Below are 72,089 nucleotides of genomic sequence, written 5' to 3' on the forward strand. Positions count from 1 at the left end.
ATCCTTTAACCCGGATGATATGTCCTCCAATTTGAGAGTATGACTGGTTATAATATCCCTGTGAGCGTGTAATTCTTGGAGGATTTCTCTACATCCTCCATTCGTGAGTAGTGTTGAGCATTCCGATACTGAAATATCGGGTATCGGCCGATATTCGCGGTATCGGAATTCCGATACTTAATTCCGATACTTTTACAATATCGAATACCGGAATCGGAAGTCCCCATAATGCCTGCGCTCTGCAGTGTCTCTGAAGGATGACAAGCTGGATGGCAGCGCTCAGCTGAGATCCAGCCTGTCATCAGAATGCCATCCCAGTGTGAGAGAATTCTCCTGATTGTTTAAAAGCCGGCGGGCGGTAAAAAGACGCCGGCTTTTAAACAATCACACAGCCCCATACTGCTTCCCCGCAGCCTCCCACCCCGATCCTCCGCTCCCCTCGCCACCTCCCATCCCGATCGTAAGTTAGGACCGGGCGGGGAGCGCAGCACCAAGGAGCGGGGAGCGAAGGACCCGGGCAGGGAAGCCGGCAGTGAAAAGACTTCACCACCAGCTTTCCCGTTTTGTGCTGCGCTTTCCCGCCGGTTATTTCAAATGAACAGCTGAGGTATCAGGTGATGCTGATCAGCTGTTCATTTGAAGTAGCCGCCGTGCCCTCAGAGGGTTCATGTGAGTTCATGCTTGACTGCATTGCATGAACTCACATGAACTTTCCCACGGCCGCACAGGTCAGCCTCACCTCCCAGACCATCAGACCGGTCATGATTGGTGTGTGTGGGTGTCTGTGCGATGTGTGCGCAGTGTGTGTGCGCGGTGTCCGTGCGATGTCTGCGGGTGTGTGCTGTGTCTGTGCGATGTCTGCGGGTGTGTGCGGTGTCTGTGCGATGTCTGCGGGTGTGTGCGTGCAGGCAGACATAGGCCGATGTGACACTAATACTCCCATCGGCCTATGTCTGTCCCCCGTCCACTCGTGCCAGCAGGATCAGCTCGATGGGAGCAGTAGTTCCCATCAGCCTGATCCTGCTATTTAAATTGCCCTACTGTGTCCCCAATAAATTTTAAATACATGTCATTGGTGGCCAGTGGTTACCTACAAAATTTAGCTTATACATTACCTGTCCCCGCCGATCGCCACCTAAAATAAAGTAAAAAATAAAAAACTACACCTATACTCACCTAGACACCCAATTCCCCGAAACCATCGATCTCCTGTAATAAAATGTAAAATAATAAACCACAACCTTATCCTTACCCCTCCGTAGTAGTCCACGAGTGTCCCACGAAGATCTCCAGTTTAGAGCAGCCACATAGAATGTGACCACTCTGAACCGCTGCCGCCGCTAGAATGATGGGGCCGTAAAGCAGCCCCGTCATTGTATAAGCGGGTTCGCCGGAGTTCAGGCAGCGCTGCTCCGGTTAGCTCCTTTACGGCCCTGCTGTATCGTGAGAAATGAGGTCTCCGGAGCTGCGCTGCCTGAATGCACTCCGGTGACCTCAGTCAGTGGCTCCCGCTGCCGGGAGTGGACGTGTTCCCAGCAGCGTGAGCTTACAGCAGCCATGCACAGCTGTCACCATCTCCAGATGTGACAGCTGTGCATGGGAGATCAGCGCAGGAATGTGGACAGGTAACTATTTTTTTTTAGTAAACTAAGAATTAAATAAAATGGTGTGTTTTATTTCAAATAAATTATTTTTTTCTGGGTGTAGTGTGTGTTTTTTCTTTTTAACACTTTGTAGGTTAGTAATGGGGGTGTCTTATAGACGCCCATGATTACTAACCTGGGCTGACATGAACCCCACCACTATTACCCCCTGCCACCGCACCAGGGCAGCGTGGAAGAGCGAGGCTAAGTGCCAGAATTGGCGCATCCTATGCTAGAGACTAAAATTATGGGGGATCCCACGCCAATTTTTTTTTAAATAAATCCTTTATTTTAACACTAAATGACATTTGAGGAGTTAATAAAGATGCAGTCCCTAAATTATTATTTATTTTTTAATTAATTTTTCCCAAAAATGTTGACGTGGGCTTTGCCATATTTTTGTATGCCAGCCAGGTACAGCATCCAGCTTCTATGAACACGCCATTTTCCGGGGTGGCTGCGGACTGCAATTTGCAGCGGGGAGGGGGGGGGCAGAAAGCTTGGGCCTCCCTGCGCTGCAGATTCCATCGCCCAGCTGCCTAGTTGTACCTGGCTGGACACAAAAATAGGGAGAAGCCCCACGTATTTTTTTTTTAAATTATTTCATGAAATTCATGAAATAATAAAGAAAAAAGGGCTTCCCTATATTGTTGTGTCCGGCCAGGTACAAATAGGCAGCTGGTGGTTGGGGGCAGCCCGTTCCTGCCTGCTGTACCTGGCTGGACACAAATATAGTGCGAAGCCCCACGTCAATTTTTTTTTCAATTATTTCAGGAAATTCATGAAATAATTAAAAAAAAATTGATGTGGGGCTTCGCCCTATATTTGTGTCCAGCCAGGTACAGCAGGCAGGAACGGGCTGCCCCCAACCACCAGCTGCCTATTTGTACCTGGCCGGACACAACAATATAGGGAAGCCCTTTTTTTTTTTAAATTATTTCATGAAATAATTTAAAAAAAATTGACGTGGGGCTTCGCCCTATATTTGTGTTCAGCCAGGTACAGCAGGCAGGAACGGGCTGCCCCAAACCACCAGCTGCCTATTTGTACCTGGTTGGACACAACAATATAGGGAAGCCCTTTTTTTCTTAATTATTTCATGAATTTCATGAAATAATTAAAAAAAAAAAATACGTGGAGCTTCGCCCTATTTTTGTGTCCAGCCAGGTACAACTAGGCAGCTGGGGGCTGGAATCCGCAGGGCAGGGAGGCCCAAGCTTTCTGGGCCTCACCCGCTGCAAATTGCAGTCCGCAGCCACCCTGGAAAATGGCGCGTTCATAGAAGCGCCATCTTCTGGCGCTGTACCCAACTCATCCAGGGCCCTGGTGCGGTGGCTCACTGGGTAATAAAGGGGTTAGGGCCAGCTTGGCATTATCAGCTGGCCCTAAGCCCGAAATTCATGGGGTCACCCCAATATTAGACATGACCGCCATGAATTTCTAGTAAAGTATTTTAAAAAAAAACACAACACCCAGAATAAAGTCCTTTAATTGAAATAAACACACAATTCTTTATTGTTCTAAATTAAACCATACTTACCGTCACGCCCATTCCAGCTGAAGCCAACGATCTCCTGCAATAAAAGAAAAATAATAAACCAACCTCATCCTTACCTTTCCATGGTTCCCAGGACAGCTTCAGCTCTGCTACATCGAGATGACAGGCTGGACCGCAGCAGAAAGCTGCCATCCAGCCTGTCATCCCACAGACACTGAGAAGCGCAGGCATGCTTGCGCTCTGCAGTGTCTGGCTGTGACGGCATCCAGATGAGCCGAGTCTCTCACGCTCACCGCATGAGCAGGAGAATTCTCCCACGCTGTCAGTGACGTGCATGAGGTGAGCTGAGTTCATTGTCGGCTCATCTGGATGCCGTCACAGCCAGACACTGAGGAGCGCAAGCATGCCTGCGCTTCTCAGTGTCTGCGGGATGACAGGCTGAATGGCAGCTTTCTGCTGCGGTCCTGCCTGTCATCTCGATGTAGCAAAGCTGAAGCTGTCCTGGGAACCATGGGAAGGTAAGGATGATGTTGCTTTATTATTTTTCTTTTATTGCAGGAGATCGTTGGCTTCAGCTGGAATGGGCGTGCCGGTATGTATGGTTTAATTTAGAACAATAAAGAATTGTGTGTTTATTTCAATTAAAGGACTTTATTCTGGGTGTTTGTGTTTTTTTTAACTTTGACTATGGGGTTAGTAATGGGGGTGTCTTATAGACGCCTCTCCATTACTAACCTGGGCTTGATGTCAGCTGGCATTATAAGCTGACATCAACCCCAATCCTATTATCCCACTGCCACCGCTACAGGGCAGCGGGAAGAGCGAGGCTAAGTGCCAGAATTGGCGCATCCTATGGATGCGCCATTTCTGGGGCGGCTGACGGCTGGTGTTTCTAGCCTGGGAGGGGGCCAATATTCATGGCACCCTTCCTGGGCTATTAATATCAGCCCCCAGCTGTCTGCCTAGCCTTTGCTAGCTATTAAAATAGGGGGGACCCCACGTCAATTTTTTGGGGTCCCCCATTTTAATAGCTAGTAAAGGCTAGGTATTCAGCTGGGGGCTAATATTAGTAGCCTGGGAAGCTCCGTGGGTATTACCCCCTTCCCAGGCTTCAAACATCTGCCCCAGCCGTCTGCTTAACCTCCGCTAGAGACTAAAATTAGGGGGAACCCCATGCCAATTTTTTTTTTTAATAAATCCTTTATTTTAACACTAAATGACAAGTACAGTAACCAACACTATCACTGTACTTCATATATATGTGACTGACATGTTTCTATCTATCTAATCTATGTGTGATTCTCTATTCTTTCTATTCTAAATTGTCGGGTACCGCTGCTGAATTGCCGGCCGGCTTTTTTAAAGAGACGGTGCATGAAAACACTAATATTTTTTTTAATAAATCCTTTACACTAAATGACAAGTACAGTAAGCAACACTGTCACTGTACTTCATATACATGTGACTGACATGTTTCTATCTATCTAATCTATGTGTGAAGCTCTATTCTTTCTGTTATAAATTGTCGGGTACCGGTGTATGCCGCTGCTGAATTGCCGGCTTTTCATGTTTCACTGTGAGCACTGTTCCCATCGATTTGGGCAACCACCTCCCCCAATACATTCTACATTATTGTTAGTTGTTTTCCTTCATGTAGAATTAACCTACAAGGAAAGAAAGGGTTTATTTTCATTCCGATATTTGTGTCCCATTGACTTGCATTGGTTTCCGGTATCGGAATCGGCGATATCCGATACTTTTTGGGTATCGGCCCGATCCAATCCGATCCAATATTTACTGATATCGGAAGGTATCGCTCAACACTATTCGTGAGGTGAATTCAGCTTTTAGGTTGTGGATAGTGTTGAGCGATACCTTCCGATATCGGGAAATATCGGATCGGATTGGATCGGACCGATACCGAAAAAGTATCGGATATCGCCGATTCCGATACCGGAAACCAATGCAAGTTAATGGGTCAGAAATATCGGAATGAAAATAAACCCTTTCTTTCCTTGTAGGTTAATTCTACATGAAGGAAAGCAACTAAGAATAATGTAGAATGTATTGGGGGAGGTGGGGGAGACAATAAAGGCATAGAGGTTTAGCCCAATCAAATGGAATAGCAGGAATTAATATTTTTTTTAAGAACTTCTGAGTTACGGAAATATTGACTATGTTAAGTATTTTTATATTTTGTCAGATATTTATGTTTCACTACTTCCATGCTCTTCAACTTCTTTTTTACTTCTCCCACACTTTCTCCTTCATTATCCTCAGCATCAGCATCTTTTTCATCCACTTCTTCTTCACCTTCTTCATCTTCTTCACCTTCTTTGTATTATTCTTTTTTTTTACATTCTTCATATTCTACTTCTTCATCTTCTTCTTCTTCATCATATTCTTATTTGTGACAGGCATTCCTGTACTTGTTATCTTTAAAAGTTTGGACATTACACCTTTCGTTCTGCCCGTCACAAAAGATTTACAACAGGATTTGTCCGTGTTCAGTTTGGCCTGCAGCAGCAGGTCTTTTCCAGGGGCACCACGAGGAGGAACGGACTCACCCCCATACACTGCTTAGTCATCTTCTGCTTATAATTTAGATATTATCTTTTGCTCTGATTTTTAGTCTTATGCTTAATGTTCTTCCGCTTTTTGTTCTGCAGCTTCTTGTACTTCTGCTTCTTGGTTTTCTGTCTCTTGTTCTTCTGTATCTTGGTGGTTGTTGTCACGCTGTCTCTGTATACTGGAGGTAGGGGGCCTAAGCTGACCCTAAGCTGGGGCCCTGACTAATCCCTCAACCAGGAGGTACTGTTAAAGGTACAGAGGTCCAGGCCGCCAGCGTAATCCCTACCTCCTGAGGATCCCTGCACCTAAGTAATCTAGTCCTGAGAAGGACCCCGATCACAACAAAAGGGGACAAGTAATAATATGCCCACACACAGTACTTAGACGAACGAGACAGTACAAGGGAAAAACCAAAACCACCTTGCATACAAAAACTACACAACTACAACAGAGGGAACACCAACGGGAAAGGAGATAAATGATAAAGCGAGGAAGGGAAAAAACTCTCCGAATACACTTATCTCTGAAACTCCAAATACCACGATCCGCTCTGTTAGTCTGCATGAAATGCTTTCACCGACACTTCCCTAACAGACCAGCAGGCATTTGAAGGAGTCTCACTACAGCAGCATTGATTGCAGCTGGGCGAGGCTGGACCTCGTCTAGCACAGAGAGAGAGAGAATTAACTCCCTCACTGCCGAAAAACACAAAGCACCAAAAAGTCAGCTGCGAGAAGTCAGGCTGTGTAATCGTGACGATCTTCGTGGCGACACACCCGTGACAGTACCCCCCCTTCTACGAGGGGCCTCCGGACCCTCAGGGCCAGGCCCGAACTAATCGGTCTGCGTTAATATCCGACGCAGGAACCCACATCCTCTCCTCAGGACCATACCCTTTCCAATGAACCAGGTACTGAAGGGACCGGCGATTAAAGCGTGAATCGATGACCCTCGATACCTGGAACTCCAAGTTACCCCTGACCACCACTGGAGGGGGAGGTAAAGGTGACGGTACCACCGGCGCCACATACCTCTTAAGCAACGATCTGTGGAACACGTTGTGAATTTTAAACGTAGGGGGGAGGTCAAGACGGAATGCCACCGGATTAATAATAGAACTGATTCTGTACGGCCCGATGAACCTGGGACCCAGTTTCCAGGAGGGAACCTTAAGTTTTATATTCCTGGTAGACAACCATACCCGATCGTTCACACTTAGGTCCGGACCAGACACTCTCCTCCTATCAGCCATACGTTTGTATCGGTTCCCCATAGTATTCAGATTCTTCAGCACCCCTCTCCATACTGAAGCGAGTGATGAGGAAAATCGTTCCTCCTCAGGAACCCCCGAAGAGCCCCCCCTACTGAAAGTACAAAACTGGGGGTGAAAACCATATGCCCCAAAAAACGGGGACTTACCAGTGGACTCGCTCCGCCTATTATTAAGAGCAAACTCTGCCAGAGGTAAGAAAGAAGCCCAGTCCTCCTGGTTCTCTGACACAAAACACCGGAGATATGTCTCCAAGCTCTGGTTCATACGTTCCGTCTGACCATTGGTCTGAGGATGAAAAGCCGATGAGAACGACAAATGCATACCCCGCCGTGCACAAAACGCCTTCCAGAACTTGGACACAAACTGAGACCCCCGATCAGACACCACCTCGGAGGGTACCCCGTGAAGCCTCACAATCTCCCCAATGAACACCTGCGCAAGAGTTTTAGCATTAGGGAGAGCCGGAAGAGCGATAAAATGTGCCATCTTGCTGAACCTGTCCACTACAACGAGTATGACCGTTTTACCCGAAGACGGAGGGAGGTCCGTAATAAAGTCCATAGACAGATGAGTCCAAGGAGGCTCCGGGATCTTCAAAGGTAAGAGGGCCCCAGACGGACGGGTATGTGAGGTCTTAGAGCGCGCACAAACCCCCCCAGGACGCGACAAATGTTACCACCTCCTTATGTAAGTTAGGCCACCAAAACCGACGCGAGAGGAGATCCACAGTTGCTCTACTCCCCGGGTGTCCTGCAAAAACTGAGTTATGGTGTGCCTCGATCACCTTTTGTCGCAACTGATCTGGAACAAACAGTCTCCCCGGAGGTCCAACAGGGGCGTCCCCCTGAGCCTCCAATACCTCCTCCTCCAGCTCAGAGCATACTGCCGAAACCACCACCCCCTCCTGAAGGATAGGAATCGGGTCGTCCGTATTCCCGGCCCCAGGGAAACTACGAGATAAGGCATCCGCCTTTACATTTTTTGACCCAGGACGATATGTAACGACAAAATTAAACCTGGTAAAAAACAATGACCACCTAGCTTGTCTGGGATTCAGACGTTTCGCGGACTCCAGATATAGCAGGTTCTTGTGATCGGTGATGACGGTGACCGGATGGACTGCCCCCTCCAAAAAATGGCGCCACTCCTCAAAAGCTAACTTAATGGCCAAGAGTTCCCTATTGCCGACATCGTAATTCCTCTCAGCGGACGACAATTTTTTAGAGAAAAAGGCGCACGGATGCCACTTACTAGGGGACGAACCTTGTGACAATTCTGCTCCCACCCCTACCTCGGAAGCGTCTACCTCTACAATGAATGGCTGTGGCGCATCCGGTTGAATGAGTATGGGTGCCGAGGCAAAACATTTTTTCAAGGAGGAGAATGCTTGACAAGCTTTGTCAGACCACCTAGAAAAATCCGTCCCCTTTTTAGTCATGTCTGTGAGAGGCTTAACCATGGACGAGAAATTACGAATGAACTTCCGGTAATTAGCAAACCCCAGGAAACGTTGTAGTGCCTTAAGATTCTCTGGCCGATCCCACTCAAGAACTGCCCGCACTTTCCCAGGGTCCATACGAAAACCGGACGCTGAAACCAGGAAGCCTAAAAACTGGAGTTCCTGTACGGCGAACACACACTTTTCCCATTTGGCATACAGTTTATTATCCCGCAAGATCTGTAACACCTGCCTAACGTGCTCCTGATGAGACACCAGATCCGGCGAGTAAATTAAGATATCATCCAGATATATGACAACAAACTGTCCCACCAGGCGGTGAAAAATGTCATTAACAAAGTGTTGGAACACCGCCGGGGCATTAGTCAGACCGAATGGCATGACAAGGTTCTCATAATGCCCCTCCGGAGTGTTAAACGCCGTCTTCCACTCATCCCCCTCCTTCATCCTAATCAGATTGTACGCCCCCCTGAGATCCAACTTAGAGAACCATTTGGCGCCCACGATCTGATTAAAGAGATCGGGAATAAGTGGGAGCTGATACGGATCTCGGACCGTAATCCGATTAAGTTCACGGAAATCCAGGCAAGGACGTAGGCCTCCATCTTTCTTCTTAACAAAGAAGAACCCTGCAGCCACCGGTGAAGATGAAGGTCTAATATGCCCCTTAGCCAGACTTTCTGAAATATAATCCTTCATGGCCTGCCTCTCAGGACCAGAAAGGTTATACAACCTAGCTTTAGGTAACTTGGCCTCAGGGAGCAGTTTTACAGAACAGTCATACTCGCGATGAGGAGGTAGTTCCTGACACCCTTTCTCCGAGAATACATCCTCAAAGTCCGCCAGAAATGGAGGTAAGACCCAAGGAGTAACCGCACCGATGACCGTGTTCATGCAGTTTTTATTACAGAATTTACTCCATTGGCTTATCTCTCTGGTTTGCCAATTAATAACCGGGTTATGCTTAGTTAACCAAGGAAGGCCCAACACTATAGGAGTGGGAAGACCCTCCAACACGTAGCAAGACAACAGTTCTTTATGTATCGCCCCCACTTGAAGTTTTACGTCATGCACAGCTTGCAAAAAACTTCCCTGACCGAGAGGCCTGGCATCGATCGAGAATATGGGGATGGGTTTAGCCAACTCACTCAATCGCATACCTTGAACCCGGGCAAACCGAGCATCAACCAGATTAGCCCCGGCCCCACTATCCAGAAGAACAGATATCCTCTCAGTTCTCGTACCCACCACCACCTCCGCCGGTACGAGAAACTGAGACGAACCTAGGGACGAAATACCTACTCCCAGATTGCCGTCCACCACACAACCTGGGATCAACAGTTTTCCGACGACTCTTCACTCTGCAAGGGACGGGATGGACACCCCCCAATAAAATGTCCCTTTCTCCCGCAGAAGAAACACCTTCCTGTCTTATGGCGCACCACCGGTCCCCTCCCCCGAAATGATGTCCCTCCTAATTGCATAGGCTCCTCTGGACTGACCAGGGGAACCACCATATGAGGGGACCTTGTAGGAGGTGGAGTCATCACAGGGGGTAGAGTTATCCCGCACCTCTCCCGAAGCCGTCTGTCAACGCGAATAGCAAGGGCCATAGCGGCTTCCAGTGACGTGGGAGAGTCATACTGTGCCAACACATCCTGTAATTTGTCAGATAAACCTTGACAAAACTGGCTCCTAAGAGCCGGGTCATTCCACTGGGTGTTCGTGGCCCACCTACGGAACTCCAAACAGAATTCCTCCGCCGGACGATCTCCCTGCTGGATCCTACGTAACTTAGACTCAGCAAGGGAGATCCGATCTGGGTCATCATATACGAGTCCCAGAGCAGCGAAAAACCTATCCACTGACTGGAGAGCCGGGGAGCCCGGGGGAAGAGAGAACGCCCAAGATTGTGGGTCCCCTTGTAGGAGCGAGATGACAATTCCCACCCTTTGTTCTTCACTCCCCGATGACCGAGGCCGCAGCCGAAAGTACAACTTGCATGCCTCCCGGAAAACAAAAAACTTGTCCCGCCCCCCAGTGAACCTGTCAGGGAGAGCTACTTTAGGTTCTGGTCCGGCTTGCTCCTGAGGATACAAAACCTTGGACCTAACGTCCGCCAGCTCCATGGACAAACTCTGCAACTGCCGAGCTAGACCGGCTACTGGATCCATGGTAGCTGGAGAAAAACTAAGTGGTCGGTGAAAATGTCACGCTGTCTCTGTATACTGGAGGTAGGGGGCCTAAGCTGACCCTAAGCTGGGGCCCTGACTAATCCCTCAACCAGGAGGTACTGTTAAAGGTACAGAGGTCCAGGCCGCCAGCGTAACCCCTACCTCCTGAGGATCCCTGCACCTAAGTAATCTAGTCCTGAGAAGGACCCCGATCACAACAAAAGGGGACAAGTAATAATATGCCCACACACAGTACTTAGACGAACGAGACAGTACAAGGGAAAAACCAAAACCACCTTGCATACAAAAACTACACAACTACAACAGAGGGAACACCAACGGGAAAGGAGATAAATGATAAAGCGAGGAAGGGAAAAAACTCTCCGAATACACTTATCTCTGAAACTCCAAATACCACGATCCGCTCTGTTAGTCTGCATGAAATGCTTTCACCGACACTTCCCTAACAGACCAGCAGGCATTTGAAGGAGTCTCACTACAGCAGCATTGATTGCAGCTGGGCGAGGCTGGACCTCGTCTAGCACAGAGAGAGAGAGAATTAACTCCCTCACTGCCGAAAAACACAAAGCACCAAAAAGTCAGCTGCGAGAAGTTAGGCTGTGTAATCGTGACGATCTTCGTGGCGACACACCCGTGACAGTTGTCTTCTCTTCTTTGTCCTCTTGGTCAACTTCTTCAGGGTCATCTTCTTGGTCTTCTTCGGGGTGGTCTTCAGGGTCGTCGTCTTCGGGGGTCCTCGTCTTCTGGGTCCTCGTTTTCTTCGGGTTGGTCTTCATGGTCCTCGTCTTCGGGGTCCTCGTCTTCTTCGGGGTGGTCTTCAGGGTCCTCGTCTTCTTTGGGGTGGTCTTCAGGGTCCTCGTCTTCTTCGGGGTGGTCTTCAGGGTCCTCGTCTTCAGGGTCGTCGTCTTCGGGGTCCTCGTCTTCTTCGGGTTGGTCTTCAGGGTCCTCGTCTTCAGGGTCCTCGTCAGGGAGATCCAGAGTGATTACCAAGAACCATTTCAAAAAGCTTGAACTTGGAAATGTAGCAGAAGGTACAAGAAGGCTGAGGAACTACCGAGGACCAGCTGATGGTACTGGAACCCGAATGGGTAGCAGAAGGTACAAGAGCCAATGGAACTACCGAGGACCAGCTGATGGTACTGGAACTCGGTTACTAAGCAGGAGGTACCTGTGCCAGAAAGCACTACCAAGGACCAGCAGCCATTGGTGGAACTTGGATACCGAGAAGGAGGCACCTAATCCAAAGGCACTGCCGAGAACCAGCTGACGGTACTGGAACCCGGATGGGTAGTAGAAGGTACAAGAGCAAATGGAACTACCAAGGACCAGCTGATGGTACTGGAACCCGGATGGGTAGCAGAAGGTACAAGAGCCAATGGAACTACCGAGGACCAGCTGATGGTACTGGAACTCGGTTACTAAGCAGGAGGTACCTGTGCCAGAAAGCACTACCAAGGACCAGCAGACGTTGGTGGAACTTGGATACCGAGAAGGAGGCACCTAATCCAAAGGCACTGCCGAGAACCAGCTGACGGTACTGGAACCCGGATGGGTAGCAGAAGGTACCCATGTAAAAAAAAGTTTCAAGGCCGCGAGCCGGCCGCAGTTATCAAAACCCACAGTCCTACAGGGGGTGCTTGTCCTATTAGCACCATGGAACCAGCCTTCATTGCCAGATCCCGCAGCCCACATAGGAGTCACCTAAACTACAGGCACCATAGAGTCGGCTAACCCGACCGCAACACGACAGGACAACGCATTGGAGGCAAAGTGACGTTGACACTACCCGGAAACAGCTGGCGTGCTGGAACCAGGCTGGGCAGGAGGGAGTACCCGTGCCAAAGACACTGCCGAGAACCAGCTGACGGTACTGGAACCTGGATGGGTAGCAGAAGGTACAAGAGCCAATGGAACTACCGAGGACCAGCTGATGGTACTGGAACTCGGTTACTAAGCAGGAGGTACCTGTGCCAGAAAGCACTACCAAGGACCAGCAGACGTTGGTGGAGCTTGGATACCGAGAAGGAGGCACCTAATCCAAAGGCACTGCCGAGAACCAGCTGACGGTACTGGAACCCGGATGGGTAGCAGAAGGTACCCATGTAAAAAAAAGTTTCAAGGCCGCGAGCCGGCCGCAGTTACCAAAATCCACAGTCCTACAGGGGGTGCTTGTCCTATTGGCACTATGGAACCAGCCTTCATTGCCAGATCCCGCAGCCCACATAGGAGTCACCTAAACTGCAGGCACCATAGAGTCGGCTAACCCGACCGCAACACGACAGGACAACGCATTGGAGGCAAAGTGACGTTGACACTACCCGGAAACAGCTGGCGTGCTGGAACCAGGCTGGGCAGGAGGGAGTACCCGTGCCAAAGACACTGCTGGGAAACAGCTGGCGGTGCTGGAACCCAGGGTAAATACTAAAAACAGAGTGGAGCCAGAGGCGTAATTGGAGCAACTTTAAAATCTGTAGTAGTGTGAATGTGGACAGAGCAGGAGAATTTGCCGGACACACAGCAGGGGAACAGCTGACGTTACTGAACCCCAATAACACTGGAGCAAGCGTTGACTGTGCAGACGGCACTTCTGAGCAGCAACTAGCGGTATTGGAGCCCAGGGTAAATACTAAAAACAGAGGAGCCAGAGGTGTATTTGGAGGAGGTTTTAAATCAGTAGTACAGTGGATGTGGACAAAGCAGGAGAATTTGCCGGACACACAGCTGGGGATCAGCTGACGTTACTGAACCCCAATAACACTGGAGCAAGCGTTGACTGTGCAGATGGCACTTCTGAGCAGCAACTAGCGGTATTGGAGCCCAGGGTAAATACTAAAAACAGAGGAGCCAGAGGTGTATTTGGAGGAGGTTTTAAATCAGTAGTACAGTGGATGTGTACAAAGCAGGAGAATTTGCCGGACACACAGCTGGGGATCAGCTGACATTACTGAACCCCAATAACACGGCAGCAAGTGTTGACTGTGCAGACGGCACTTCCGAGCGCCAACTGGCGGTGTTGGAGCTCAGGGATAATACTGAAAACAGAGGAGCCAAAGGTGTAATCGGAGCAACTTTAAAATCTGTAGTAGTGAGAAGGTGGACAGAGCAGGAGAAATTGCCATCCGCACAGCAGGGGAACAGCTGACGTTACTGAACCCCAATAACACGGCAGCAATTGTTGACTGTGCAGACGGCACTTCTGAGCGCCACCTGGCGGTGTTGGAGCTCAGGGATAATACTGAAAACAAAGGAGCCAGAGGTGTAATTGGAGCAACTTTAAAATCTATAGTAGTAAGAAGGTGGACAGAGCAGGAGAAATTGCCGTCCGCACAGCAGGGGAACAGCTGACGTTACTGAACCTCAATAACACGGCAGCAAGTGTTGACTGTGCAGACGGCACTTCCGAGCGCCAACTGGCGGTGTTGGAGCTCAGGGTTAATACTGAAAACAGGGGAGCCAGAGGTGTAATTGGAGCAACTTTAAAATCTGTAGTAGTGAGAAGGTGGACAGAGCAGGAGAAATTGCCGTCCGCACAGCAGGGGAACAGCTGACGTTACAGAGCCCCAATAACACTTCAGCAAGTGTTGACTGTGCAGACGGCACTTCCGAGCGCCAACTGGCGGTGTTGGAGCTCAGGAATTACAGTTCAGGTGGTAGAAACATGAACACAACAGGAGACCTGGATACTGTTGCCAACCAATTATTTATTCTGGAAGAGGACTGGCAAATTCATGAGAGATCCAGGCCTTGTTCATTTTGAGAAAAGTAAGCCGGTCAACGTTATCGGAGGATAGTCGCATGCGACGGTCTGTTAGTACACCACCTGCGGCACTAAAGATGCGTTCCGATAATACACTAGCAACAGGGCAAGCTAGCACCTCCAATGCATACTGACTAAGCTCTGGCCATGTATCCAGCTTACAGACCCAAAACTTGAAGGGAGAAGAGCCATCTGGGAGTACACTAAGAGGGCAAGACATGTAGTCTGTCACCATCTGACGGAAACGTTGCCTCCTGCTGACTGGAGCCGTCTATGATGGTGTAGACATTTGTGGCGGCGGGGACACAAAACTTTGCCACATTTCGGCCATACTGGTCTTGCCTTGTGCTGAGGCGCTGCTTCTGCTCCCTCTTTGTGCAGAGCTTCCTCCACTGCCTCGACGCACTGAGCTGCTTTGTAAAGCACTAGCAGCACTGCTCTCGGTTGGAATGGAGAACATGATGGAATGCACCAGTGCGTCTTCGTACTCCCGCATTTTATGCTCCCGGTTCAACGGTGTTATGAGCCTTTGTAAGTTGTCCCGGTAGCGAGGATCTAGGAGGGTGGATACCCAATAATCAGCCGTGTTGAGAATGTGGCCGATGCGGCGGTCGTTTCTCAGGCACTGCAGCATGAAATCAACCATGTGCTGCAGACTGCCAACTGGCCAAGAAACGCTGTCCCCTGCTTGAGGCGTGATCTCTGCCTGCTCTGCATCACCCCACCCTCGCTCTAGATACTGACTACTAGAGCATTGTGTACCTCCCTCCTCTGGACAGATGTCTTCCTCATCCATTGACTCCTCCTCATCCTCCTCACAAAGTGTCCCATGCCTAGGCCTTTGTGAAGAACCACGTTGCGCAGACTGTAGAGAAGCAGATGGCATTTGTGACTCCTCATCCTCCACCTCTTCCAAAACCTCGTCCCTTAGTGCTTGCAGTGTTTTTTCAAGCAGGCAGATAAGGGGGATAGTCATGCTGACTAGTGCATCATCTGCACTCGCCATCCGCGTGGAATAATCGAAGGCACGCAAAACGTGGCAAATGTCCTTCATAGAGGCCCACTCAGTGGTGGTGAAGTGTGAACGGCGCGCACTGCGACTTGTTTGCGCCTGCTGCAGCTGGTACTCCATTACTGCTGCCTGCTGCTCACACAACCTCTCCAACATATGTAACGCTGAATTCCACCTGGTGGGTAGGTCACATATGATGCAATGTTCCAGAAGACGTAATCGGCGCTGCAGAGCTGCAATGCGTGATCTTGCGTTGCTGGAACGCCGCCAGTGAGCGCACTCTATGCGGACCTTGTGAAGCAGTGCATCAAGGTCCGGATAGTCCCTCAAAAAACTCTGCACGACCAAGTTGAGCACATGTGCCAGACATGGAATGTGAGTGAGGTTGCCTAGGCCCAGAGCTGCCACCAGATTTCGGCCATTGTCACACACTACCATGCCTGGCTGGAGATTCGCTGGCACAAACCACACGTCGCTCTGCTGCTTGATGGCATTCCAGAGCTCCTGCGCTGTGTGGCTTCGATTCCCCAAATAAATTAATTTTAATACGGCTTGTTGACGTTTGGCCACGGCTGTGCTCATATCGGTCATCATAACAGGTAACCGTTCACGGGTCGATGTGGAGGTAGACCGTGACGGCTCCTGCAGCGCTGATTCAGAGGAACTGGAGTATGAGGAGGAGTCAATGTGTACAGACTGGATTACTGCAATCCTTGGAGTTGGCAGAACACGTACAGCGCCACTCTCAAGATCTGTACCCGGCTCCACAACATTTACCCAATGGGCAGTGAGGGAAAGGTATCGTCCCTGTCCATGCTTACTGGTCCACGCATCGGTGGTCAGGTGGACCTTGCTACTGACGGCGTTTTGTAGCGCATGTTTAATTTTTCCCTCCACATGATGTTGCAGGGCAGGGACGGCTTGCCTGCTGAAATAAAAGTGGCTGGGCACGTTGTATTGTGGGACTGCCAATGCCATAAAGTTACGGAAGGTGTCAGTCTCCACCAGCCTGAATGATAGCATTTCAAGGGCCAGTAGTTTAGCAATGCCAGCATTCAGAGCCTGTGCTCGGGGGTGGTTTGCCGAGTATGGGCGCCTTTTCTCCCATGCCTGTGCTAACGATGGCTGTAGACTGGCCTGGGAGTGTGAGGATGACTGGGAAAGTGGTGCTGTGGGTGGAATTACACTGTGTCTCTGTACAACAGTGCCAGAGATTCTTCCATGGCGATCCTGTGAGGAAGCCGAACCAGCTGTGTGTGAGCTGGAGGAAGAGGCTACAACACGAGCTGAAGAGGTGGTAGGTGGCGCTGTAGGTTGGCCTAGGTCTTCAGTGTGTTTTTGTAACTCCACCACGTGCTTGGTCCGCACATGTTTCCACATATTTGTGGTATTGAGGTTGCTGACACTTTTCCCTCTTTTCACCTTCTGATTACACAGCTTGCATTTGACAAAGCAAATGTCATCTGCAACTGTGTCAAAAAAGGACCAGGCACTGCAAGTCTTGGGAGCGCCCGCTTTGGATTTTGGAAGAGCCATGCTCCTAATGGGTGCCGAAGTGGAGGCTACAGGCAACCAAGTCTGCCCCCTCCCTCTCCCTCCTTTTTGGGCTGTTCGGGGAATCTCTTCCTCAGAGCTGCTCCCACCACCTTCCTGTCCCTCACGCCATGATGGGTCAAGGACCTCATCATCTACACCACCCTCTTCAAACAACTGCTTCTCCTGGGTAGTCTCGACAGCACAGTACGCACCAGAAAGTGGCACCTGAGTCTCATCATCAGATGCGTACTGAGGTGTGCTGCTGACCATAGGCACTGGCCCACCCGCCTCTTCAGATTCAGAGAGACAAAACGGTTGCGCATCACTGCATACTACCTCTTCTTCAAATTCTCGAATTCTGCTTGGCTGGTCCCCTCTTTCCAAGCCAAGAGATTCAGAGAACAGAAGTAGAGATGGCTCCTGTCCAGGGCTCTCTGACTGCCTGGGCAATTTGGCAGGTGGTGAAGAGACAGATGGGTGCTCTTCAGTGCTCAGGACCTGAGAGGATCTGGAACTAATTGAAGTCGATGCGCTAGCTGCCATCCATCCGACAACGGCTTCAATTTGGTCCTCCCGCAGCAGTGGGGTACGGCTAGCTCCTACAAAGCTGCGCATAAAGGACTGTTCCCTGGTAAAACTGGGGGATGCTGAGTCACTGGTGCCCGCAGCAGGCACAGAATCCCCACGTCCTCTCCCTGCAGAAACTCCACGCCCACGACCACGACCACGACCACATGCCTTACTCCCTGCCTTCTTCATCTTGGTAGACTGATAAAGATAGACAGAAAAGTACTAAGGGCTTAGTGTGCTTATTCCTGAACAGCTGCTAACAGGTATAAGAAACACTCATTTTATAAAGTGTGGACTAGACTTTAATATGAGCTAATGTGGCCTACACAACTGTAAAGTGGAGTGTTTGGTGAACTTTATTTAGTTTTTTTTTGTCACAAAAAGACACTGGATGTGCCTAAAGATGTAATACCGATAGTATCACAAACTTTTTGTAGCTATTACAATGTAGGAAGGTAACCTACAATGCAATAGATGAGGCTACAAAAAATAGGCTAATACTAATCTGGCTGGGGCTGCAGGGCCCAATGCTGCAGAAAGGCTCCTCTAACTACTCCTATATAGTGTGTTTGGAACCAATTTAGCTGAATACGGATGGAACCACCACACTAATAGGAGAAATCAGGAAAAATTATGAATTGGCAAAAAAGGACAATGTATGAGGCAGTGACACACACTGAGTGCACTACAACCAGACGTGGCTGAAGCACACACTGCAGGGTGAGCTGCACTCACACACACAGACCTTGCAGACAGGCGTGAACAGTGCAGATGCAGAGCACTGTGCACTAGCGCTGCAAGACCAAAAAAATTTCTCTATCTACTCCTATATAGTGTGTTTGGAACCAATTTAGCTGAATACGGATGGAACCACCACACTAATAGGAGATATCAGGAAAAATTATGAATTGGCAAAAAAGGACAATGTATGAGGCAGTGACACACACTGAGTGCACTACAACAAGACGTGGCTGAAGTACACACTACAGGATGAGCTGCACTCACACACACAGACCTTGCAGACAGCGGTGAACAGTACAGATGCAGAGCACTGTGCACTAGCGCTGCAAGACCAAAGAAAATTCTCTATCTACTCCTATATAGTGTGTTTGGAACCAATTTAGCTGAATACGGATGGAACCACCACACTAATAGGAGATATCAGGAAAAATTATGAATTGGCAAAAAAGGACAATGTATGAGGCAGTCACACACACTGAGTGCACTACAACCAGACGTGGTTGAAGCACACACTACAGGGTGAGCGGCACTCAAACACACAGACCTTGCAGAAAGCGGTGAACAGCACAGAGAACTGTGCACTAGCGCTGCAAGGCACAGCGATTTATAAAGTAGCTTGGGTAAAGCAGAATAGACCAAATAGGTAGCTAAAACTGTCCCTCAGAACAGCAGCGTCCTATCCCTAACTGAATTCACAGCAGAGTGAGCTCAAAATGGCGGCGGCGGCGGCTTTTATAGTGCATCATGACATCATTTCAGCAGCCAATCACAGCCATGCCATTAGTTAAGATGCCTACATGCCTAACAGGATGTGCCCACACTTCTTAGGATCCTCATTGGCTGAATAAAATGAAAATGGCTCATTGCATTATGGGAACTTCCGATTCCGGTATACGATATTGCAAAAGTATCGGAATTAAGTATCGGAATTCCAATACCGCGAATATCGGCCGATACCCGATATTTCAGTATCGGAATGCTCAACACTAGTTGTGGAGTTCTTTTTTGCAGGAATTTTCTATTCTGCACGCAAACCCCTCTAGATCTTTTTTAGTGGGTAGTGCGTTAATAAATTTACTTAATTCTGATATGTTCATGTCCTCTGCAGCCTCACTGTCTCCTTCATAATCATCTGTTAGTTTTGGGGGGCAGCTATGGGAAATCAAAGACTCCCGAGATGAAGAGCAGTCATGGGGCGTTGATTGCGCCATTGTGGATCTTGTATTTCTGGTCTGGGGGTTCGTGCTGAGGTAGCGTTTCATTCCTTTAGAAGTACTCTCCAAATTAATATTTTGTTCAGTAGCCCGCCTGAGATTGCCCATCAGAACTTGTGGCTAATGTTAGCTTATAGGTGGTTATTATAGGGGAGCATTGGGAACAGGGTGGTTACCCCATCTGTCTTAATCCGCCATCAGAGAACCCTCTCCTGGTTAGAAGTTTGCTTCTGGTTCCTATTAGGGATGTGGACCAGGTCTTCTTTTATACCTTTTATGTCCTTTGCGCTGGTTATATTGTGTATCGTATGATGGTAAAATATAGCCCCTGTATGGCTTTCTCTTTTCAGGTATGACAATCTAGCCCTCTATAGAAATTAAAGTAATCCTAGGGACTCCTTATGACTGATGTCCTTATGAGGGATTTTGATAGATTAGAGCTACTGAGGAGCTGATAAAGGGCTAATAAAAATTGGGCTAGGAAGGTGAGCATCTAAAAGAGGGAAAAAGTGAGCAGTGACCTCCACTTCCAGGTACAATATAATCACTCACTGCGTCATCTCTGTGTTGCTGTGGCTTTTGTTTAATGGCAAGATGGCTGCGTCTGCCTGTCCTGCATTTCTCCACCGGTCAGCTCCCCATCGTCCACCACTCCCCCGAACCACGGGCTGTCCTTGACGAGACCACCGCCGACAACCCAGGTGAGGCGTCCGCTTCCGAACTCCCACCGGACTACGTCACCGCTTCTGCAGAGGCTGCAGTGCTCACCCGGGATGGGATGACAGCGGGCACTTGTTCCAAAGATGGCGCCTTCCTTCCCTCCTGCACTCTCGGCCGCCTTCTCTCACCACCTCTCACCGGTGTCCAGATACTTCAGGGAGCCGCACCATGATCTCCGGGGAACCGCAGTGTTCTCAGGCGCCAGGTAACATCTGAAACCTGTTGGTCCGAGGCAGATAAAGCGCTGAATGGAGCTCAGTTACGGGAGCATCACCATGGCACGTCTGCTCCGAACAGCCCGCAAGCCACGCCCGCTAATTTGTTGATTTCTTCAGGAAGGCTAGGGGTCTCTTTTGGCGGTTTCTCATATACCAGTTGATGTCTTGAAGTTGCTCCTACCTCTTGTGCAGATTTTTCCAGTAATGATGGGTTATAGCCTTTATTTATGAATTGCTGTTTAACATGTTCGGCTTCCATATTATAGTTTTCTATATTGGTGCATTTGCGATGGAGTCTAGTGAACTGTCCTCTCGGAATATTAGTGAGCCAAATAGGTAAGGGGCAACTTGAAATATGTATATAACTATTTGAATCTACCTCTTTGCGGTAACACTTTGTGATGAGTTGGTTATGTTCCACACAGATGGTAAGGTCTAGGAAGATGACAGATGTATTGCTTACAATGGGGGTGAATTCAAGACCAAATTCATTATTATTAAGTTCAACAACAAACGTTTGGAGGTTCACTTTTGGTCTGTCCCAAATGAAAATGATATTGTAGATAAATCGACGGCATAGAATTAATCCTTTATGTAACTGTCCATTGATAAAAATGGAGGATTCCTCCCACTACCCCACATACAAATTGGCATAGCTAGGGGCAAATTTAGTCCCCATAGCTGTTCCCTATGTTTGCAGGTAAAATTGTTGATCGTGGACAAAATAGTTATGAGTTAAAATGAAGTCAATGCTGTCCAAAATAAACTGGATTTGGGTTTCCCTGTATACAGGGTGGGCCATTTATATGGATACACCTAAATAAAATGGGAATGGTTGGTGATATCAACTTCCTGTTTGTGGCACATTAGTATATGGGAGGGGGAAGACTTTTCCAGATGGATGGTGACCATGGCGGCCATTTTGAAGTCGGCCATTTTGGATCCAACTTTATTTTTTTCAATGGGAAGAGGGTAATGTGACACATCAAACTTATTGAGAATTTCATAAGAAAGTGGTGTGCTTGGTTTTAATGTAACTTTATTCTTTCATGAGTTATTTACCAGTTTATGACCACTTATAAAATGTGTTCAAAGTGCTGCCCATTTTGTTGGATTGTCAATGCAACCCTCTTCTCCCACTCTTGACACACTGATAGCAACGCCGCAGAAGAAATGCTAGCATAGGCTTCCAGTATCCGTTGTTTCAGATGCTACACATCTCGTATCTTCACAGCATAGACAATTGCCTTCAGATGACCCCAAAGATAAAAGTCTAAGGGGGTCAGATTGGGAGACAAAGGCCATTCAACTGGCCCATGACGACCAATCCACTTTCCTGGAAACTGTTCATGTAGGAATGCTCTGACCTGACACCCATAATGCGGTGGTGCACCATCTTGTTGGAAAAACTCAGGGAACATGCCATCTTCAGTGCATAAAGAGGGCAACACATCATCATGTAGCAATTTCAGATATCCAGTGGCATTGAGGTTTCCATTAATGAAGAATGGCCCCACTATCTTTGTACCCCATGTTCCAACAGTCTTGGAGGGATCTATCCACTGTGGGTTAGTGTCAGACCGATAGCGGTGGTTTTGTTTGTTAACTTCACCATTCACAAAAAAGTTTGCCTCATCACTGAACATAATGTTCTGTGTAAACTGAGGGTCCTGTTCCAATTTTTGTTTTGCCCATTCTGCAAATTCAGTGCGCCGATCTGGGTCATCCTCGTTGAGATGCTGCAGCAGCTGGATTTTGTAAGGGTGCCATTTGTGAGTAGCTAATATCCGCCAAAGGGATGTTCAACAGATGCCACCCTCCAGTGAAATGCGGCGAGTGCTATGCTGTTTCTGAATGAAGCTAGGACAGCCACTGATGTTTCTTCATTAGTGACAGTTTTCTTGCATCCACATTTTGGCAAATCCAACACTGAACCTGTTTCACGAAATTTGGCAAGCAGTTTGCTAACTGTAGCATGGGAGATGGGTGGTCTCGTAGGGTGTCTTGCATTGAAATCTGCTGCAATGACCCGGGTACTGCGTTCACCAGACATCAACACAATTTCTATCCGCTCCTCACGTGTTAACCTCTGCTACATGTCAATGGCTGTAAACAAAGAGAAACTTGTAAATAAGTCATGAAAGAATAAAGTTAGGTTAAAACCAAGCACACCATTGTTTTTCTTATGAAATTCTCAATAAGTTTGATGTGTCACATGACTCTCTTCCCATTGAAAAAAATAAAGTTGGATCCAAAATGACCGACTTCAAAATGGCCGCCATGGTCACCACCCATCTGGAAAAGTTTTCCCCCTCCCATAAACTAATGTGCCACAAACAGGAAGTTGATATCACCAACCATTCCCATTTTATTTAGGTGCATCCATATAAATGGCCCACCCTGTATATTAGACTTCCAAAGAAAATGACCTGCCGCCTCGCAACCCATTTTCTGATTGATAACTGTATACAGGGATCTGATGTCCGGAGTGCTCAAGATATAGCCATTTTTCCATTCAATGGCAGCCAAAATTTGGAGTGTGTGCCCCGTATCCTTTAGGTAGGCAGGTAATTTGGTTACACATTTCTGAAGATGTGTATCCACAAATTTGGAAAGATTTGCTGTCAGGCAATTAATTCCTGAAATAATCTGTCGTCCCGGGGGGCATTTGATGCTTTTATGAATTTTAGGATTGTAATAAAAGAGTGCTGTACTTGGGGTTTTCGTAAAAATGAACTGAAACTCTTTTTCATTTAGGATTCCCAGGACCTTGGCTTTAGTGGCAAGGGCTCCTAATTCTTTGATATACTCGAGGGTAGGGTTGCACCTTAATTTTTGGTATGTTACTGTATCCCCCAGGAGACGTGATGCTTCAACCTCATACATTGTTTTGTCCAATATGACAACCCCCCCCCCCTTTTATTGACTGGGCAGATAATGATATCCCTATTCTCCTGGAGATGTATAATCGCCTTCTTTTCTCTTTTGGTAAGGTTATGGTGTCTGTACCTCTGATTCTTTTTCGTAATTTTCCTGATGTCTGCAGTAACCATATTGTCAAATGTAGTGAAAGCACTTTAATACTCATTGAGTGGATTAAACACAGATTTATTGGCAAGTGTAGTGTGTATATAACCAGATGTAACCTGGTTGCCAAGTCCACTGCCTTCATATCCTCGTTTCATGAAATGTTTTTTTATAGCTAAATTGCACAAATACTGCTTCATACTAACATTTAGGTTGAATAGGCAAGCCTTTGAAGTGAGAGCGAATTTCAGTCCCTTTTGTAGGAGGGTCTCCTCCTCTGTCGATAATGTGTAGGAGCTGAGGTTGAAAATTTTTTGGATGGGGGCCCGCTCTTGATTTAATTTCTTTTGGGCGAGTTTCCCCCCCCTCTTGCCTCTGTTTGTTTTGTAGCCTTCACCCTGAAAAAATCCTGATCGATTTGAGATTGCCCATAGGGCAATCCTAGTGGTAGGATTGCCCAGATGCCTGCTTGATGCTGTATTGCTATCTGTTCTCAAATTAAGATTAAGATTTCTAGTGGTATTACCCTGATTAGATTGATTATTTAGGTGTTTTACTGGTTTACTGATTAGAACTCGTTCCTGATCTCTTTGATTCGCTAGTTTACAACTGGAGTATCTCCAACTGAGTCGCCGCTATTATTTGTGATGAGGGCATCTGGTGGCGTGGGTGTCTCTGATTCTTCTACCAATGCTTAGAGTTGGGAATACCTATTTGACGTGGGAATTAACGCACGGCGTGCCAATGTATGAATTGTCTCCAGTTAATGTACAGTTAGAACCAGTATTGGCACCTAAGATTAATGAATTGTTAAACTGGGGCTATTCATCTGTTTGGAAATGGGTCCTAGTTTGTAATGAAACATTAGTGTACTGTGTAGAATTGGTGTTGGAATATGTAGAGAACACGGCTGATATATCTGAAGTGTTTTGAATTGGTGTTACATTATATTCATCGATGACCACAAATTCATGTGATCCCAGGGAGTGGTTCCCTCTATTTGGTGGGGGTGTGGAAGGGAAATTAGGGTTAAATTGTGCGAGGTGTGGTACCTGATCTCTAGCGAACTTCCTCATTTTCTTATTTATGATCTTGTTTTCTTTGTCTTTAAGCTGACTCCTAATATTCTGGGACAGTTCCTGAATTTCCTTCAGATTATCAAACGGACAGCGCATCAATTGTTCATTTGTTTTTAACCGATTTTTTTCGACGTTTGTCTAACAGGAACTCTAATGGTTTTTTTTGAAAAATTATTAAAAATTGCGTCCCATTCTAGTTGCATTTGTGAATCTTCAAAATCACTAGCGAGAGATTTGGATGCAATTAGTCCTTTTTCCAATAAGGCAACCTCCCATAGATCTCTCATTTCATTGAATAAAATTTTTTCTAGGGATCTGAGTAAGCTTCTGGCTCTGTCTCCTTCCATGACAGATGGATAATATTGAGTGAAGTATCCCTGTACCTCACACAAACGGCTATCTCTATCATTCCGCAGTGAATTAATAGCCATAGGTGAGCTGCCTCTGAGTGTGTGGAACACAGGCGGTATAATAGGAAAAAAAGGGGAGAGAAAACACACTGGCGCTTCACAGAAAATAGATAAATTTGATTTGATAGTTGTGTTCTAAACTGGTAATAAATATCACAATCTATGTGTTTACATAACTTTGTAGCAGTGTGGGGTGACCAGAAAGATTTCTTGCACATGGGAACTCTGCAGTCTGTGTTCGCCCCTGGGCATACAGGTAATAGAATTGTTAAACTAGTCTTATCTGTATGCCTCAAAGCTGCGGTTTAGTTGTTGAGAAATACACTTTTAATCTTTTATGTTAATGATTTCTTCCAATCTCCGGGGCGTGCGGTGCCTGGAAGGAATCTCTGTCCCCTGTCTTTATTACCATACCGCCCCCTTCCCATGTACGTCACACTACCTTGTGACGTGCAGTTGCGGCTCCATAATACTGCCCCTGCGCCCTACACTCGCGCGGTTATGGGTACCTTATCTGTCCTTCTATGGGCAGTGTCTTCATCCTTCTGCACAGGCATCGGTGAGTCACTGCTACTGCGCATCGCGATAATCATGTGAGTCCTCTGCGAAATCACAATTCTTCATCGTTTATGGTTACCAGCCTGGTGTTCCCGTTCCAGTGTCAGCGTTTCTGTAGTCGTTGCTCTCGCTAAAGAATTCTCCAAGATGTGGATGGATACCAAAGCCACTCTGGAGAAGTCCTCCAACCGGATGAAGAAGCATGCCGACAAGAGACAAGTGTATCTTTTGCCAGTCAGCATTGAGGATGTCTTCGAGGTAGAGAGCATCTTGGCTATGAAGAAGGTGAAAGGGAAAGCTTTTATTCTGGTGGATAAGAAGGGATTTGGCTGGAAGAAAGATTGTTGTGGGAACCCAAAGAGAATATTCATGCTCCTCTTCTCCTAGAGAAATTACTTGCAGGCTTGAGGAAGAGGGGGCATAAAGGCAGGGGGGGTAACTAACTCTAGCCGACTTACTGCCCAGGCCGCCCCGCTGCGTCTCCTGCTTTGCCTTCCACGCCCCAGAGTCTGCGCGTGCCGCGCAGGTTCCTTGGCAGGGTGCTTAGGGCAAGCATGCGCTTCCTGTCTCTTAAAAATACAGTGCCAACACTCCTAGTGTGTCCCCAGCCAATAACTGGGAGGCACTTAATACTTAAGACAATTGTAGTTAGTCAGTCTGCAAACTGCTAGCCTGTTACCAGGTCCTCGTAACAGTCCAGTTAAACCTGTACCAGTACCAGTTCTGCTTTCAGTATTACTCTTGTCTGAGACAATCCTGAAACCACTCTGGCGGTACGTGAACCAGAAGCCGCTCCAGTGGTACTTGAACCCAAAACCGCTCTGGCGATACCTGAACCTGAAACCGCACCTGCGGTACCCGAATCCTGAAACCGCTTCGGCCTGAAACCGCACTTCTACCAGAATCCTGAAACCACCTCAGTGGCACCTGTGCCTAAATTCCATGCTGCCAGTACAAGTTCCAGAGTCTGTCCCATCTGAACCAGTGTCAACATCAGTGCAATCTGTATCCGGTCCTGCCTTGGACTCCAAATCCGTTCTGATATTCTAACTCTTGGGGTCAGACTGCCCTAGGAGTGTCACCTGGCAGCTACCTGCAGCTCAAACCTAACTCCACCATCAGCAGCTCTAGTGAATACCAGGTAGCCACTTAGCCACGCCCCTCCAGGGTAAGCCCGGCCCATGACGAGTGGGTCCACGATCCACCAGCGTGACACTGACCCTAGCCTCTCAATGAGTTCATCGACCCGGGGCATCGGATATGCATCGAACTTGGACACCTTTTTCAGCTTACGATAATCATTACAAAACCGCCATTCTCCATCTGGCTTCGGCAAAAAGACAATGGGGCTGGACCAGCCGCTCTTTGATTCTTCAATGATGCTCAGGCTCAACATTCTCCTCATTTCCTTCGAAATCACGTCGCGGCAGGCTTCCATCAAGGTGGTGCCGTTAAAATTTTGTGCTTCACGGTCTGAATGCATCTTGTCAACTCTGAAAACAGGTCTCTGTTTCGCTGGAGGAGTTCTCTGCACTGTTGTTTCTGGGCCAGTGATAGTGTCTCTGCCACATCAACATTCTCGATATTGACTCCGGGATTTGACCCCGAACACAGAGCTTCCACCGACTCCCTAGCTCGCCATGGCTTGAGCAGGTTGACGTGGTAGACCTGATAGGGTTTTCTTCTCCCTGGCTTGTGGACTTTATAGTTACTTTTGCACAGTTTCTCAACCAATTCGTATGGCCCTTGCCACTTAGCCAGAAATTTACTTTCCACCGTGGAAATCAGCACTACAACTCGATTTCCAGGGCTAAACTGTCTCAGCCTTGCTGACCGATTGTAGACCCATAATTGGGCCTCTTATGCCTGGAGGAGACCCTCTCTCACAATCGCCATTACCTCTGCAATTCTCTTCTACAACCGGGCCACATGCTAGATGATGATCCGGTGGAATGTAACTTCTGCTTCCCTGGTCTCCTTTGCAACATCCAGGAGATCCATAGGGTGCTGGCCATACAACAGCTCAAATGGAGAGAACCCCATAGAGACCTGTGGAGCTTCTCTGATGGAAAACCGAAGATATCGGAATAGATAGTCCCAGTCTCAGCCATCCTTCTCCACGACTTTCTTGAGCATGGCCTTCAGGGTTTTATTAAATGTCTCCACCAGGCTGTCCATTTCTGAATGGTACATCGATGTCCTGAGTTGCATAATCTGGAGGACCCTACACAACTCTCTCATCACTTTGGACATGGATGGAGTTCCTGGGTCCATCAGGATCTCCTTTGCGAGGCTAGTCCAGGAAAAGATATGGACCAGTTCCCGGGCTATACTTCCTGCAAAGGAGTTTCTTAGGAGTACCAGTTCCAGGTACTGTGTCGCATAGTCCAGACTTTACCAAGGGTACTACTAGATCCATGGCAATACGGTCAAATTGGATCTAATGGGTAGGGGACTCCGTAAGTGAGAGATTGGGGCGGTTAGCTGGCAAGTGGGACAGGACCTACAATAGTTCAAAATCTCTCAGTGACATCCAGGCCAGTAGAATCTTCTAAGGATCCGTTCTTGGATCTTCTCTACACCCAGATGACCAAGACATGAGAATGGGCCATGTCTAACAGTCTATGCCTATAGGGCCCTACTACTACTAGTTGGTCCAATACCTCTTCCCCTAGCTTAATCACCTGATATAGCAAATTCCCATATACTGCAAAGTATGGAAACCTGGTGTCAGCCCCCTGCTCTTGAGCAACCCCATTTAACACTGTGACATTATCAAACGCCTTTTTGCGTAAGATCCTTCAATTTAGCAGTCCCAAAGTTCTCCACTGAAGCCCCCAACAGGGATATCGGCCTCATGGGTCATGGTCTCGTCCTCATCGCCAGCAAGCACACACAGGGCAAGCTCATCCATGTCCAACTGCGATGGGAGGTTTTTAGCGATGATCTCAGTAACTTGGCACCCCCCTTTTATGTAAAAAGTCCCAGAATAAAGTAAAGTCCCGCCCTATTATGACCGAGTGTATCCTTGACCACGCCGACCTCATGGGACGTTAGTTAGTTTCTATGGTCACTCTGGCAACAGGGTAGTCCTTAGCATCCCCATGAATACAGCTGATGCCTACAATCCTTCCAGGGATCAACTAGTGGGGGAGTGTGGCCCTTACCAGGGTCATCAAACTTCCCACGTACAATAGTCCAGACACCAGTGCACCATTTATGGTCACGGGACATGTCTGCGGCCCCTATCCAGGTTGACAGTCCACACTGCAGGCCAGATAAGAGTAATACAAACCATGCTGCCGTAGGCTGCAGTCCATCAGTTCGGCCAACATGGGACAATGAGCGGCTATGTGCTCCGGATCCTGATACCTCCAACAAACTAAGTCTCAGCAACCCCTCAGTAGGCCTTTGGGACCTTGGATGCCCCCCATTTGTGGCTCTAATACCCCTTTTTTGAGAGTCAAATCTTCTTTTGGGTACCCCAGTATGGATGTGTGATGGCACCCGGTTTTCCTAATGACTTCTCGACCACCTGGTACCTTTCCACTAGGCCACCCAGGTCATCCGCATTCCGAGGATCTCTTTGGGCAACCCAGGTCTGCACCAGTCTAGGAATGGCGTGAATAAATCTGTTCATAACCACATGCTCGACCATCTGGGCTAGATTGGAGGACTCTGGCTGCAATCACTTCTGGAAAAGATGTAGCAAGTCCAATATTGGAGAGCAGGGGGGTTTGTCACCGAAATGCACCCAGTGGTGGATCCGTTGCCAGTATTTTTGTCTTTAGTTTGGCATACTCATATTGTTATGATCTGCAACATAAACTAAGGAAAGAAAAGGAAAAGCTGTCTCTACAGTAAGACTAAGCTGAATCCCTACGATGTAGCGGGCTGCCTGTTCCTTGTGAACAGACCCGCCTTTGTCCTCAGCTATTCTGAACGGAGACCTATAGAATTAAGGGATGGGTCCCTAAAAGAACTAAGGACTGGGACAAAAATGGGACACCTCCTAAACAGAAGTTGTTACAGAGCAAAAAGGACAAACTGACAAAAAGTACTAAAGGTCCCAGAGGACCAAGAACTGACAGAGATAGGCACCGAAGCACCTGACTAGAGAGACAGTCAAAACAACACTGAAGTCCAGCAAAGTCAGAAGGGCGGAGCTGGGATATATAGGCAGCTGGTCACGTGACCGCAAAACATAAGATAGCAAAAACTAACAGGAGGGTTCTAACACATATGCATCCTGTAAGGTGAGTTCATAATAAGCCTTTTGGGGCTTGCCAGTAAGATATGGCGCCTGCACCTCTGCCCACTGCTCCCCGGCAGCTTCTCCTGCTCTACAACACTTTCAAATATAGACAAAAATGCCTCGACATTGCCCCTGGGGTCATCTTTTACATGGCACGTCTTACCGCCTTCCGGATGTGGGAGTCATCACCTGGACTAGGGGGTAGGGTGGTCACCCTGCTACAGACTGCATCTGCGACGAGTTCCATCTGCTATGTAATCACCTCCTGTTGCTGCTGCTGATGCTGTATTTTCTGCACCAGCAGTTTATTTGTTTCCTGTTGTGCTTGCTGTTGTTGTTGCTGGGCTTGGACCAGGCGCTTGATGAGCTCCTCCATTTTGTCTGACCGCTCTTCTATCCTTATAGCCACCTTCACCCAGGACATGTAGTTTGTCCACAGCCATCACACTTGCTTCCTGGGGATCTTGCCCACACTTCTTGCACCAACTGTGGTAGATCGGCTCACTCAGCTGCTTAACGAGGTAGTCAGAAGAATGCTTTTCATTTAAATCTTCAACTGCTTTATGAAAAGCATGCTTAATTAACTAGTCCAAAACAAAATAGACATATTCAGTCTTGTTTGCATAAACAAACATGGTGTTTGTTGATGCCAACAAGATTGAATATGTCTTTATTACTTTGGACTGGTTTATATTATTACAGTCTGTATAACTGCGGGGTTCGCGCTCACTCAGAAAACAGGGTTCAACTCTGTTTAACAAGAGCACAGCTCTGGAGGTCAGCTCACCTTCAGAGCACACACATTGAATGAGTCCAAAGGCTAAACTTTTTGCCTCCGGGACCATATGCTAGGGTGGATAGGGTGGAGATATAGTGAACAGCCGTCCCGCCCAACTCTTTACTGTTCACAAAAAACCTGACCCTGTCATGGCCGATTAACCCTCTCAGTACATAACATGCTGGAGCAAACTTTCAGGTTCATATTGTTAGAACCCTCCTGTTTGTTTGTTTTTTCCATCTTGTGTTTTGCGGTCTCGTGACCATCTGCCTTTATATTCCAGCTCCGCCCTTTTGGCTGTGCTAGACTTCAGTGTTTGACTGTTTCTCTAGCCAGCTGCTTCTGTGCCTTTCTCTGTCAGTTTGCTTGGTCCTTCTGGGACCTCTAGTACCTTTTTGTCAGTTTGTCTTTTTGTGTTCAGCAACAACTTCTCTGTTTAGGAGGTGTCCCTTTTTTGTCCCAGTCCTTAGTTCTTTTAGGGACCCCTCCCCTTATGCTATAGGTCTTCGTTCAGACTAGCCGAGGACAAAGGCGGATCTGTTCGCTAGGAACAGGCAGCCCGCTACATCGTAGGGATTCAGCTTAGTCTTACTGTAGGGACAGCTTTCCCCTATCTTTCCTTAGTACTTGTTGCAGATCATAACACATATCACAGAAGCTAATAACCTCAGTGAAACATATCTCCCCTCCAGTATATCACCGGTGACCCTCTTACAATAGTAAAAAATCAAAATTATAATACAAATAAAAATCAAGTTATCACCTATTTATTTTTTCATGAAGTTTGTACATGTATAAATCATTGTTCTACTGTATATACCTACTATATGGCATTGCAGCAATATGCCTCATGTTAGCTCAGCACCATGATGTGTACATGCCACACTGGTAGGGCTAGGCTCCAACATAGAAAAACTTGTTAAGGTTATGTTCACATGATGCGTTTTTGCTGCATTTTTTTTCCACGGGCAAAACCTGCTCTCTTGGCAGTACAAAGGCAACGTCAAAAAAGCAGGTTTTGATGAGTTTTTGCTGCGTTTTTTGCTTTTTTTTGGAAACATATTTATCATATAATAAATTCTGTTGTGATATATTCTCCACTTTATTCAATGAGCTAAGGATGTTATGTTCTTTACAGCTCTTTTTCCTCTATCTTTCTTTGATCACGGTGCTTTCCTTCTGGAATACTTCAGTTTTGGAGCATATTTTTTTAGCCCTAATAAATTCCCCATAGGGGATGGAAATTATCGTATGGATGGGATGGCAGCTGTCATCATGTAGCATCATTATGTTTCCCAAATCTGGACTGCGTTCCAATGTGAGGTCCAAAAAATGTATTGTTTTATTTGGTCTAGAAAAAATGAAAGACAAATGAATCTCATTAGCATTAATATATTGTATGAAATCAGGGATAATGACACATCTCCCCTCCAGACAATCAATATGTCATCCACATACCTTCCATACCATAATAAATTCTCACAGAAAGGACTGGAATCTGTAAAAATAAATCATTCCTCCCATTACGATACATAGAGTATTGCCAGCGAAGGGGAGAACTGTCAGCCCATCGAATACTTCAAAAGGAGCAAGCTGAAGGTTTTACAATGGCCCTCACAGTCCCCTGATCTGAACACCATTGAAAATCTGTGGCTAGACCTCAAAATAGCAGTGCATGCAAGATGACCCAGGAATCCCACAGAACTGGAAGAATTTTCCGAGGAAGAATGGATGAAAATCTCTCAATCAAGAATTGAAAGGCTACAAAAAACATTTACAAGCTGTGATACTTTCAAAAGGGGGTGCTACTCTATACTAACCATGCACTGTGCCTAAACTTTTGCATTGGCCCATTTTCCTTTTTGTACTTTTTAAAATGTAAAAGATGAAAATATTTTGTTTTTCCTAAAATACAAATGAAATGTGTCATCTTTAATTTTAGGCCATTTAGAGATCATTTCATCTTCAACTTGCTTAACTGTTCACAATAACAGTAATTTTTAGAGCAGACAGGGAGTGGTTATCACAGCCCCAGGGGATACTGGGAAAGTTGCTGTATTCCAGATCTGCAGGAAGAAGCAGTGTCAGAGAGAGACTCATGTGAGACTGAACTAAGATAAGTTGTAGAGACCAGCTCGTTCAGAGAAGTTACTGCTGGAATCATAGAAGCTGTCAGGACAGCCAGGAGCAATTTTTTTTGCCTCAAAATAAGAGTGAGAGAGCCAACAGCACAGGACTAATACCCCTCATCCCCCTTCACCTCGCTGCATAATAAACGTACAGTTTCGCTCTATGCAACCCCTTAGTGACCGGACCAATTTTTGGAAATCTGACCAGTGTCACTTTATGTAGTAATAACTCTGGAATGCTTCAACATATCCCATTGATTTTAAGACTGTTTTTTGTGACACATGATACTTTATAATAATGGTAAATTTAGGTTGATATGTTTTGTGTTTATTTATAAAAATATCAGAAATTTGACAAAAATGTTTTAAAAATTGCAATTTTCAAACTTTGAATGACTATTCCTTTAATCTCAGTAGTCATATGTGACTTGCAGAAGTAGTGCTGGTGCTTCAAAAGCATCCAGCAACTAGAGGGGTTAGCAGTCACAGGAGACAGGAGCATTTTAGCAGAGCCCCAGGGGGATTGTGGGGAACTTGTTTTTGTAGTCTTGCTGAAGCCTAAGAGAAAGGTGGTGTGTTATCTGGATCTGACAGAAGGCAACTGAACATGATTCAGATCAGGAGAGAAACTAAACACAGGTCAGATAAACTTCCTGAACTAACAGTGCAGAGAATTATTGGGCAGGAAGATAAGGACTGGAAGGAATTGTGTCACAGGGATCATCTCCCTCATCAAACCCTCCCCCCTCTATCTCCATGCAGGATAAAGAATGCTGTGTGTCCTTGTGAAGGAAAAGCCTGTGGTTGTGTATGCATAGAAGAGTGCTGCTAAGAGATCTAATCTGTGCTGAATTATGCTACTGAAGAGACTGTAATACTATGCCTTGTGAAGAAGCTACTGTATTGTTACTGGAGCCGGTTGCGCAAGAAACTCAGACTACTGTACTGTAATGAAGATTGTTGCTGTGATATCCCTGTATTGCACTGGCCGTGCTTCAGATTAAATTCCACTGTTAAACTGTTGAAAAGAACTTGTCAGATGTGTCTGGTCAGCAATTGAATCTATTGTGTGCCTGAGAGAAGCTGCAGCCTATGGTCGCCCTGAGTAACGGTTCCCCCAGGATTCCAAAGAATTCATGAAACCCGTCTTGCCCTTTCTGAACCTAGCGGCGAGCCTGTAACATTGGTGGCCCGTACGGGGAATCCTGAGCAGGAATTAGCATGTAGAGGGAGAAGAGAAAAAGTGTCTGGAAAAACACAGCAGCACAGTACCTCAATTCAACTCTGCTACACCAGTTAAAGGGGACCAGTCCTAAAGAAAACTCACTAGCAGCAATGGATGTGGAAATGAAAATGGAGAGAATTAGTGAGCTGCTTCTTCAGTTAACCTGTGAAGAATTGAGAACAGTAGGAGAACATATAAAGATGTCAGAAGAACAGATTTCTAAAGCACACAACCGCAGGCAACTGTTAGTTGCCATTAATGCAAAAATTAATGCAAAAATGGATGAGCAGGGGGAGAAAGAAGCTGAAGACGTGTAAAAGGAAGTGTCCCAGGTTATACTTACATATAATGCCCTCTCGTCGCCCCATGTTTCCCTCATATGAACGTCCCCCTTATAATAATGTCCCCATGCATATGCCCCTGATATAATATGCCCAGGACAAGAAAGTCTGGGCATATCAAAAGAGGTGGATATCTGTCCATCTTATTGTCTGTGGCTATATGCTGACATGGTTAATTACCATGTCAGTAGATAGTCACCACACTGCTAGGACAAAAAGGATGAATGAGATCCTTTGTCCTGGAGAAGACACTGCCTGCAGGGGTCTGAGCAGCAGCACTGATATAATCATATCAGTGTGGATGCTCTGCACTTCAAAGTGCCCTGCCGACAGGTCGCGCGCCGATGCCTGCAGGGATGCGTGTGCCCAGAGATATGCTGGGCTCTCGCACCCTGCATGCACACCTTCAGGAGACTGATGGGGGCGTGGCCAAATGAGAGCAGGGGCGTGGCCAAACGGGAGCGCGCCCCGCCGGATTTAAATACCCAGCAGCAGCAGTGCTCACTCTTCTTCTTTTGCTGACACCTGCCCTCTGTGCTTGCTCCCCTCTCCTGCCCCACATGTCCTGTCTGCCACTCTATGTCCTACTGCTCTTAGCCCAGCCACTGTCCCTCTGCCCTCTCCTCTGCAGACCTACCAGCAGCATCTGTGTCTGTGTGCAGCAGCCAGCAACTGACCTCTCACATCATCACACTCTGCTGCTCTGCTTCTACTCCCCTTCATCTCCCTACCTCTCAGCCCCCAGCCTTATCTGTCCCATCCTCCTCTGCTCCCTTGTGAACCCTTTGAGTCCCCTTTTCTACCTCTCCTTATTCAGCAGCACATCTGCAGCCAAGGCATCTTCAAGTGGCTAAGTATCACTGCTTGTAACCTCTTTTCCTCCAAAGAGATAGTATAGTGATAGGCGGGTGGGCTGTAATTAATGTATGTATGTTTTTAGGTAAGTGGGCGGGAAGTGTAACTAGGTTATTGTGGGGTTAATTGTATATCCGTATTATTATTGTTATATTCAGTGTTAGTGTGGTATTAAATGGTAGAATTAACTGTAGACTGTGTAATAAATATATTTTATTGATAACACGGTTTTTGTCTCAGTTAGTCGCCATTTAGTATAGTGTATAGTAAAGGAATCGGAGTAGTAACAGCCAAGGTATTAGCCGGATATTGATTATTGATAGTCAAGCCTGACATTAATAATTAATACACGGAGTACCACCCTGTAACATTTTGGCGAGCCAGGCCCAACTGTTGTGATTTCGTTTTCGTGTTTCGCTCTGTGAATATCTGTGGTCGCTGTTCGTGAGCTGATCAGGCCGGAGGGACGTGGACAGAGATAGCATTGATACACGGTGAAGTGTTGTGCTATTCTGTGCGTTCGGTGCCCTGGTAGTTCAGACGAGTGACAGCTATTCAATCTGAGTGATACACGAGACAAAATTCACAACAGAAGAACCTTTATCTGATTTTTAACGTTTTTGTGATTCCTTTACACGCTCCCTACAACGCACACGGTTACTGGAAGTCCATCACGTCACATCGTGGGAGAACCATCAACGTTTGGGTTCATCTAAGGAGTCCAGCTGGTCAGGAGAAAAGGTGATCCGGAGAAAAGGAACTTTTTCCAAGCAGCGCGAGAAGGACTGAGGAAAAGACGACACCGAACAAGATGGCCTCCGAACGAGTGAGTATGAACTTCTCCACACTCAAACACCTCGCAAGAAATAGCACATTTAATCCCATACCTCCCAACACATACAAGTCCACAGAGATGCTCTGGTCAGCTTTGCTGAACCAGGCATATGCACATTACAAACTGTGTATTAGCAAAAGTGTGTTCCACAAAACAAAGAAACGCCTCCAAATGCTGGCCAAATTAGTGTTTGCCTTTGAGGACAGCATTTGCAGGCCAGAACACGTGGACGTGCTTACTGACACAAGAAAGGCAGAGGAAGTTTCCACGTCAGATAACTTCCACTGCCATTGTTGTATAGAGCACAAAAAACAGGTACACACACTTGAAACACAGTTACAAGAAAGTGACCAGTGTACAGCCGAGAGGGGCAGGGAAATCTGTGTGTTGGAATCTAGACTCTCTGAGAAAGAGACCTACTATTCTGACATGGACACAGAGCTCCACCGACTGTCCACTGAGATAAATCAGTTTAAGAACAGAGTTGCATCCATGGATGTGCTGCTTAGTTCACTTAGAGAGGATCTGGCTGAAAAGACGCAAACCATTGCAGATTTGCAGCAGGTCATCTCTAGTCTGTCACGGCCTGGTATGAATAGCGTGTTACCCTTGCCCACGAAACAGGTTTGTGTTTAGGGAACGGCACAGGAGGAGACGGTGGCAGCAGAGTCCACGTCTCCTATGGATCATAGATCCACAGCTTCAGAGAACAGGGGACAGGTGGAACGGTTGCTACTGTTCACTCAAACACCATTGGAGCAGAGACGTAGCGGCTGCTTCCAGGGTCAGGACGAAGGTTGGGGATATAGAAGGGGGTGGGAAATGGATCACACCACTTCTAATCGGGCAAGTCGTCTGGAAAGGCCGGAGGAATTTTATCCTAAGCATAGTATGGAAAGGATAAATTTCCTGTTGCGGATCTGCAAGGAGATCCCGAAATACGATCCAAATGTGGATTCGTTTACGTCATGCGATATATTCAAGGGTCATTGCAATAAATATTCTGTGGCCCCTGAATATCGAATGGAGTTGTTTAAGTTGTGGTTGCCTACACACCTTGTGCAGAGATATGAGGCAACGGGGAGAACGCAACCCAATAATGGACTGTTTCATGACGAGGAAGAACGTCTTTCCCTACTCATGAGACTGGCAACGGGCCACTGGGACGTTACTTCGGAAATCCTGACAAAGTTCAAGCCCACTATACACGACGAGCCTTTGCCTCTGTGTAGTCGGTTTGAAGCCATGTACAGGAAGGTTACAAAGGATCAAGGTATAGGAATTCCACAAGGAATGATCTGCATGTTTGTGGAAAAATTCCCATACCTTGACACTGCAATTCGCCTGAGTGCAGCGAGGGAACCATCACTTACTGATGCAGCCATAGTTATTGAGCAGTGTAGACAAGATCTACTGCTCAATAAAAAGTCTGTTAAAGTAAGGGAGCATGTGCCCGTACACGTTAGATTGCAAGATCAATGTGTACACCATGCTAAAAATAGGTCAACTGTTCGCCCTACGGCTCCACCATTGGAAAGGACAGGGAGCATTCAATGCTTGCAATACGGACATATGAGGAGAAATTGTCCCCAGTGGATAAAGAGCCGTAATGACCCTGAAAAATCTGGTAATAACAATGGTTTCAAGATGAAACCTAATTATGCTAGAGCAGGGGGGGAACAGATGGACGGATATGAGGGACATTTACAAAGGCAGGCACCGAAATATGTGGCCACTGTAAATGCCCCAGCTCAGGGTACAGTGGATGTGGAAGCTCATGATTCCACAAAGACAACTGTGGTTGAGAACCCACAAGTGGCAGTATGCACATCACAGGTACCTACTGCGAATCTTGTCGACATCGATTGACAAGCAGGGATCCCTAAAGATCTGGCGCCAGTATGTAACGTCATACTGGATGCTTCTGGGAGACCCCACATAAAGGCCAGAATCAAAGACCAGGACACTCAAATCATGCTTGACACTGGTGCGGAAATCTCCATCACTAATGTCAAACATGATTTACTTCCCAACAGCCCTCAGTGTGTGGTGATCGGATTTGATCACCAACAAGGGGGGGTGAGGGCCCACAGAATCGATGAAGTTATTGTCCAGATTGCCAAATCCATAACTCTCAGGATCCCAATGTGGTATTACCCCGGTTCTGACAACATTATCGGAACTGATATAGTGACCCAAAATGGGTGGATCTTGGATTTGGCAAACTGCATTGTGTGGAGGGGACCCAGACAATCCAAGGTGTGTGTCATACAGCGCCAGAGTCAGGGACCACCCTTGCCAGCAATGGAAAGTTCAACAGATGCACTCGAACACAAATGGCCAGAGGTCTCGCACAGCATAGACCTCAAACCTATTGTGTACGAACATCCTGATCTGTGGGCCCAGAGTAAAAACGACTGTGGCAGATTGATTGGTGTTCAGGTGGACATACAAGGTCCAGACCCACCCCCTCAGCGCCAATACCGCTTCCCACCAGAAGCAACCCAGTCGATACCCAACACGGTCTTGGAATTGGAGACAAGGGGTGTGGTCATAGAGGGGAATTCACAGTGCAACAACCCTCTATGGCCGGTGAAGAAGAAGGACTCCAATGCGTGCCGTCTCACTATAGACCTACGTGTCCTTAACAAATACACCCCGATGTCTGCCCATGTTGTTGCACAGACTCCCGACATCATGGCGTGGATAAGTGGCAAAAGCCGTGTATTTTCAAACATTGATATCGCCAACAGGTTCTTTTCAATCGAACTCACTGAGAGCTGTAGGCACAAATTTGCCTTTACAGTGGGGAACAAACAGTACATGTTTAGTGTACTTCCCCAGGGGTTCCACAGCAGTCCTACGTATTTTCATCAGGCATTGGCGGCCGTACTGAGCGTGTTTTCTCGGCCAGAATGTCTCCTGCAATATGTAGATGACTTGCTCTTGCACACAGAAACCATGAAAGAACACTTGGTTCTGTTAAGGGAGCTGTTGGGACTCCAAGCCAAATCCGGACTCAAGCTGAGTCCTCATAAGGCAAATTTGGCCAGGGCAGAGGTAATTTTCCTTGGAGTCCAGATTTCATTTGGAGCCAAAGGAATTGTTGCGGCCCGAGTGGAAGCAATGGTTAAGTTACCTCGACCCGGCTCTCTGCAGGACTTGCGAAAGTTCCTGGGAGTGGCCAACTTCATGTGGGAGTTCATAGAGGATTTTGCTGCCAAAGCAAAACCCCTCTATGAACTCCTCAGATGAGAAATACCCTCAATTAAGGAATGGTCGGAACCACAGGAATAGTCCTTTTCAACTCTGAAAAGAGACCTCTCCTCTGCGCCTGTATTGGCCACCCCCAATTCTGATGGGGAAATGGCCATCCAGGCACATGCTGGGACTGAGTCAATCTCTGTTGTCCTTCTACAGCAGATAGGACACGACAGTAGACCGCTGGGATACTTTTCCCGGCTCCTCTCGCCTGTCGAACGAGGGTTCGACGAATGTGCCAAACAACTGGCTGCCATACATTATGCTGTCAAAACCACAGTGTATATTGTAGGCTTCAGGTTCCTCACTTTACAGACTCCGCATTCCCCTTTGGTCCTTTTGCTCCGCGAAACACTCCCCGGAGTCTCCCAACAGAGGTTCGGGAGGTGGATCATGGACCTTAGTGGCCGGAATCTGAAAGTGGACCACAAGGTGAAGCATGTTGTGTCCCAGTTGTTAAACATGACAGGGACAGAACATGACTGTGGACATTCACCACAGTGCGACAAACAAAACTCAAAGGCGGCCCTGTGTCATTTGAGGAGGAACAGGCAAAAGATCCTCTTCTAATGACTCACATCACAGCTCCACAGCATCCCTGGACAATATGTCAGGGGATCCTGTGTTTTAATACCGGTACACGACTTCCTCTACCAGTAGTACCGCAGCATCTGCAGGCAGAGCTGACGAGACTAAACCATCAATTGTTTGGACACCTTGGCCGGGACAAGCTACTGTCCCTCCTAAGGGACAAACTATACTGGTGTACAATGTCTAAAATGGTAGAGGAAGTCACCCAACAATGCCTAGTATGTGCTCAGGTTAACCCAAGGGCACCAGCCCTGAAGCCAGTGCTACAGCGAGTTCCGCCAGCAGAGGGTCCATGATCCCCAATCCAGATCGATTACATCGGATCATTACCAACAGGAAGTCGTAACTGCCGTTACGCACTGGTGGTGGTGGATGTCTTCTCCAAATGGATAGAAGCCATCCCCGCGGTCAATGATTCAGCTACAACTACTGCTCGTGTTCTCTGGGAACAGGTTCTGTCACGATGGGGTATTCCCAGAGTGATAGAATCAGACAGAGGGACACATTTCACGGGTAGGGTCATGAAAGCTCTTTGCAGACTGCTGGACATAAAGCCGAGGTTTCATGTCCCTTACCACCCTCAGTCAGCGGACATTGTGGAACGAATGAACCATACCCTCAAAACACGGCATTCTAAAGCACTGTTGGAAAAGGGTTCCTCATGGGTAACGTCCCTTCCGGCAGTGCTGATGGGTATCCGAGCGACAGAGGCGACTAGTACCGGTATCACTCCATTCGAGCTGATGACTGGACGCAAAATGCCTCTGTGTCTACCAAATGAGCCCCAAATATCGGAACCAATGAAGAATGCCATTGCTAGAGACACGTTTCTCCAACAGGTTCAAGAGAACCTGAAGGAGTTACTGCCTCATGCAGCTTTACGGTTGCATAGACCGTACCTACAGGGGGAGACGCCTATGCCCTCTGTAGGGGAAAAGGTAATGGTGAAAATCTTCCGCCGATCTGGTCCATGGGATGCCAATTCGGAAGGACCTTACCAGGTCCTTGAGGTAATGGGTGACACAATGCTGAAAGTACAGAGGCCGCTGACATCTAAAAAGAGTTCCCGTAGACGACAGGAAAGTTTTTGGATCCACATCGACCAAGCAAAGGCCACCCGGGCCTCCCCAACTCAGTAATAGTTTAACAAATAGAGTTGGGTCAGGGGGGGAGGGTGGTAGGTCGAAGGTGGATCTCTAAAGTTTTTATCAATCAAAACCATACATATAACACCATATCCAATCAACAGATCATTGGATGGCGGTCCACCTCGAAATCGAATAACCACAGGAATAGGGATCACCTGAGCAGGGTACCTCTCCAGGTTGTGATGCTAGTGGTAAGCATGATTGTGGCAGGCTCAGCCTCTTCAGGGAAGGATCGGGAATCTAATAATGGTATGTCACTTGGAGGGCCAGGTCTCATAATGGTAGAGTGCTTAGAAGGTAGAATCCTAGAACCATATAGTAATTTTACCTTCACACCTGGACAATGGTATTTGTATGGGTTCCAGAGAGAAGGTTTTGCCCAAAGTGTCACACAGCATTACACCCCCATGGAGAATGTGTCTGCCATACAACATGACTTGCATGCCCTCTGTCTCAAGGAATTCCGACATTTTCAGGACTCAGACCCAACACCCATCAAGTCTTTAAGATGGGTATCTAGGGACCCCCACTTGCACCCATACAAGCAAGCGGAAGCCAACACCACCACCACGATGTTGTGTACGAGAACAGGAGTTCTGAGTCCTGAAGATGTCACTGGAGCAGAGTATAGTGGATGGTATATTCTCCAGGCTACCTTCACTAGGGAGGATAGTCAAGGCGGTTTGAGGGTGAGGACGTATTTTGATAGACCCATAACAGTAAAAGGCACTCTTAAGGCATATTGTATGTTGAGGGATTCCCAGGTGATTATCACCAGGGAATCCAAGTATGTCCAAGGACATGTATCCATGGACTATCTAAAGACCAGCGTATTGATGTTGAAGTTAAACTGCAGCAACTCTGATCAGGCCATTTGGAATGATCAGAGTGGTCCTGTGAAACTGGAGGGCTTGTACCGAGCCACAGTTTTAAAGGTACGGACCGATTCCCAGGATCTGAGGTATACTCAGGTAGAGGGTTCCCAATTCATACGGTCTTTCATGATCATGATCATGAGAGACAAATGTGTACCGGAGGTGACAGGATACTATTTTGTTACCTATGCCCACAGGGAACCGGATACACAGATGGTGACGTTGGATACTAATCCTTGGAAGTGGGACTTAGTATGCAATGGGGTAGATATCCCAACGGTGGATGTATGGATGTATGGAACCCCTATGACTGAGGAATACCAGAGAAGATACGTGTCTTCCAATTGGAAAGACCCCAGAGGCAGAGACATTAACTTTGACATAAATATAGATGGTCCGTTTAAGTGGCCTTTTTGTGAGGCGGTAGACGAAGGGTGCTGGTCTTTTACACAGTGGGTCTATCTGTCTAAATCCAAACCTATCGGGAACCTAGCGTTACAGGCTGGAGATAGTGACCAGTGGTATCCGTTCAGGGGTAGAGGTCAAGTATGTGTGACAGTGGTAAGAGTCCCATACGAAGCTGAAGGTCTCCAACCGGTCAAACCGCACCTGGACTCCTGCAACGTTTCTACCCATCAATTGGCAGATCCCATAGCTCCTCAACTGTCTTCCTCATGGAAGATCATCACGGATACAAAATTTGTCCTATACACCTGGCGAATTTCCGTAGATGACTTCAGAGTAGACCATTGGGATTACAGATGTGAGGAGTTTGTGAGGAACCAAATTGACATGATGAAAGGATGGGTAGAGGCAGGGCAAGAGGTGAGAAAAGATGATCCAAGACACAGGAAATACAGAGGGAGGAGGGATTTAATCGCCATGGGATTGGGCGGAGGTGCATTGGGAATGGGTGCCCTGAACACTATGGATATGGAAGTCCTGAGAAGTATACTTGGGGACATTGCGCGACATGCTGGGGAAGGTTTCAGAACTCAGCTTGATGTAAACCATGTATTAGAAGGATTACAGCATTCGCACATTGATGCCACTACCTCTCTATCTTCTGCTCTATGAGAGAAGTTTAGAAGGTTAGTCACAGGTCTCGTGGAAGTGCAAGACAGAGTTCAGTTTGCCCTAGCGCGTACGCAAGTTCAGAGTGAACTCTCAGACAACCTGAAACATATTGTGTCTTCTTTATGCAGGGGCCGCTACCCATTTAACCTCCGGCAACGGGTAAGCTCCCTGATCTCTCCCTTTGCAGCTAACCACACTAATTGGTGGGTGGTGCAATGGCATGGGTGTCAAAACCTCACCTGCACTGCATCTTCATTAGCCCCTGTATCCGGTAATCTCAGACAGGGGTACAGTACCATTAATCTGGGAATTGTGATTAACAACCGGACGGTACTTCATTCACAGCTCCACTCAGACATCCTAACTTATGAGGGAGGCCATCCTTATCTGTTTGATACAGAGGGATGTTGGAGGAAAGAGGATGTCATCCTCTGCCAAGGTAGTCAGGAGCGGGTGTTTAGACACCAGTGTTGGGACGCCGAGGGGTCCTGTGAGATGAAGGCCAATCCAATACCCTCCTTCCGACTGAAATACATGGGTCAGAGGTATTAGTGTTGGCACCAAGGGAAAAATATGACCCACATCATATATTCGACTAATTGCACCGAAAGAGGAAATCTCCTCCCAGGAGTATATTGCACCCTTAGTCCTGTACTAGGTCTGGATGTCGCAGAACAAGAACAGCAGGGAAGAACTCCAATAACACAGGAGAAGAGACTCAACATCCGCCCTGACACCCCTGTGAGATTACAGAAGGTTCCTCTTGGTTTTGGCGGCGAGCTCAAGCGTCTGTTGTTGGATTTTGGTAAAGAAGACGAGATACTCAAAAATCTTCAAGAGACTGAGGACCGAGCCACTATCCATCTTGAGCATGACAGAACCAAGATTACAGGGATTACCAACGATTTAAACAAAGACTCTGAGGTGTCCTGGTGGGAAAGTGTGTTTGGCTACAGCCCGAAGGCCACCTCCTTTTTCAACCTCCTTATTCATCCAGTGATTGTCCTTCTGATTCTGGTTATCATTATGTACCTGGGATTGGGCTTAGTTTATCGGAGAGTAAAGAGACTGGCCGACCAGATACAGGAGAACCAGACAGAGCTGCACGAATATAACCGCCGAAGAGGGTTCAGGACCTAACTCTAAAAGTCCTGAATCCTTGTAATTTTGTATATATATGGTTTTATACATATTGTTTTGTTTTGTATTTTTTTGGTTTTGTTTGTTTGTTTGTTTTAATGATTCAGGTGTGGGAGGGGTACAGATCTGTTTTGTGTGAAAGGGGAAAAAGAGTAAGGTTCCCTAGGGACAAGTCCCCTCCTTTTCAAAGGTATTTGCCACTTCAACTCCGGCAATGGTGAAGTTCATAAGGGATGGATTGAATGTCTGTTAGAATCAGACGGTGTTTCTTCCCACAGTCTACTTAGGTATTGTTACATCAGTCCCTACTCGAGAAATTCTGACCTGCCTAGTAAAGATCTGCGTATCTATTCATGGAGGAACCGCCTCAACGATCTTCTTCAATCAACACTACAGGGGAAGAGCAAAGGCAAAGTTGTTCCTGAGCAAAGGCAAAGTTGTTCCTGAGCAAAGGCAAAGTTGTTCCTGAGCAAAGGCAAAGTCGTCACTGAAGGGAGTCGTGCCTCCGCTGAAAGAATGCTGTGAGGCCCAACTACAGACTGTGACATCCAGCAGTCTCATCACGCCAGACATACTCAAAATCCAGCGGAAACAAGCTGTCGGAGAGTATCGGAAAGTCAGGCAAGGTGAGGGGTGTACACGAGATAATGTTGGTCGACCTATGGACTGTGAGGGTGAAAGCCAGTCCAGAGTCTGACCAGTAGAATGATGGCTCTGGGATAGGCGAATACCTGAAGATTGCCAGAACCAAGGAAAGACTGAGTCGAAAAAAAAAAAAAAAAGGACTTTAATGACAAAAGAACTTTGATTAAAGACCAAGAAAGAAGCCGGGTGTTTTCTATGGATGGAGACGTTAGATTACGGTGAACGGCAGGGAAGAACTGATGGCCACGTGGGTGATGTCTAAATACTTAAGTGCAGAATTAGACTTTATTCCATCCTGAACCAGTTATTTTGAGTTTGAGTAGGCAAATAAATCCCAGTACAACACTTCGCTCAAATTTCATTGTCGTGTTCTCGACAACAGGGGGATTGTAAAAGTAAGTGTCCCAGGTTATACTTACATATAATGCCCTCTCGTCGCCCCATATTTCCCTCATATGAACGTCCCCCTTATAATAATGTCCCCATGCATATGCCCCTGATATAATATGCCCAGGACAAGAAAGTCTGGGCATATCAAAAGAGGTTGATATCTGTCCATCTTATTGTCTGTGGCTATATGCTGACATGGTTAATTACCATGTCAGTAGATAGTCACCACACTGCTAGGACAAAAAGGATGAATGAGATCCTTTGTCCTGGAGCAGACACTGCCTGCAGGGGTCTGAGCAGCAGCACTGATATAATCATATCAGTGTGGATGCTCTGCACTTCAAAGTGCCCTGCTGACAGGTCGCGCGCAGATGCCTGCAGGGATGCGTGTGCCCAGAGATATGCTGGGCTCTCGCACCCTGCATGCACACCTTCAGGAGGCAGGTGGGGGCGTGGCCAAATGGGAGCGGGGGCGTGGCCAAACGGGAGCGCGCCCCGCCAGATTTAAATACCAAGCAGCAGCAGTGCTCACTCTTCTTCTTCTTTTGCTGACACCTGCCCTCTGTGCTTGCTCCCCTCTGTGTCCCCTCTCCTGCCCCACGTGTCCTGTCTGCCCCTCTGTGTCCTATTGCTCTTAGCCCAGCCACTGTCCCTCTGCCCTCTCCTCTGCAGACCTACCAGCAGCATCTGTGTCTGTGTGCAGCAGCCAGCAACTGACCTCTCACAGCATCACACTCTGCTGCTCTGCTTCTACTCCCCTTCATCTCCCTACCTCTCAGCCCCCAGCCTTATCTGTCCCATCCTCCTCTGATCCCTTGTGAACCCTTTGAGTCCCCTTTTCTACCTCTCCTTATTCAGCAGCACATCTGCAGTCAAGGCATCTTCAAGTGGCTAAGTATCACTGCTTGTAACCTCTTTTCCTCCATAGAGATAGTATAGTGATAGGCGGGTGGGCTGTAATTAATGTATGTATGTTTTTAGGTAAGTGGGCAGGAAGTGTAACTAGGTTATTGTGGGGTTAATTGTATATCCGTATTATTATTGTTATATTCAGTGTTAGTGTGGTATTAAATAGTAGAATTAACTGTAGACTGTGTAATAAATATATTTTATTGATAACACGGTTTTTGTCTCAGTTAGTCGCCATTTAGTATAGTGTATAGTAAAGGAATCGGAGTAGTAACAGGCAAGGTATTAGCCGGATATTGATTACTGATAGTCAAGCCTGACATTAATAATTAATACACGGAGTACCACCCTGTAACAAGACATCATGGGAACATTCCTCCAGGAGCTAACACAGTTTCTAACCAGGTTTAAGTTGGAGGATGGAGGGGCAGCATCAATTGCCAAAAGCGGAAATCTCTGTCGCAGACAGAACTACAGGAATTGAAAGAACAATTCAAAGCCCTAACAACAGCCCTGCAGGAATCGACCAAAACCTCTGAACGGGTGACAGACTCAGACAGAACCTTTACCCTGCTCGGGTTAGATAAATAAGGAAGACAGTCCTCTCTAACACCACAAATCACCATAAGGAAAGAAATCAAAATCCTGGGACAGATTGGAGAGTGTAAACAGAAAGAGAAACTGTCTTATAGGAACTTGTTGCACCAGATCGATGCAGGCTTATAGAAAGGCTACCAGCCAGATGAGATTGTTGAGGGGGTGGTGAAAGCGATCAGCCCAGGACTGAACCTCCGTAGTATGGTCGAAATGAAGAGTCAATTGACCTTGCAACAGCTGAAGATGATTTTAAAAGGGCACTATAAAGAAGAGAGTACTTCAGAATTGTTCCACCGACTCATTAACCTCTCATAGAAAAATAATGACTCACCCCAAAGTTTCTTGTTCAGAGCAATTGAACTGAAGGATAGACTGTTGTTTGCATACAGAGATGTAGAAGCAGAGGAGAAGTTTGATGCTGGACTAGTCCAGAAGAAGTTTTTGAGATCATTGGGAATGGGGTTAATCAGCAAAGATATCAAGTTGCAGCTGAAACAGTACCTAGAAGATCCTGGCATTCTGGACGAAGTCCTAATTGAAAAAATGAATGAGGCAGCTAGTTTGGAGTCAGAGAGAGAACAGAAATTTAAGAAAGGCTCTGCTCCTAAAATCACCAAAATGAGTCAGCTGAAGTTGGAGACCCCCGGTGGCCAGTCCGAAGATCATCATGGAAACCCTCCAGTGCCACCTCCAAGAGGGAACCTTAAAGCACCAACAAAAGAGAGGACCGCCAGCGCTGACTGGGAGGAAGTAATAGGAGAACTGAGAGCCGAGTTGATTGAGGTGAAAAAGTTGATTCGTTCCAGGCCAGAACCTGTATCCCACAGACCCAGGAGTGGGTTCCAAAACAGAAGATACCCTGCTAGTGAAGAGTGCCATTCATCAAATCAGAGTATGGTGTGTTTCCACTGTGTAAGATGTGGTGAGGAAGGACATTATGCCAAGGAATGTCAATGGTCACGGTCGTTTGGGTTAAAAGACAGGAGGTTGCCAGTATGGAGAGACTGGTAACCGCGACACGGAGGAGGCCCCAGAAGCAAATCCAAATCTCACCAAACCCCAGAACGTCACATGAGGTAAAACGACTGCGTCTGTACTATCCCCAAGTGTGTTCCCGTCTACAACAGCTGCAAGAGAGACAGGGACATCAGTTACTTAATGCCAAGTGCGGAGGTCAAACGATGCACTCCTGGGAGGAGAATTCCTCGGTCAGTAAAGATAGCCTCATCAGCCTAATCGGTGAAAGGTGCTTTATATAGTGCCAGCTAGATGGACTCATGGTAAAAGCACTGTGGGACACAGGAGTCCAAGCGAGCCTTTTAAATGAAGAATGGAGAAGGTGCTACCTGCCACATACCTGCCTTCGTTTGCTAAAAGACCTCTTAAAGAGGACTCTGATATAGGCTGTATCCCGTCATTGCAATTGAAAATCAATTTGAAAGACATGACCCCAGCAACCAGAAGTTACAAGTCTGTGCCGAAACCATTACACCTTTGAAGTGAAAGAGTATTTACAAGATCTAATCAACAGAGGTTGTGTTAAGGGGACAGTTGCAAAACAACTTTATTGAATAATGGAAAGCAACCGAACCCGGGGTCCGCGATGCAGTCTGGAGGACTGCAGCCGAACACCTTCCAGGTAAGAAGGTAAAACAACCAACAGAAATAACAATCCCTTCCGTGTTACTGCACACCGGAACGGGAATAGGGATTCACACTATCTCCGTTAACCGCACGAGAGATGTGCGACAAGTAATGTATCCGTAGCCCTGTTTACTGCACAGGGACTACGCAGAAGGCGCTAGGATGCGTGTGTGATTCACACCGGCGTATACGTGCTCCCAGCCGGCATGCTACCGGACTGCGGAATATCTCTCCAAGTGGCTTACAGGCGGTGCCGGGAAAACGGCGTCTGCAGACTGCTCGGGGTGTATGGCAACCCCTTTGTCAGAGCCAGACTGTCAGACGAAGCTACCTGCCTCCCTCCATCTAAGGCTGCCTATCCCCCGCTAAACCTGCCTGACAGTAGCTAAAGCACACGTGGAGCCCAAACGACCAAGCGTCCACACCATTACACCATCATAGCTCAATGATCAGAGCACGCCACCATGTTTGTGAGCGGGCTATTTAAAGATTAAGCCCTGCCCACTGTCGCATTATTGGTGACGTCACCCGCGACCAATCAGGCGGTGCCAGGTCACCGGATCAGCTGACTCCCAAACCACCAATCACGGTCCGCCATGTCACGGGCATGCTCAGTGCAGTGAACCCTGGTCTTAGGCTGAAGCAGTCCTGTTTCCCTCCGCAACCTATCCTTCATGTTGCTAGGAACAAAGACCCGAGAGTCAACCTGTACATCTCGTGCACCAGCTAGGTGTTGGGACCGCCGACGATGCTGAGCAGCATCTGCCCTGGCTGTACTAGAATGGGAGACCACAGAATCCACTGATGATTCTGAACCCATTTCAGATCCAGCAGATGCCTAACAGGTTGGGTCCAAAAGTTGAAGTCGTCTTATTCCTCTCCTATTGTTTGTGTTAGGAAGAAGGACGGTTTGTTGAGACTCTGCTGTGATTACTGGGTACTAAACCAAAAGTTGGCATCTGATACTAAAGATTCAAGATAGGCTATCCAGCATATCAGGAAGTACCTGGTTCTCTGTCCTTGATCAGGATAAAGCATACCATCAAGGGTTTGTTGAAGAGTCCAGTAGACCTTTGACAGCATTCATCACACCGTGGGGGTTATATGAGTGGATCTGCATACTGTTTGGGCTCAGTTCAGCTCCAGCAGAATTTCAGAGGACTAAGGGATGATATCTGCCAGCTGTACTTGGATGATAATGTGGTACACAGCTAAACCTTCCGGGAGCATGTTGAACACGTGAGGACCGTATTACAGTGGTATCAACAACACAGAGTTAAGTTGACCCCAAAGAAGTGTGAACTGTTCAAAAGGCAAGTCCGATTTCTAGGGAAAATTGTGTCCGGAGGAGGATATATCATGGACCCAGCAGAAATCTTTCTGGTACTGACCTTAAAAGACAAGCGGCCCTCTACTGTCGGTGAGTTGAGGCAGACCTTAGGATTTCTCTCCTACTATCGTACTTACATTTTGAACTTCTCCAGGATTGCTGCCCCGCTATACCTCCTCTTGGGGGGGATGACAGAGTCAACAACATCCCCAAAGAAAAAGAAGAACACAGGTAGGACCCGGCTTAAAAGAAACAATGTCCCATTCTCTGGATAGCAGACCACCAGGAGGTATTGGAAGAACCAGTAGACTAAATGGTAAAACCACCATCTTGGGATATCCTGATTGCAGCTTCTTCATTGTGATGCTTCTCAGGTTGGACTGGGAGCTGCCCTGTATCAGCATCAAGATGGAAAATTGAGAGTTATCGGTTACAGTTCTAGGACCTTGACAGACGCCGAGAAGAATTACCATCTACATTCCGGAAAATTGGAGTTCCTGGCATTGAAATGGGCTATCTGTGAACGATTTAGAGATTATCTCTACTACAGCAAAGAGTGTGAGTTATACACTGACAACAACCCTTTGACCTATGTCCTCACTACAGCCAAACTGAATGCAACGGGTCAGAGATGGGTTGCTGAACTAGCTGACTTCAATTTCAGCATCAAGTATAGGTCAGGAAAATGCAATGCGGATGCTGATGGATTGTCAAGAATGCCACTAGAGCCAGAGGAGTTCATGCAAGAGTGCTCGGAGGAAGTCAGTCTGGAAGCAATTAAGAGCACTACCCAAGCAGTACAAGCCTATCAAAAGGAAGACACACCATTGTGGTGTCCGTTGACGGTGGAACCACCATAAAAGCGAGAGAACAAGATCATCCCTTGTCCATTCAACAACTACCAAAAGGAAAAATCCATAGAGCACAAAGGGAAGATCAGTTTATTAGTAGAATACTACTTTATGTGGACCAAAATCGGTTTCCAAGTAAACGGGAGAGAGATAATGAGTCACCAGCAGTATCTGTTTTAGTTAAAGAATGGACGAAGCTCTACCTCAGTGAAGACGGTATCCTGTATCATAAAGGAGGACCAAACCGGCAGTTGGTACTACCCAGATTATTCCGTAGGTTGGTCTTCAAAGAACTCCATGAAAACATGGGACACCTGGGAGTGGAAAAGACAACCAACTTGATCCGTGAACGATTCTTCTAGCCATACATTCAGAGAGATATTGAGAGCTATGTTACCAGGGAGTGAGTGTTTCTGAAAGATAAACGTCCCAACACATCAACCCGGGCACCTCCAAACAACTAATCCGTTTGAGATGGTCTCAATAGACTTTCTACATCTCGAGACGTGCAAGGGCGGTTACGAATACATATTTGTGGTGATAGACCATTTTACTTGATTTGCACAAGCATATGCCACCACCAATAAAGCTGGTCGAACAGCGGCAGAGAAGATCTTCAATGATTTTGCTTTGAGGTTTGGGTTCCCTAGGAGGTTACACCACGACCAAGGAAGAGAATTTGAGAACCAGCTCTTTGCCAAGCTAGGAAAGTACTGTAGAATTCAGAAATCCCATACAACGGCCTATCACCCAGAGGGTAATGGACAACTGGAATGTTTTAACCAGACATTATTGTTGATGTTGCACACTTTAACAGCTGACGAGAAAGACTGAAAAAGTTCTCAGTCAAAAGTGGTACATGCCTTTAACTGTACAAGGAGCGATGCAACGGGTTACTCACCCTTCTTCCTATTGTATGGACGATCGCCAAGACTGCCAATCGACATCATGTTCGATACTCCGGTGTCACAGACTTACAGAACGTATCCGGAGTACGTTCAGAAATGGAAGGAACAGATGGCAGAGGCATACAACATAGCGTCCAAAGTGGTTACGCAAGGACAGAGCAAGAGTAAGGAGTACTATGATTAAAAATGTTATGGAGCAGAATTGGAATCGGGAAGCCAGTTGTTAGTCAAGAATGTACGTGAAAAGGGTGGTCCAGGAAAACTTCGTTTGTACTGGGAAGACAAGGTGTATGTGGTCATAAGGAGGAAAGCCCATGACAGCCCAGTGTATGAAATCCGATTGGAAACGGGAGACAAGAAAACCAGAATAGTCCATCAGAATTTACTACCCTGTGATTATCTCCCACCACAACAAGACTTCCCAGAAGTAGACCGACATCGTCCAAGATCGACCAAGGGACCACCACAGACTGAAGCTCCGAAGGTGGATAGTGACCTTGAAAGTTCAGATGAAGAAGAACACACCGTTGTATTTTTTGGATTGGCAAGGAGAGGGATGTACCATCCTCAGGAGATTGAACTAAGTCCCGAGGCTCTAGAGTTTGTGCCAAGGAGTACAGATGAAGTCCAATTCAGATCTGATGATCGAACATTTGCATGTTGCATTCAATTCGATACCCAGCTGGAGTGGATTTACCAGACTGTGTGAAAACAGGCGATTCAGGAGAAGTACAGGAACTTACAGAGGCAGCTCCAAGAGCATCTGAGGATGCATGGGAAATGAGTGCAGCGGAAGAAACTTCTGTAACCGAAGAACCCGTGGGATCTGAGGAACAATCCCACCAGGAAGATGTCGACTTGAGAAGTGAGGAGGCCCGTGATGTTGACGTATGAGACACATGGTGAACCGAGACAAGTGCCAAGGACTGTCAACTGGAAACCGGTATCTCTGCCTACGGACCAGGTAAGCCCACTGGAGTAGTATTTACCAACGAGAGGCAGTATGGAAGATGTTGCCTGGTGGAAAGACTTGTTTTCATGCTTTGATTTTCCATAAAAGACTTTGTAGAAACAATGAACTGTTAAGGCCTAGTGAGAGAGAGAGCTGGTTGAAGATGTACGAAAAGTTCCAGCTGAAGAGACGCTGATTGTGTTAATTGTTTATTTCTTACAGGAGTACTACAAGAAAAAGGTCGTAGAATAGGTTAGTAGTGTAGCAGTCCTAGGTATCGTCAAACTCAATTTGACAGGTGCCACGCCCCATATCAAAGTGTATCAAAGTGTGTAGCTGCACCCCTCCTCCCCCTCCCCTATCAGGCCCTGTGTTGTATCTTGTTCAGCATTTTATATGAATTTTATATGAGTTTGATGTTGCTATCAAATTATTTACTCTTATTTGATAATGTAATTCTCATTTTATATGAATTTTATAGTTGCAGCAGAGTATTTACTCTAATTTGATAGTGTGATTCTTAGGTCATATATTTTATACGTTTGTAAAAACCAGCAGTGCTAATCACCGAGCACTGATCACATTTCAGTGATAAAGATTCTCATTTTATATGAGTTTATATGAGTTTTATAGCCTCAACATTTTATGCTCATTTTATATGAGTTTTATAGCCCCAAGAGTTTATTCTTATTTGATTGGCTGATTCTTATTGCTTGGGCATATTATGTATATGGCCAAGTTACAATTATCATTTTATATGAGTTTTATATCCCTATACTGTTTATTTGATAGTGTGGATCTTATTGCTTGGGCATATTATCTATATGGCCAAGTTACAACTACCCCCAAGTATATAAAGTGTGTGTTTTATACGGATGTAAAAAGCAAAGACACAGTAAAAGTGTTAAAAGATTTTATTGTTCTAAAAATCAATACATCTCAAAGACATTTCAATAATATAAAAATCCTTACAGAATAATATAAAATATAAAAATCCTTGCAGAATAATATAAAAAGTATCACAAGTACAATTAATATACATCATTACAATTCTTACAAAACAATATAAAAAGTGTTACATTCACATGTACCAAATTGCGTGTAATAATAATAATATACATCATTACATTTCTTGCAGATTAATATAGAGTGTTACAATTCAGTCAGATCATTTATCCAATACATCACTTACATCGTGAGCCACATGGATTGTAGTATTGGTAGAGACCTTTTTTTAGGCAGCAAAGTTCCTTGTGTGATACCTAATGATGGAGAGTGTAAAGATTGAATTGTGCGGGTTGGTGTGGATAGCATCCGGGGTGTAAATACATCGCTACCTTCACTGATGGAGATTTTTAATCCATCTAAAAGCTGTTTAGTAGCGGGATTGCCCACAACTGTAGATGGAATATTTAGCTTGGCCATTGCCTGCATAAATGAATCCCAATTCCTGCTGGTCAGGGCATGACTCTGTGTTGTACTACGTACCAAATCCAGCAAGATAGATCCTGGTATTACAGTTCCTTTGAAAATAAATTCGCTTTTATCATTCCAGAATGTAACATTTTTATTCTGCAGTAACCTGTTTAGTAAAAATTCAGCATTCTTTTTATATTGTTGGTTTACAAGCCTTATAATTTCAGTGACCTCTTGATTTTTATCAGGGCCTGAATTTGGCAATTGTTGCTGATCAGATTCAGGAGTACTAACGAGATTTAAAGTTGTTACTTCTTTTGAACTGTGCCTTGCATGTACCAAGTATCGTTGTAGCACGGAACTATACATTTTAATTTTCACATCATCCGGTATGTCACGACGTTGTAAAACTGCGCTAATTTCATCATCAAGGTGACGAATAACACTGTCTCGTATGTTATCTGTATTAGGGGGTCTTAGTTTGACTAGATCCTGTTTGGGAACTAGATACATTTTCTCTGTATGCTCCATTATTTGTCTGTGAGCAGACTTGTTAATATCGGTATTGCAAAACCTAGAAGAGGCCCTATAAACCAGCCGGTCTGATTTAGTAGGCGCTTCTTTTTCTTTATGGTCTGCGATCTATCTCTCAGGGTTCTTATAGCTTTACGCCACTTCTTTGGTATGTTTTTTTGTCACTCTTTCAGGGGTATTCGGCCTTTTAAAATGTTTAAAGCAATTTTGCCTATGGCTGTAATTAAATCTCTGCTTGCATTGCGCAAAATAGATTTTCTGACAGCGGGTGTTGCCTTCACCAGCGTTTTTAAGAGAGCCCAGTTACGACGTAGTCTCTCAGACATCTTTACAACACTATGGCCACAGTGTAGAATGCCTGATTCCATGTAAGATTCACTTTTTAGAACTATTTTTCTTTTGAACATAGACAGCGGGCAATGCTGGTGGAAACATCCTCGTCCTTAAGCGCAGATCCTCAGGGGTATTAGCTCTCAAGTCTAACAGCACCATGTACTTTTTGTTTAAAGTTATTGTGCGGCTTTTCTTACCCTGACAAAATATGTTTTGTACTAGGTAGAAAATGCTGAGATTTCTGTGGTGAACATACTTGGTAAATGCTTTCTCTAATTCGCAATTCTCGCTAGCAGTCTCCATGAGATCATCAACAATAGTCAAATTTACCTTGTCAGGTGGGAATAAACGATCATCTATGAATGTATGCGGCAGACCCTCCACAAATCTGATGTGGGGAAAAGAGAGAGAGATTTCATCATATAGTTTTTGCCAGCATGAATAAAACCAAACAATATTATTGAGTTTGTGAGAAAAATGAGTTTCAATATTATGTAACAGCTGTTTTACAAAATAGCTTTTTCCAGAATTAGACGGGCCGGCTAGAAAACAGGAGAATGGGTGTTGTAGCCGCAGATCCATCACAATCCCCAACTAATAGCCAAATGGCAGGGTGGTGAAATCGTCTAATAGGCGCCTCTTTGTGTAAACGCACTTTTGTGTTTTGCGCAATGGTCTTGTTTCATTGTCCCAGTACTTTTTATTTCTCACAATGCCGGGCTGTTGTACGACAATACGCTTCTGTGTTTCTGTGTCAGAATTACGTCGGTAGTCCAGAACTAAATCTTTCAGACTGCTAAAATTAATAGATTGAGTGTTACCGACATTTAGTGTTATGCCCTTAACTTTTAAGACCGTTTTACCAGTGTTGAGTTTGTATCTGTAAGTTTTGGAAACTGCAGATACAAATTCTGTGATGTGATCGGGTATCTCACTGGTCAGTTCCCCCAGGTAATCGCCTAAAGTCGGCTGCCACTCACCTTCCCTCTGCACAAAAATAACTGAATCTGTGTCGTGATAAAGGCACCTTTCCTGCAGCCGGTCCAGCAGAGAATAGAGCTCTAGCCGGGCATACGCTGGTGTAAATCATGCAATAAAAATGTTTGTGTTTATGTTGACGGTGTGGTGTCCTTTTGCATATTTCCAGTTAATGGTCGCAGTTTCATCATCAATGAAATGTAACATTGAAATGTCATAGTAAGGTAGAAACACATGCTGAAAAAGCTCATTGGGGTCACTAACAATGCTGGTACATGGTAAATTAGATCTCTGTGCAAACTTTCCGCATAAAGAATTTAAGAAAAGTTTGGAGATCTGTCTCTTAGCAGGATTCACGCCTATATTTTCAGGCTGTAATTGTACACCTTCTTTTTCAAGAAAGGAGTCAATGTACTGTTTTTTCTTGACATCGTCACGAAGATGTAATTTAATGTAGGGGGCAAACAGATCATCAGTGGTGTTAGGAAAATGCCATATTTCGTAGATGTGTGCGATCCTATACCCTTTTTCTATGGCCAGCTCAAGCTCTATAGTGCACCATGTACCTGTCAGGGAACGCTCTTCATCACTATGCACACAAACATCCGTCTGTGAATTTACAGCGCATGTGTAGCAAAGGGGAAACATTAACTTTTTGTTGAGTTTTACAGGGAGAACTGGAAAGAATAAATCTCTCGGAGGGTAGACCTTGACTTTAGCAATGCCAAAGTATTTTTTTATGAAACCAAAATCATCATAAATGATTTCTGGGTGGCCTACAGGGTATGTTTTAGTTTTGTTTACAAAGGGATAAAGACTGCTGAAATCATAGTAATGTAAAGTCTCCCCATCTCTCAGACTGTGATAGAGCTTAATGGCGTTAGTTCGCCGGCCATAAAGAGCATCGCGTGGGTCTAAAGGTACGGGGAATTCCATTTGGAGAAGAAATGTTTGAAGGTTAGAATCTTTTTCAACCATTTCACTCCAGTCGTGCTCCCACATCACTTTTACGCTGTATCCGCAGCACTGCAAGTAACGCTTTTTGGCTAAAAAGGCATAATATAACTGGCCATAGGATGTATTTGTAACCTTATTTGTGTCATTTTCATTGTAACATACAGGACAGCCGTGATAAAAAACAACCCTGAAATTCAAATGCTATGTGCTGTTTGTTAACATAGGTGTATCCATCTAAAAAATATCTCCCGACTTGTTTTTCGCCGCCCCTCAAAGCATGCTGAATGGTAATGCTCTCTGTGTGTGCTACATACATGAGCCACTGTATAGCGGGTGACGAGTAGCGCTTTTTTGTCTTGTGATAATTATCACCGGGTAAAATGGCGATGGTGTTTTTTGGTAGAAATTTAAATCTGTACATTGCCATACATACAGAGGCCAGGGTGATGAGTTGAAAAGGATCAACACATCGGGACACTACAATTTTTTTCTTTTGCAGCTTACAGTATGTTTTAACATTTTTTCTCGTCATTTCCATAATACGCTCTCTGTAAAGTTCACATGAGCCTCTCAAAATCTCAATATCTTGCTGACAATAACATTTTAGCTTGGCCTTAAAGTCAAAAGTTGAATCTGTCTGGCTGTCCTACCACTCCATGAACTCGCCTTTCTCACTAGCTGACATGTACTCCACATTGTAATATTTTACAGCAGGTAGTGGCCCAAGATAGTTTTGATTTTCTTCGGTGTTAAAAAAATGCGGGAAGTGACCCTTTGAGCCTGAGAAACCCATAGCTTGTCGTAGTTTACTTAACTTCATGGGAATGAAATTTAGCAAGTCTATGAACCTCATTTCCAAATCAGGCAGCGTCACGCACAAGGGACGACCACCTTGGGTTATCAGCTGTACTTTTAGTTTTTCAAAAATCAGCTCCTTAACAATAAAGTAAGCGTCGTATCGGCCGGCGCTGTGGGCTATAAATGTATAGTGTGCAAATTTACCGCTGGCAAAGAACTGAACAAAGTCTTGAGTGCCAGTTTTACCTTCAAACTCCCAGGAAAGGCTACCACACAGAGTGGTAGCATAAATGTAATTCGGGATGTGCGTGCCTGTCTCCTGCATGCATTCAAAGTCATAAAAGATATAGAGATCTGACTTTTCTTTTGGTACATACCTCCGCATGTAACAAAGATGGTCATCGAATTTATTTAGACGAATATGACAAACTGTGCAGCGCAGACCATTACATTTATGTTCAGTCTCACTATTTCGGTCTACAAAACGGTGACATTCATCACAGAATGTTTTAAGCCTACAGAATGTTGAATTTTCTGCAGAAAATTGTGTGTGATAATCTAAGCACTCGCTCGAGCGACAATACACCCGACAGGTAGGACATCGGGGTTGTTGCGCGCCAGTGCTTTCCACACAACTCTCTCTTTGACAAGCTCTACAAAAATACTGGCAAGAATGGTTATACTTGTGATGAAACACCCTGAATTGCAGCGCTCACAAAAGTGAAACTCACCGATAAAACCCTTCATATTTTTGATACCATAGTAGTGGTCATCATGATGAAATAGGAAAATGGTTTAACCACTAGCTGTGTTGGTTGTTTGAAAGTAACGCCAATCACCCTGACTGTAATACAGCACTTTATTGTTGACGTCCAGATGCTTCTCAAAAGCTGCAATATCGCTGAAGCTTACTAGCTGGCTATCAGGTATGCACAAGTCTGTGTGTAGGCTGTTAGCGCGGCTCAGTAAAACTGCATCACCAACATCAGTGTCTGCCAACAAGGCGCACACACTAGCAGCAAAACACAGATTTGTGCTGTAATTTTTAAAGTCGTACAGCCACTGTCTCTTTTGTTTGATGATTTGACTGCTCGCTATAGATTTAAGTCGTCTTTTTACACCACCTCGCCTGTTTTTAATGATTGTAACAACTAATTTCAGGGAATTGGATGCTAAACATTCAACATTACTTTGCAGTGTGCGAGCAACAGTGTTTAAAAATGATTCTGAACTAAAATCCTCCCGACTTTGTTTGGCAGCAAAAATGGGATCTAAAGTGTCACCCCCTTCGAGTCTTAACTGTACAAAATCATCAGGATCGATGTCTTAGATGATTCTGTCCAGTAATGGCTGGATGGTGGCATGCACAGCATTCATGGCATCTACAAATGAATGTATTTGGTCTAAATTTTCAAATCTGAAATGATCAGTATACATGTGCGCATTGAAATTGCAGAGGTGTCTTTGATAGCGGTAAAAATGCTATAAAAATACTGAATGATCTGTCCCCGGTACATTATCATCACCACCAATACCTGCAGCAACATCATCAGAAACATAATCCTCTACATTTTCAGCATGGGGTTCATTGGGAGAGTTGTTTTGTGAATTTTGAAACACGCTGGTGCTAACATTTGCTGGGGCATCTTGACTGTGAAAATGTTGGTGGGGTTGTTCTATCAGTATCTGTGGCTCCTGAATAGTTATTGTGACACGAGAGGTCTCTCGTCGCCTTCTAGCCGCTAGTGACCGCTTAGCGCTCATCAATAGTTTTAGAGCTCTTTTTATGACTCTAGGTCTGTTATACAGATGTATTGGGGTTTTAGCCATTATTCTGTAGGCCACAACCAATCTGTCTCAGTCACAAGTTATTTGAATCCACAGATGTTGATGCTGTATCTGTATACAAGTGTCTGAATGTGTGCAGCTCATCAATATTACTACGTGTTGGAAGTGCTGAAAATAATCTTTCATAAGTATCACAGAAAAAAATTATCTGGTTGCGCAAGTTTCTGTACTCTATGTAGCTCCAACCCAAGTCGTGAAACACTTTTAATTCAGCTCCAACCCACCCAATATGGGTAGGGTATGGTGCCGTGTTGTGTGTTTTCTGCCTTTTACTTCTAGTAGAAGCTGAACGTGCTTGTCTCTTTGGAGCTCTTACAGCAGTAAAATCGCTAGATGTGTGAGTGAGACCTGTATTCGTGCCCTCTACAGTATGACATACACGTATATTAGGATTTGTGATAGGGTGCTTACCATCAGCGAGCTGATCAATTTCTCTGTCAAGAGCTTCACGACTCTGTTGTGTCGGGACATTCGTGGAAATGATCTGGGGTGTTGTGGTTGGTAAAGATGCTGTAGTGTTCTCAGTTGTACGGTTCTTATTTTTTCGGGGTAGCAGTTGCGGCCAGATCTTTACAGGTCGTTTTGCTGTCAAATCACTTCCTCCCTGCTGAATCACACAGATTGGAGATAGAGGTAGTCTTCTCACAGCCCCATTAACTGGTTGTAGCGGGATCTGCGCCGTTGTGGTGTTCTGAGGCTCCAATGACGGCTGTAGAGCAGATGTAGTTGCTTCATTTTGGTCACAGTGTGTAGCTAAAAGAAAAGTATTATACATACAGTACAGACCAAAAGTTTGGACACACCTTCTCATTTAAAGATTTTTCTGTATTTTCATGACTATGAAAATTGTACATTCACACTGAAGGCATCAAAACTATGAATTAACACATGTGGAATTATATACTTAACAAAAAAGTGTGAAACAACTGAAAATATGTCTTATATTCGAGGTTCTTCAAAGTAGCCACCTTTTGCTTTGATGACTGCTTTGCACACTCTTGGAATTCTCTTGATGAGCTTCAAGAGGTAGTCACCGGAAATGGTTTTCACTTCACAGGTGTGCCCTGTCAGGTTTAATAAGTGGGATTTCTTGCCTTATAAATGGGGTTGGACCATCAGTTGTGTTGTGCAGAAGTCAGGTGGATACACAGCTGATAGTCCTACCGAATAGACTGTTAGAATTTGTATTATGGCAAGAAAAAAGCAGCTAAGTAAAGAAAAATGAGTGGCCATCATTACTTTAAGAAATGAAGGTCACTCAGTCTGAAAAATTGGGAAAACTTTGAAAGTGTCCCCAAGTGCAGTTGCAAAAACCATCAAGCGCTACAAAGAAACTAGCTCACATGAGGACCGCCCCAGGAAAGGAAGACCAAGAGTCACCTCTGCTTCTGAGGATAAGTTTATCCAAGTCACCAGCCTCAGAAATCGCAGTTTAACAGCAGCTCAGATTAGAGACCAGGTCAATGCCACACAGAGTTCTAGCAGCAGACACATCTCTTCAACAACTGTTAAGAGGAGACTTTGTGCAGCAGGCCTTCATGGTAAAATAGCTGCTAGGAAACCACTGCTAAAGACAGGCAACAAGCAGATGAGACTTGTTTGGGCTAAAGAACACAAGGAATGGACATTAGACCAGTGGAAATCTGTGCTTTGGTCTGATGAGTCTAAATTTGAGATCTTTGGTTCCAACCACTGTGTCTTTGTGCGACGCAGAAAAGGTGAACGGATGGACTCTTCATGCTTGGTTCCCACCGTGAAGCTTGGAAGAGGAGGTGTGATGGTGTGATGTTGTGGGGATGCTTTGCTGGTGACACTGTTGGGGATTTATTCAAAATTGAAGGCATACTGAACCAGCATGGCTACCACAGCATCTTGCAGCGGCATGCTATTCCATCCGGTTTGCGTTTAGTTGGACCATCATTTATTTTTCAACAGGACAATGACCCCAAACACACCTCCAGGCTGTGTAAGGGCTATTTGACCAAGAAGGAGAGTGATGGGGTGTTACGCCAGATGACCTGGCCTCCACAGTCACCAGACCAGAACCCAATCGAGATGGTTTGGGGTGAGCTGGACGGCAGAGTGAAGGCAAAAGGGCCAACAAGTGCTAAGCATCTATGGGAACTCCTTCAAGATTGTTGGAAGACCATTTCCGGTGACTACCTCTTGAAGCTCATCAAGAGAATGCCAAGAGTGTGCAAAGCAGTCATAAAAGCAAAAGGTGGCTACTTTGAAGAACCTCGAATATAAGACATATTTTTAGTTGTTTCACACTTTTTTGTTAAATATATAATTCTACATGTGTTAATTCATAGTTTTGATGCCTTCAGTGTGAATGTACAATTTTCATAGTCTTGAAAATACAGAAAAATCTTTAAATGAGAAGATGTGTCCAAACTTTTGGTCTGTACTGCATGTCAGTTACATGTGAAATCTTTGTAACGCATTATGAATAAATATTGAACAGAAATATTTAGGTACTGTAGCTACTTACAAGTATGACTGGTTGCGCTATATTAGCTGGTGTTTCACAGGCTGTCGTGTTGCGGCTGCTAGAGTCCCTCTGGTCTGCACTTGGTGATATACAGTACAGACCAAAAGTTTGGACACACCTTCTCATTTAAAGATTTTTCTGTATTTTCATGACTATGAAAATTGTACATTCACACTGAAGGCATCAAAACTATGAATTAACACATGTGGAATTATATACTTAACAAAAAAAGTGTGAAACAACTGAAAATATGTCTTATATTCTAGGTTCTTCAAAGTAGCCACCTTTTGCTTTGATGACTGCTTTGCACACTCTTGGCATTCTCTTGATGAGCTTCAAGAGGTAGTCACCGGAAATGGTTTTCACTTCACAGGTGTGCCCTGTCAGGTTTAATAAGTGGGAGTTCTTGCCTTATAAATGGGGTTCGGATCATCAGTTGTGTTGTGCAGAAGTCTGGTGGATACACAGCTGATAGTCCTACTAAATAGACTGTTAGAATTTATATTATGGCAAGAAAAAAGCAGCTAAGTAAAGAAAAACGAGTGGCCATCATTACTTTAAGAAATGAAGGTCAGTCAATGCAAAAAATTGGTAAAACTTTGAAAGTGTCCCCAAGTGCAGATGCAAAAACCATCAAGCGCTGCAAGAAACTGGCTCACATGAGGACTGTCCCAGGAAAGGAAGACCAAGAGTCACCTCTGCTTCTGAGGATAAGTTTATCCGAGTCACTAGCCTCAGAAATCGCAGGTTAACAGCAGCTCAGATTAGAGACCAGGTCAATGCCACACAGAGTTCTAGCGGCAGACACATCTCTTCAACAACTGTTAAGAGGAGACTTTGTGCAGCAGGCCTTCATGGTAAAATAGCTGCTAGGAAACCACTGCTAAGGACAGGCAACAAGCAGAAGAGACTTATTTGGGCTAAAGAACACAAGGAATGGACATTAGACCAGTGGAAATCTGTGCTTTGGTCTGATGAGTCTAAATTTGAGATCTTTGGTTCCAACCACCGTGTCTTTGTGCGATGCAGAAAAGGTGAACGGATGGACTCTACATGCCTGGTTCCCACCGAGAAGCATGGAGGAGGAGGTGTGATGGTGTGGGGGTGCTTTGCTGGTGACACTGTTGGGGATTTATTCAAAATTGAAGGCATACTGAACCAGCATGGCTACAACAGCATCTTGCAGCGGCATGCTATTCCATCCGGTTTGCGTTTAGTTGGACCATCATTTATTTTTCAACAGGACAATGACCCCAAACACACCTCCAGGCTGTGTAAGGGCTATTTGACCAAGAAGGAGAATGATGGGGTGCTACGCCAGATGACCTGGCCTCCACAGTCACCAGACCTGAACCTAATCGAGATGATTTGGGGTGAGCTGGACCGCAGAGTGAAGGCAAAAGGGCCAACAAGTGCTAAGCATCTCTGGGAACTCCTTCAAGATTGTTGGAAGACCATTTCCATTGACTACCTCTTGAAGCTCATCAAGAGAATGCCAAGAGTGTGCAAAGCAGTCATCAAAGCAAAAGGTGGCTACTTTGAAGAACCTAGAATATAAGACATATTTTCAGTTGTTTCACACTTTTTTGTTAAGTATATAATTCCACATGTGTTAATTCATAGTTTTGATGCCTTCAGTGTGAATGTATAATTTCCATAGTCATGAAAATACAGAAAAATCTTGAAATGAGAAGGTGTGTCCAAACTTTTGGTCTGTACTGTAGGTCTATTCTCTTTTGAAAAGCTGATTTTCCTGGGCTTCAATTTACGACCTGTGAATAAATTGTAACCATTAGCCTGTTGAAGAAATGCTTTTCTTTTCGAACCCGTGCTCCACATGTTTTTTTCATATTAGGCTTACCTTTACTATTTATGCCCAGCATGCATAGTGATTTTCCCAGTCTTTTAGCTACTTTAGAATCGCAGTTGGTTCCAGCCACATACCCCACATGAAGCAATTTGCCGCTTGTATAAAAATTTGTATTTAGGTTCATGTGTAAATACATATGAACAACAGTTGTTTTTCAAAGAGACGTGACCTTTTCTTTTCCTATTCATCAGGTGGTGTGGTGTTCTCGACTTTTTAGGTGGATTAGAAGCCAGCATGTTTTCCGGCGTATACGTCGCCTTCAGCACCCCTGCATCTGTATACATATTAGAATTTACATTCATGTATAAATACATAGGATGAAACATGGTGTAAATAGGTGTGTGTGTGTGTGTGTGTGTGTATATATATTTATATAGATGCAACTTACCATTGATCGGCTGTTGTAAATTAGTTTCGCTTGTCTCTCCTGCAGTGCTGGTACACGCCATAGTTTCCGCAGCTACGACACCAGTAATACCAATATTCATGTCTGCTAGAAAATCATCATCAAGCTCGCAATCCATATATGCCGCTTTAACAAGAAAGAATGAAATATAAAAATAATATATAAAACATCTTCATATAATTGAAATAAGATAATAACAATTCTAGTTATATTCGATGTAATGCATACCTAATTCTGTATTCGTAAGCATGTCAACGTATAGGTCCACAAAATTTTGCCCTTCCATCTAAAATAAAATTAAGTATGTGTGAATTTTCTGCGCTATCTGTACTAAATCTATACCACAGACAAATACTGTTTATATAGCGGATATAAATATAATACATTTTAGTATAATCTATAGTAATACAATAGTGATTTGAATGACGACTGCCTGCATTCAAGTACAGTACAATACTGAAACTAACAAATTTTCTACATTTTATATAATTAATATATCTATAAAAGAACTAGATTATGTTACACATCAAGTAAATTAACAGCAATTGCATAAGGCTGTGTGCCCACTATGCGTTTTTCAAGCGTTTCTGCCGCGGAATTTCCACAGCGAAAATGCTTAAAAAATGCTTGGTAATACGTGCCTCATGGTCCCCAATGATAATCCGCATGCGCTGTGAACATGCTGCGGAAATTTCCACTGTGGATTATCATTGCAGAAAAAAACACAGCATGTCCATTAATTTCGCGGACACGCAGCATAATCGCCGCCATTGACTTGCATTGGACCACGTGACATCCGCATCACTGCATCTGCACAAGCGGATATCACACGGTTCAATGTGCGGATGGTACCCAGGTCTGGAGGAGAGGAGACTCTCATCCAGACTTGGGTACCGGTACCATAGAAACTGTAAAAAAAAGAATTTAAAATAAAAAATAAAGATTATACTTACCTTCCGATGTCTTCCCGGTGTTTTCTCCCCGCAGTCTGGTCTGCTCTATGGGTCGCGGTGTTGTGAAGAACCTGCCATGACGTCATTGAGTCATGAGACCTGTCCCATGACTCAATGACGTCACCGCAGGTCCTTCACACCACCGTGAGCCGTCCAAGACACCGGACGCAGCGGAGAAAACACCGGGAGGACATTGGAAGGTGAGTGTAATCTTTATTTTTACTATTTTTTACCATTCTTATTCTTTTTTTTTTTAACTAACTTGGTCACACTACTATAAATCCATGCCGGTTGCATGGATTTATATAGTGTGAACAAGTTGTCAAGCACTTTTCCAAGTGATGCTAAAATCGCTTGGAAAGCGCTTGATAACCCGCATGCAGAAATGCATGCAAAAACGCTTGACAAACGCTTCTACCTGGCGGGAAAAACACATGTAAAATCCGCATGCGTTTTTCCTGCCAGGGAGAAGCGGAAAAAATATGCAGCATTTCTGCATCGTGGGTACTTAGCCTAAATACTACTATATTAAGCAAGCCAAACTACAAAACTAATGCAGGGTAAACTCTTTATACATGATTAAACACAGCGTGCAGTGAATACTCTATTTAGTGATCATTAACATTTAGTAACTATTATGTTATATCAATTGTAGCATATTGAATATATGGCTAAATTATTAAAACAAATAATGCCTTTAAGGCTATGTGCCCACGATGCATTTTTTAAGCGTTTCCACAGCGGCAAAAACGCTGCAGAAACGCTTAAAAAATGCATGGTAGAAGGCCTGCCATGTTCCCCAATGATAATCCGCATGTGCTGTGCACATGCTGCGGAAATTTCTGCTGCGGATTATCATTGTGGAAAAAAACGCAGCACTACCAATTATTTTGCGGAAGTGCTGCGTTTTCGCCGCCATTGACTTGCATTAGAATGCATGCATTCCGCTTCACTAGATAAGGCATGCGGAATGCATGTGTTCAATGTGCGGATGGTACCCAGGTCTAGAGGACAGGAGACTCTCCTCCGGACCCGGGTACCATAGAAACTGTGAAAAAAAAGAATAAAATAAAAAATAAATGTTATATTTACCTTCTGACGGCCCCGCTGCACTCGTCCTTTCGTGCCGGCAGCTAGCGATGGACGGAAGGACCTGCGCTGACGTCATAGTCATGTGACGGGTCACGCGACGTTGACGTCGGCAGGTCCTTCAGTGTACCGCTGCCGGCAGCCAGGACGGAGGGAATCAAGACTCCGGGGGCCATCGGAAGGTAAGTATATATTTATTTTTTTATTTTTTACCATTCTTTCGGTCACAGTATATAAATCCATGCCGGTTGCATGGATTTATATAGTGTGACCAAGTTGACAAGCACTTTCCAAGTGATGCTAAAATCGCGTGGAAAGCGCTTGTCAACCCGCATGCGGAAATGCATGTGAAGAACGCTTCACATTCGCATGTCCCTGGCAGGAAAAACGCATGTACAATCCACATGTACAATCCGCATGCGTTTTTTCTGCCAGGGAGATGCAGAAACGCTCAGGAAAAAATCCTGAGCATTTTTGCATCGTGGGCACATAGCCTAACTATGCATGGTTAAACATAATTAAACAACTGGGTATAATGATAAGACAAAATAACTAGAATAATGCATAATAGGCTGATTATACTTACTTTTAGAGTCGATCTGAGCTGTGAGAATTGCTGGGGGTCAAGGCTTTCTGCCTCTTAGTTGGGTGTCATACTGCCAGGCTGGAAGAATACATGAATATAAAGGACTCTACCAGAAAAACACACCTTCTGTTAACACCCACAAACACAGCCCAGTTACGCCTCTCCACAATGATTATTGATTGTATTAACACAATCATGATATAGTTGGATTAAAACCAGTGTAACATTTTATACAGTTGTATTTCTGATAGAGGGAAGCAAGTGTTCATCAGCTCCACTCACTCATTTATTCAATCATGACGACTAAACGCAATGAAAAAATATTACAGAAACAATATTTCACACCTAAAGCAGCCGCCTCATTGGGCGGTATTGATAATTTATATAGAGAAACTAGAAAGCACAGTATTAAAAAGCCTGAAGTGATTGATTGTCTGAATAAACAAGATTCGTACACACTACACAAGCCTGTTAGAAAACGCTTTTTGACAAATAAAATTTTTGTCTCAGACATTGATTCGCAATGGCAGGCAGATTTGGTTAGCTCGACTGAAATTTCACATGAAAATGATATCAAATGCATCCTGACGGTAATTGATGTGTTGTCAAAATTTGCGTGGTGCGTGGCCTTGCCAAACAAGACCGGATCATCTGTCGCTCGTGCATTCGAGTTAATATTTGAAAATGATCACCGTATACCGCAGAAATTACAGACGGATCAGGCAAAGAATTTATGAATAGCGCTGTGAAGGGTGTTTGTAAAATACATAAAATACATCATTTTTTTTACGCACAATACAGTAAAAGCCTCCATTATTGAACGATTTAACCGCACACTGAAAACCCGGATGTGGCGCTATCTTACGAAGCATAATACCTTTAGGTATATTGATATTTTAGCTGATCTGGTGCATAGCTACAATCATACTTATCACACTACAATCCGTTGCAGGCCGGTTGATGTGACAAAACATAACTCGCTACAAATCTGGCGAAATATTTACAGTTCTAGCATCCCTGTTAAACCTATTAAGCCCTCTTTAAAAATCGGCGATCATGTGAGAGTGTCACAATTTAATGGAACTTTTGCTAAGGGATATGTACAAACGTACGCTGATGAGATATTTATCATTAGCGCTGTCAACTCTAAATTTCAAAAACATCTCTATAAAATTGCTGATTTGAGTGGCGAGGCTGTAGAGGGTTCATTTTATAAGGAGGAGCTGCAAAAAATACCTATGGATGAGAATCGTGTCTACAGAGTAGAAAAAATATTAAGAACTAAACGTGTCAGGGGTAAGACACTTAGCTTTGTCAAATGGCTCAGGTACCCATCAAAATTCAACAGTTGGCTTGACGCGTCTCAGCTAACAGATATATAGCCATGGAAGGTGGATCATTTTATATAACATTGCCGAGCAACGCCTCTTCTAAAATCTACCCCGAAAACACAATTTCCACTTTTACCACCAAATTATCAAAAGCTGTTCACCTCTCCGGACCCTTCGAGGTGGCACTTACTGAAATCCAGTATTCGCATACATGGTACACATTTGAACAGAATGACGGGAATTTCTATATAGGAAAGCGTGGAGATGTGCTAAAGGAATATTACGTAAAGTCAGAGTTTTATTCAACAATCGCAGAACTTATAAGGGCAATTAATGAGAGAATTGATATTCTGAAAATTTCTGGTGATGGTGATGGTTTTAAGCTGCGTTATCATGATGTGAAGAGAAGTGTTACCCTAACGGATTCGCCAACAATACATTTTGCACCAGGTCAGAAACTGGCACACATTTTAGGCCTCCTCGCCTTTATTGAGGCCTCTGTAGATAACAGCCTGCTTGAGCGGAAGAAGGCTTATGCAGATATAAAAGACAGATTTGATACATTATTTGTGTACACAGTTATAATACAGCATCAACTTGTGGGGGGCAGTTATGTCCAACTTTTGAGAACGGCTCAGGTAACCGACAAGAGCGATGAAATTATCACCCTTCAGTATGCTAGACCCGATTACGTGCCCTTATGCAGGCACCATTTTGATTCTGTGACAATCTCTATTGTGGTGCAGCGGCATTGCTATAATGATCTAGTATGTCTGTTTAGGCTATTTCCTCCCCCTCAGCTGACTGGTCACATGACTGTGACATCACACAGGTCCTTTTTGCTCACAGAAGGTATGGACACGTGACTGTGAGATAAGCACAGGTCCTGTGGCTGTTTCTACAGGATATAAAAACCCTGGTGATTTGAGACAAGGGTGTAGAGGTGCAAGGGGTGTGACTGCGCGAACAGTTCAACCAGGAGCTGTGTAAATCTAAAAAGGAGTATGATGAACTCATGAGGGAGCTGCAGCAGTTCCAGGACCAAGTAAAGCCTCTAATGCAGGAGAAGGAGCGGCTAGAGGACTCTCTGTACCAGCGAGACCAGGAGCTATCCACTCTGAAAGAGGCAATAAAAGTTGAAGTGTCTGCTCATGAGGCAGAAAAGAGGTATGGAAAGTTCAATGAGGAACTGCAACAGAATAAGAGAGATTATGAGGATCTCCTCAAGGTGAAGGAAAAACTAGAGGAGGATAAGGCGGGTGCAGAGCAAGTGCGCCAAGTGGTTGAGACCACTCTGCAAGATATCCGTGAGGAGAATGATGATCTCCAGGGAAAGACCCTAGATCTGGAAGCTCAGGTGAAGGAGCTACAGATGTCCTGTGATACTCTCCAGAAGGCGGAGACATACCTTAAGGAAACAGTCAGCAAGATGGAAGCTGAGCGAGAGAAGATGGAGGAGTCCATCGGAAAAGCCACAGACCAGGGCCAGGAGTTGACTGCTGGTGATGGGAGGTATGAAGCAGATACCTCCTCGAGTGATGTGGGCTCGGAGAATTCGGTGGATGTCGGAGCCGAGATCAAGGAGCTCAAGGAGTTGCTACAAGCCCAGTGGAAGCAAGAGAAGCTTGAGAGACTGGCTGTAGAGAGCTGAGTGGGCGCATTGCAGACAGAGAGGTCTGAGGGAACTCTACTGTTGAAGGAGCAGTTGAAGCAGGAAGAGCTTCAGAGACGGGCCGCTGAGAGGAGAGTGGCGGAACTAGAGGAAGAAGGTTCCGGGCTCAAAGGTCGCCTGATAGAGTGTCACTCAGTGAACGAGGCCTCCTGGGTGAAGGGAAAAGGCAAACAAGGGACACTCACTCCCTTAGACCAGGAGAAGGTGGACCTGAGGAGAGTTAAGAGAGTGTCAACAAATGATCGTTTGGAGACCACTGGTGAGACCGAAACAGCTCGGTACAAATGCCTCATAGATGTACCTGAGGATTTGACGGAAGAATGCACCAGTAAGTCCGTGCATGACCAGTTTAAGAAGGCAGTGGGAGCCTGTAAGGTGTACTCGACCTCAGAAGCTAAACAGCTGGTGGTCCTGTCCACGACCGAAGTCACAGTGAAGAGGGTGGCGATCCTAAGTGACATACATTGGCGATGTGTTCGCACGAAGCGGTTTCTCCGGTTGAAGATGGAACAAGCCGCCAGACAACTGGAGCTGATGAGAAAAGCTCACAGTCTGCGGGAAGAGGTCACCTGGGTGCCTCATGTTCTGGTGAGCAAGCTCGTTGGGAGAAATGGTCGAGCCATGCAGATGATGGTCAAGAAGTCTGGTGTGGTGAAAGTAAGCAGTCCACGTGATCGTCAGGACTGGATACCGGATGAAGACGGCATGGTCTCATTCTACGCTATAGGAACTGAAGAAAGTCTTGCATATATGAGCATGCTGGTGGAGTACCGAGTGACCTACCTGCGAGAGGTGGAACAATTGAATCTCGCTAGACTGCGAGTAGATGGACAGCATCATCTGAGCAGTAGAGGATGGCAGCCGTCTGGAAATGGTGGGACCCGACAGAGAAGGGGGCCCCTAGATAACAGAACACCTGAAGTTAGGGACCCTTCAAGATGTCCTGAGAGTAGTGGTCGTGGGTTTAGAGGTAGTGAGACCTCCAATAACTCAGGTGTGGGTGGCCCATACAAATGACCCAATAGAGGACTGGACAATATGGAGTCGAACCGGACCTTAGGTACAAGGACATGTGAGTCGCACTGCCGTATTGACCGCTGGGAGCAGGGGAGACCAGACGACAGGGTTTCGACTGACCGCTGGGAGCGGGGGAGACCTGACAGGGTTTCGACTGACCGCTGGGAGCGGGGGAGACCTGACAAGGTTACGACCCGGAAAGCTGACCTGACGAAGTCAGTGACATTGACAGATGGGAGGTCCCTAAGGAATGGGCTAATGTCAATGAATAATGTTCCAGGGGCTGGACAACGTAAGGGTCAAGTGCATGGTCTCTGTGTGAACTGTGGGTTATAAACTGTTGTGTATATTATGTGTTCAACCCCACAGGTTTGAACAGAGGGGGGGAATATGTGGTGCAGCGGCATTGCTATAATGATCTAGTATGTCTGTTTAGGCTATTTCCTCCCCCTCAGCTGACTGGTCACATGACTGTGACATCACACAGGTCCTTTTTGCTCACAGAAGGTATGGACACGTGACTGTGAGATAAGCACAGGTCCTGTGGCTGTTTCTACAGGATATAAAAACCCTGGTGATTTGAGACAAGGGTGTAGAGGTGCAAGGGGTGTGACAGGCGTGTTTCCTGTTACCCGTGTGCGGACACCGTGTGAGAGACATGAGGCTGTTCCCTGTGTGTGAGGGAACACCGCTCGTGTGAGGCCTGGTGAGGCCTGGTGAAGCCTGGTGGACTCCTGGAGGGTGAAACCTGGATCTGAGTGTGAGAGAGATGCCAGTAAGCCTTGGAGGGCCAGAGGCTAAGAGGACTCCTGGAGGGTGAAGCCTGGATCTGAGTGTAACTAGATGCCAGTAAGTCTTGGAGGGCCAGAAGGCTAGAAACCCCTATCGGGCGGAACCAAATGAACTGAAGCAGCCGTAAGCCAGCAAAGGTAATACTCTTGTGTTATGGACACTTACCTGGACATTGTGTTAGTATTACCTTGCGGAAGGCTGTAATTAGAGCCAAGTGGGCCGGTCTGCCACATTGGGCTCGTGGACTTTATCAGTGTGTCGGTGAGCCACTAAGATGTACTGAGTGATCAGCAGTTTATGAAGTTAATAAACTGCTGAGTTAAGAAATACCGAAAAATATGGCTGGTGTGTTTGTAAATTGACGCAGCGAAGCGAGTATCCCCCAGGATAATGACAAGCGCTGCCTTACACAATCTTATCAGACCAAGGTTCCCCAGTTAAATTCAAGTACGGAAAAAGTATTGTGCGATTCCATTTTAGACCACGCCAGTATTGACACGATAAAATGGTGTCTCAAAGGGCGTACTGAGATCCCACCATTTATGCCCGCTACTATATTGCGCAGTCGGGCCACGGTTTAGAGGGTTTCACCGGCAGTGAGAACATGTGTGGCTCAGGATTGGCCGGCATATTTAAAGGTTTATTTCGCGGCGCCGTGCCCCTTTTCAGAAAGGGCTTAGAATTAGTAAAACCACACGTGAAGACGGCTGTCAGAAACATTGCTAAAGATGCTGTCACAACTGTCTCATCGGCCATTATGAATAGGATAAATACACCACCGCAGGAGGGATCTGGTAT

The sequence above is a fragment of the Phyllobates terribilis genome, unplaced genomic scaffold (assembly GCF_046119375.1).
Source record: "Phyllobates terribilis strain yellow unplaced genomic scaffold, ASM4611937v1 Scaffold_1__5_contigs__length_1240528914, whole genome shotgun sequence".
In the NCBI taxonomy this organism is placed as follows: domain Eukaryota; kingdom Metazoa; phylum Chordata; class Amphibia; order Anura; family Dendrobatidae; genus Phyllobates; species Phyllobates terribilis.